Raw genomic sequence first — 60,948 nt, 5'->3', positions numbered from 1 at the left:
GGTGCACACACAGACACACGTGACACTCACGTGTGTCTCACCGTTACCACTGCGGTGCACGCACAGACACACTAGTGACACGTGTGTCTCACCGTTAACACTGTGGTGCACACACAGACACACGTGACACTCACGTGTGTCTCACCATTAACACTGTGGTGCACGCACAGACACACGTGACACTCACGTGTGTCTCACCGTTAACACGGCAATGCACACATAGACACTAGTGACACACTCACGTGTGTCTCACCGTTAACACTGTGGTGCACGCACAGACACTAGTGACACACTCACGTGTGTCTCACCGTTAACACTGTGGTGCACACACAGACACACGTGACACTAGAGCGTGTCTCACCGTTAACACTGTGGTGCACACACAGACACACGTGACACACTCGCGTGTGTCTCACCGTTAACACTGTGGTGCACACACAGACACACGTGACACTCTCACGTGTGTCTCACCGTTAACACTGCGGTGTGCACAGACACTAGTGACACTCACGTGTCTCACCATTACCACTGTGGTGCACGCACAGACACGCGCCGGCGCCGGCCACCGTTGATATTTTAATATGCGCGCGCGCGTCACACCCACACTGATTGACAGTCACCCACACACCGTCGTACGCCGATCGCTGTCCCACCGCTCTTCACACGCACACATGCACCACGCGTCACAACGTCAGTCTGTGCTAAGATTTATTTCCCGGAGCGAATAGGGGACCCCCGTTTATGGCCCCCTCCAGCCAGCACCGTTCGCACAGCGCCTAACCTCCTATCACCTGGCCGTCGCAGAGTGCGTCTATCCCCCAAGCTCGAGCTGACTGAATTGGCCCCCCCTTTTCCGTACCCGCTCACCTCTTCAGCTGCCCGATGGGGGCTGGGGAAGATGCTCGCCTTGGGAGACTTTGCCTGGCCGATTGTTTCCAGCTCCACCCTGCAGGCGGCGCCCGGACGCTGAGGCCGGCTGGTCTCTCCCGCCGCTCCAGAAGAACTCTGATCCAATTTTCCCGCCTTCCTCCCTTATGTTCCCAAAGCCCGTTAACCCCCGGGTCATATGACGTCATCCTGCGCATCCAATCGAATGCTCTTTGCGGCCGTTTTGAGCGCTCTGGCCATTGGGGGGGGGGGGGTCGCGTCACCCCCCCCCTTCCCATTGTCTCTGTGCCTGCGTTCCTCGCCGTTGACTCACCGATAATCCCCTCGCCCCCTCCCACTTAAATCAACTCTTATCTGCCTAGGGGCTTTTCCCTCCCACCCCACTGTTTACCCTGCCGCTAGGTGCTGGCCTTGGGGTCCCATCCCCCCGTGTTGTGTATGCTTCATCGCGGCCGGCCTGTAAAGCTCTATGCCCCCTTTTTTTTGGGGGGGGGGGCGCTGTGTAATCCGGTCTGGGGGGGCTCAGCCAATTTCCTGGTCCGGGGAAACCGTGGAACGTCCCTGCTAGTGGGGCCCTCGGGTGAAACCCCATCGTACCACGTGATCCCTCCTCGAGACCCTACGGGGGTGCATGTGAGTGTTGAGTGGGGCGTGCGTTCGTGGGGGGGGGGAGGGGGGTGCAAGGAGAGGGTAGGGCTGGCCGAGCTGCTCAAGCTGCGGTGGCTCCACAATAACTCTAAACTGCAAACATAACAAATACGGCTTAACTGAACCTTTTTTTTTTAGAAATCACTAAAATAATGCTATTAAAAAAAACGTAACAGTGATCATTGGAAATGTGATTGAAAGTTAGCAATAGCCACATACATAGCATATATTACTAAACCTAGCATCCTTAGCTAGCTTAGCTTAAATAGTAAGTCGCCTTCTGGAATGGGTAGATTTATCTTCCGGAATGGGAAGAGGTCTTCCGGAATTGGAAGAGAAGCCTACGTCATAAAAAAACTAAGAGCTCGAGCCATCGGAAGAAGGCGTCGCTATTCTCAACAAGGCTCACGCTCATTGGTCTGAGCGCATGCAACGCCTCCCCCCCTGATTGGTCCGCGCGTCGCCCGAGTCACTCCCCGTCGTTAGCGGCTGAGCGCGGTTCGAATCCTGGCTCCGGTGAGTTTAATGTTATTAAATTGTTTTTTATTTTATTTTATAATGATTATTATCGTCGCTTGTTTAATGTTGTTACTGCTGCTGTTGTGCTTCTGACCCGAGACGTTATTGTTTTACTCGTTCATATACCGTACAGTTTTATAATGATTATATCAAAATACACACGCGTACAGTGTGCATGCAATGATACCCCAAGACCCGTTAGGGCGATGCGCTTATTGGTGACCACATTAAGTTTACTTTGTGAACAGCAACAATATTCTCACGACGTTTCGGCCACAACACAAGCGGCCTTCATCAGGTGAAGGGACGAGACTGTCTGGTAGGACAGCGCTGGAGTGAAAGAGCCACGTTCAGATCACGACTTTTAAGCTTGTGTGTTGTGGCCGAAACGTCGTGAGAATATTGTGTTATTTTATTTTATCAATTTATTATTTTATTCTCATTCTACGTGACTTTACCGAAAGAACCAAAGAAGATGAATCATTGCAGTCACGAAAGCTTTAAATCGAAACAACAACATCACAACAACAACATCACAACAACGTCTCGAATATCCGCACAGATGCGTTCACCAATCACCAACACACCCCCTCCACTACCATCCCGTTTTTATATATTTTGCGATAACAACATATATAAATGAGATAATTTAACAGCATTCTGCTGGATAACGAGGGGGATTCTTCAAGCGGTACGGATCCATATGGGGGGGGGGGGGTTGTTTGACCATACTTCACCACCCTGGTCAGTGCGGGTTGGTGATGATGATGGTGGTGGTGGTGGGGAGCGGTGGTGCAGCGGTTAGCGCTTCGCTGCGCTACGAACCCGGCTATGACCCGGGTTCGATTCCCGCTCACGGCCAACACCTAGGTCGACTCAGCCTCAAATGAATACCTGGCGACATGCGTAAACATCGCCACTAGGGGAGACAAAGGCGGCCGGGCGTGGTCCTGGCCACCCCCCCCCCCCTTTGTATGCCGTGCCGGCCTTCATAGGTGCTGCTGCTGCTCGCTAACAGCACTTGCCCCAACAGTCTGTGTTACAGGCTATGCGGGGTATCTTTGTCTTTTGTGTGTTAGTGTGTCTGTGTTAGTGTGTGTGTGTGTTAGTGTGTATGTGTTAGTGTGTGTTTGTGTGTTAGTGTGTCTTTGTGTGTTAGTGTGAGTGTGTTAGTATGTGTGTGTGGAGGAGTTGGAGACGCTGCTGCTGAGACTGGAGCGTGCCACTAAGACAGTGGTTCTTAACCTGGGTTCGATCGAACCCCAGGGGTTCGGTGAGTCGATCTCAGGGGTTCGGCAGAGCCCCCGCCACGGAGGTCCGGACACACTTGAATTATTGTGTAAATTTGTGATGACACACACGGCCCGCTTGGCCATCACTGGCTGCAGATGATCATGCTACACTGCTTGGCCAATCAGCGCTGCGGGGAATTTAGTGCGTACTCAGTAGTCAACGTGTGACTGTTGTTGTCGTACGTCGTGTGATTTCTTTAATATTTTATCCATACTAACTATGTCGGGCAAAAGAAGAAAGTGGTCGGAAGAATATGTACAACATGGATTATCATGTATCACGGAACGTGATGGGAGTGAGCGTCCTATCTGCATGATTTGCAACGCCAAGTTGAGCAACTCTAGTCTTGCACCGGCAAAACTAAAGGAACACTTCTTGAAGCTGCATGAAGACGGGGAATACAAGAACACAACACTTGCTGAATTCAGGGTGAAGAGAGCCAGATTCGATGAAAGGGCCACTCTGCCTGCTCTTGGATTTGTACCTGTTAACAAACCGATCCTGACAGCATCGTACGAAGTTGCTTACCTGATCGCAAAGCAGGGCAAGCCACACACCATTGGTGAAACACTTGTGAAACCAGCTGCATTAAAGATGGCGAATCTGATACTCGGAACAGCGGCCGAAGGTAAATTATCCCAAATTCCCCTTTCAAATGACACCGTCAGTGAAAGAATAGAAGACATGAGTAAAGACATCTTGGCTCAAGTAGTCGCGGATCTGATTTCAAGCCCGGCAAAATTCAGCCTTCAACTCGACGAAACCACAGACGTTTCTGATCTAAGCCAGCTTGCTGTTTTTGTACGCTATGTGAAAGACGACATGATAAAAGAAGAGTTTTTATTTTGTAAGCCTCTTACAACAACGAAGGCAGCCGATGTGAAGAAGCTTGTGGATGACTTCTTCAGAGACAACAATCTTTCATGGAATATGGTTTCTGCAGTTTGTACGGCCGGAGCTCCAGTCATGCTGGGAAGAAAGTTTGGTTTTGGTGCGCTAGTAAAGGCCGATGCACCACACATCATTGTGACGCATTGTATTCTGCACAGGCATGCGTTGGCAACAAAAACCTTACCTCCAAAAATGGCAGAAGTATTAAAAACTGTTGTGGAATGTGTGAACTATGTGCGAAAAAGTGCTCTGAGGCACCGCATCTTCAGTGAGCTGTGTAAAGAAATGGGCTCTGAATTTGAGGTACTTCTGCTCCATTCTAATATTCGGTGGTTATCCCGGGGACAGGTGCTGAATCGTGTTTTTGCCATGCGTGTGGAATTAGCCCTGTTTTTGCAAGAGCACCAACACTGCCATGCAGATTGCTTCAAAAATCCTGAGTTCATTCTCATTTTAGCATACATGGCTGATATATTCGCAGCTCTCAATCATCTCAATCAGCAGATGCAGGGTGGTGGAGTCAATATCATGGAAGCGGAAGAACACCTGAAGGCTTTTCAAAAAAAGCTACCGTTATGGAAATGACGAACAGAGAACAATAACTTCGCAAACTTCCCGCTTCTGGACGACTGTGCAAGTAAGATCGAAGATGTGTCTGGAATCGGAGATATTTCTGTATCCACGGAACTGAAGCAAACAATTGCCACGCACTTAGATGAGCTTGCAAAGTCTCTCGACGGATATTTCCCTACAAGAGAGTCATATCCAGCATGGGTGAGACAGCCGTTCACGTTTGCTGTTGAAACAGCAGATGTCAATGATGAATTCCTCGACGAAATCATTGAAATTCAGCAGAGCCAGGTTCAACAGCAACTCTTCAGAACAACAACGCTCTCAACGTTTTGGTGTCGACAAATGAACAAGTATCCAGTTATTGCTAAGAAAGCCCTGGATTTTTTTATACCATTTGTTACAACATATCTTTGTGAGCAATCCTTTTCGAGGATGCTGGACATAAAAACGAAGAAAAGGAACAGACTTTGCTGTGAAAATGACATGAGAGTGGCACTTGCCAAGGTGAAGCCACGCATATCTGAACTGATCTCTCAAAGGCAACAGCAGAAGTCACATTGATTTTTAGGTATGTAATTTGTTGTGAGTTTATGCATTGTGTTGGTTTTATTCTTTGAACAAGGTAATGTTCATGCACGGCTCATTTTGTGTACCAGTAAAAAACATATCTATGTCTTGAATTTGAAAAAAATCACATTTTATTTTTCACTAAAGAGGGGTTCGGTGAATGCGCATATGAAACTGGTGGGGTTCGGTACCTCCAACAAGGTTAAGAACCACTGCACTAAGAGATGGGGCCTTACCATCAGCTCCACCAAAACTAAGCACCTGCCTGGGTATTTTGTACCATCGGACACTCCACCCCCACAACTCCCAATCGGTGATGGGGCAGTTGTGGAGAGAGTGAAGAGTTTCCCATACCTGGGCAGTGTGCTTATGACTGGCTCCAGTTTAACAGCAGAGGTCTCACTCCGAATCAGTCGAGTGGCAATATCTTTTCATCGGTTGCGTAACGCTGTGTGGAAGCTACCTGGTCTGTCGCTCCGCACTTTGCTTCAGGTCTTCTCGGCCATAGTCATTCCCTCCCTTCTCTACGCTTGTGAAACGTGGACCCCCTTAATGGAACATCTTCGCCGGTTAGAAACATTTAGGCTGGCCTGCCTACAATCCATCCTGGGTTTAACCAGACTGGATTGTGTGAGGAGCTCACAAATACTTGAAAGATCTGGGCAAGGTCCCATCGGTGAGCTCCTCTGGCGGGCAAGGCTGTGATGGCTGGGTCATGTAGCCCGCATGCCCAGCCATCGCATGCCGAAACAGCTTTTGTTCAGCCGGATCGAGGGGGCTAAACGGGCGCGGCACGGGCTAGAGAGGAGATGGAGTGATGTGGTACAGGAGGACGTGGAGCTGAGTGGACTTGCCGATGACTGGTACCAGCGGTGTCAAGATCGGCCTCTGTGGAGGAGGCTCGTGAAGGACGCTACTGGGCAGTTGGAGGTAGTCGCCCTCCAACAACAACGGAGGGCAGAGGAGCGACGCTCACAACAACGAGCGGAGCGCCGGGTGGCTAACGCACAGCAGGTTGGCACAGTAGGGGGCACAGGTGGTGCATCAGCCAGTCATCTCAGTCAGTCGACCCGTGGCACCTGGGTCTGCCCCGTGATCTCCTGCCAGCGGGCGTTCGACACTCCACGTGGCCTCAAGGTGCACATGGCCTGGCACAAGCGTCGTGGTGATGTCACCGCCACTTAGTGGCGAATGACGGTTGTTGTTGTGTTAGTGGCTGACAGAGGAGATGTTCAACCGTAGGCGAGGAGTGGTGGATGTGGTTACTTATGCCCCCCACCGAAGACGAACATCCGTGGAGGGATGCAGGCAAGGCCGATGAGTCAGATGCCTTCTATGACCTCCTGTCACAGGTGCTGGCTAAAGTGGCCCCTCGGGATAGAGTCATCTTGTTGGGTGACTTCAATGCCCGAGTTGGTCATGATGCTGGCACCTGGTCTGGAGTGATTGAAGGGCATGGGCCAGATCAGCTCAATAACAATGGTAGGAGGCTGCTAGATTTTTGTGCAGCTCATGGGCTTGTAATTACCAACACGCTGTTCCGGCATCGGCGCATCCACACAACATCATGGATGCATGCCGGGTCCAAGCAAGAACATCTGCTGGACTACATAGTGACGGACCAGCGGATGCAAGCCCATGTCCTTGACACCAGGACCTACCGTGGAGCTGATCTGCCCTCTTGACGGCGATTCGTAAACAACAACATCAACAAAAGCAGTAAACGAAGCGAGTTGAACATCGTCAGAGCCGCTCTCATTCTCTCGCGTGCGGTGTTCTGCGTTGAAGTCGAGGTTGCCGTCTCGAGGCCTAGTTGCAGGCTTCTTGGTAGACTCGGGCTCAGCACCGGCGATGGTCAAATGAGGATTTACAATTCGCGAATTTGCGTTGTAATTTACGTTGTTTCATGCGGTTAGTGGGATTGCTAAAATCATTACAACGGGAATGTGATGTTGGAGTTTAGCCACGTTGTTTGAAGTGTCTAGAATTAGCGGGGTATACAGGTTACTAGGCCTCCGTTGAGTAACATTCAAAGGCTGTGTCGTGCAGCTATCATGTAAACTGACTTTTAATTAAATGATAAAGTATCACGTCTACCAATACATCGCCTGTGTTATATATGCACTAACGTACTCTCCGGTCGATATAGTGAGTACCATATTGTGGTAGTTAACATTTCCCTTTACATGGATTCACTCGTCTCCACCATAGGAATGTGAAATTCCCGCCCCTGGTAATTGGTGGTTGAAGAGATGCGAAGCATCCCACGGGGAAGCGCCGTTGTTTTACAGCCCGTGTGTTAATCTACTGCTGGTTGAAGCCCCTCTACACACTGTTAATCATGGGGGGGGGGGGGGGGGGTAGTTGTTTGACCATACTTGATGGCTCTCTGTACTCTCTGAACTCTGATCAGTGGTAGAAGTGAGGGGGAAGATCCGAGACCTTGTTCATACATCAACTCTCTACTAATGTTGGCCGCGGTCAGAAATCAAAATCAGATCGCCGGGTTAACTGTGTATCACACTTGCCACTGCTCCATCTTGTTTATGTTTTTTTCTGGAAGACTTTGCAGTTTTTGCCTGGATTTTTATGTTTGCCCATAGTCACTTTAAGATGTTTTCTTGTTCATGTTTTAGTTTTTTCTTTGTTGTGGTTGCATCCGATTCAAGAGCCGAATGGCTCACAGGGCTATAGCAAATAAATGAAACTGAAAACTGTAAGATGCGCCTGCCATTCTTCCACTCCGGTGGTGGGTGCACACCCAGGACCCCATTCCAAACTAAAGTGGCCTGGTCTCAATTAGCTGATGAAAATTGCAAGGGAGAATTCATCATCGCTTGCGGCTGGGGTTGGCACCGTCCCCCACTCCTCCTGATGTTGAGGGTAAATGGGCGAGGTTTAAGACTGACTCAAGCAGCTGCAATCGCTGCTTTGGGTACGCGGTCCAGACCTCCCCAGAGACCCTGGCTGACAGAGGATGTGTTCAGGATAGTTGAGAAAAAGCGACAGGCCCACTGTCCTCGGCTACAGAATCCCAGTCAGAGAATGAGGAGACTTACCGCAGCCTTCGCTCGGAGGTTCGGAGAGCCGTGAGGCGCTGAAAGGATGGGTGGTGGTCGCGGGTTGCTGAGGAGATGGAGTCTGCCTCAGTGGCCCACGATCACAAATGCCTATTTAACTCCATCAAAAAGTAACCTGCAGCGCCACACCTATTACCATCATTAGGGGAAAAAACGGTGATCCAATCTCCGACCCCCAGGAACAGGTTTGCAGATTTGCTGAACATTTCTGTGAGGTCCTGGAGGAGGGGAAATCCCTGAGGCATGAAAACATCGTGGCACAAAGTGGGGATGACCCTGCTGAGGCTGCGGTGGCTCAAATATTGGAAGAAGTCACCCCCTGTGAGTGGCTGGCTGAGGTGCCATCTGTTGAGGAAGTACTGAAAGCGAACCGGAGTCTGAGACCAGGAAAGGCACTGGGCAGAGATGATCTCCCAAGCGAAATGCAGAGGGAGTGTGGCGTTTGTGCACAGACTGCCCTATATGACATCATAACAACAGTCTGGACCACTGGACGGGTTCCGCAGGATTGGAAGGATGCCCTGGTGGTCCCCCGCTTTCAGAAGGGGGACCGCACAGACTGTAACAACTACAGGGGCATCTCACTCCTCAGTGTGCCGGGAAAGGTCCTGGCAAGGATTATTCAACATCGCCTTGCCAGGCACGCCGAGGAGAGGCTTGTGGAGCCCCAATGCGGTCTTGCACGGATGCCATATTTTCTGTCCGTCTGCTACAGCAGAGGTGTAAGGAATTCCACCAAGACCTACATCTCTGCTTTATTGACCTGGTCAAGGCCTATGATACCATCAGTAGGCCTGGGCTCTGGGTTGTTCTTCGTGCTTTTGGAGTCCCTGACCCTCTGCTCACGATCATTAAGGACCTTCATGATGGTGAGCGGGCCCGGGTAAAACTATGTGGCCGGGAGTCAGAGCCATTTCCTGTACACCTTGGGGTGCGACAGAGATGTCCTCTGGCTCCCACATTATTTAACATCTATTTTGACCACGTAGTTCGTGAAGCCTTTAATAGCTGTACCGGGGGAATCTCCATTTGGTACAGATATAATGGGAGGCTCATCGATGTCCGGGTGCAGTCAAGGGATGGCTCCCTATTGCTCAACCACGTTATGTATGCCGATGATTTGGTAATAGCTGCTCATTCAGAGGAGGAGTTGGAGACGCTGCTGCTGAGACTGGAGCGTGCCATTAAGAGATGGGGCCTTACCATCAGCCCCACCAAAACTAAGCACCTGCCTGGGTATTTTGTACCATCGGACACTCAACCCCCACAACTCTCAATCGGTGATAGGGCAGTTGTGGAGAGAGTGGAGAGTTTCCCATAACTGGGCAGTGTGCTTATGACCGGCTCCAGTTTAACAGCAGAGGTCTCACTCCGAATCAATCGAGCGGCAATATCTTTTCATCGGTTGCGTAACACTGTGTGGAAGCTACCTGGTCTGTCGCTCCACACAAAGCTTCGGGTCTTCTCAGCCACGGTCATTCCCTCCCTTCTCTACGCTTGCAAAATGTGGACCCCCCTAATGGAACATTTTCGCCGGTTAGAAACATTTAGGCTATCCTGCCTACGATCCATCCTGGGTTTCACCAGGCTGGATTGTGTGAGGTGCTCACAAATCCTTGAAAGATGTGGACAAGGTCCCATCGGTGAGCTCCTCCGGGAGGCAAGGCTGCGTTGGCTGGGTTATTTAGCCCGCATGCCCAGCCACCGCATGCCTTAACAGCTTTTGTTCAGCCGGATCGAGGGGGCTAAACGGGCGCGGCACGGGCTAGAGAAGAGATGGAGTGATGTGGTACAGGAGGACGTGGAGCTGAGTGGACTTGCCGATGACTGGTACCAGCGGTGTCAAGATCCGCCTCTGTGGAGGAGGCTCGTGAAGGACGCTACTGGGCAGTTGGAGGCAGTCGCCCTCCAACAACAACGGAGGGCAGAGGAGCGACGCTCACAACAGCGAGCGGAGCGCCGGGTGGCTAAAGCACAGCAGGTTGGCACAGTAGGGGGCACAGGTGGTGCATCAGCCAGTCATCTCAGTCAGTCGACCCGTGGCACCTGGGTCTGCCCCGTGATCTCCTGCCAGCGGGCGTTCGACACTTCACGTGGCCTCAAGGTGCACATGGCCTGGCACAAGCGTCGTGGTGACGTCACCGCCACTTAGTGGCGAATGGCGGTTGTTGTTGTTGTAGTGCAGCTGTTAGCACGCTTCGCTATGAACCTGGCGACCCGGGTTCGATTCCCGGTCACGGCCAAAACCAGTGACGGTTATCTGAACCGGACCTGGGCCTCCCCTAGGTCGACTCAGCCTCAAATGAGTACTTGGTGCGATGTGTAAACTTTGCCACTGGGGAGACAAAGGCGGCCGGGCGTGGTGTTGGCCACCAACCCCCTCGCGTGCCGTGCCGGCCTTCATAGGTGTTGCTGCTGCTGCAAGCTAACGGCACTTGCCCCTACAGTCTGTTACAGGCTATGGGGGGGTGGGGGGGGGTCTTTGTCTTTGGTGGTGGACGTGCCCAGGGTCAGTGTTCAGTATGTTCACTCGTTTACAATTAAGGATCTTTTCATTTTAATTAGAATGCACCCGCGATGTCCAAACGTGAGTGACAAAGCGAGCCCCTCTCCCCCCCCCCCCCAATTATCGCAAACTCCGCCTATGACCCATCGGGTTGGTTTACAGCGATCGTGGCCACCCCACTTACCTTCCCTTCTCCCCCCCCCCCCACCACGGGGTGGGGAACCTTTTTTCTGCCAAGGACCATTTGGATATTTGGGGCCGTCCATAAATGATGTCACGCGATTTTGGACGATTTTTGACCTCCCCCTCCCGTCGCACGGCGTCACAAAAAGTCAGACCCCCCCCCCCCTCAAATATGACGTCACAAAGCTCTTCCCCTTCCTCCCCCCCCCCCAAAACCATATTTCCATTTTTTTTAATAAAACATGCTTGAAATCGCTTTAAACTATTGTCATTGTAGTGCGTGTTTAATGTGACGCTGCACTATGATGTAGGAGAAAACATTTATTAAAAAGTCTATTTAATTAAGTAGAACGTGTTGTCTATATTTATTTAAAGTTGCGCATTTTGATGTGACGTCACATTTCTCAAACCCCCCCCCCCTCGTCACACATCGTCACAAATGTCTGACCCCTCCCCCCCCCCCAGGTGCGTGACGTCATTTATGGACGGCCCCTTTATAACATCATTCGCGGGCCATACAAAATGATCAACTTAAATTAACCCGTTATATTTGGTCAAACATTTAATGAACTCACCCCTAATGCGATGGGCTGGAACTGCTCCTCTTTGGCGAGGCGTCTGGCAATGTTTGCCGCTATTGACGATGTTGCAGCTACTCGCAACTGCTTTTCCAGGTTTGCTCTACCTAGATTTATTGAATTTCGAGTCCCGCCTGCGGTTGCCTTGGCAGGGCCCAGACCCAAATGATGGCCGGACGTTCCCCACCCCTGATATTGTTGAACGTTGAGCACTCCCAAGCGGATATACACCAAACCCCCACGCGGTTCACCCCGTGGATAACAACCACGCAACGCATCCGACCGTCGCACATCCGCCCTGACCACTTCGCCGTCCACACGCCACCAGCGCCACTGGTGTGTCGCCCCCTGGCCATTCCGTACGGACTCAAGGGACAAACGATTCCCCGTTAAGCCTCGAAACAGACTGTTGGGGCAAGCGCTGTCAGCGAGCAGCACCCATGAAGGGCGGCACGGCACACGAGGGGGTTGGGTGGCCAGCACCACGCCCGGCCGCCTTTGTCTCCCCAGCGGCGATGTTTACTACACACCGCACCGGGTACTCATTTGAGGCTGAGTCGACCTCAGGGAGGTCCGGGACCGGTTTGGGTATTCGTCACCGGTGGTGTTTTCATTGACACGCAGGAAAACGCGCAGCCTTGTGACGTCTCCTTCATGCCACTGCTAGACAGAAGGGTCTCCGTTAGAGCCCTTCTAGAGAGGGTGTTTGGCCTACTCTTCCACACACAGATCCGTGTATTCTTAAATCTGGCGTGCATTCACTTCTACAGTGCAGTCAAGCATTTGGCCATAAAGTATTGAAATCAGTTGGCACTTTCAGTCAAGGCTGTAGCCATGGAGTCAACATTGGGGGGTACCCAAATCTTCCAGGGTGTCTGGGGGTCCCAACCCAGAAAACAAAAATCTACATTTGAAAATTAATTTCCTGCCTAAAATATATAAAAAAAATCACTTACACATGGGATGGACTTTGTATGTATTGTTTACAATAATGTCTAATAGTGTATATTGTATTACATTGCTCTGTTTTTACTTTTTTACCTTTTCTTGTTTCATTGTATGTAATGGCAGAGATTAGCAGTTAATAAAGTACAACCATAACCACAATCGTATAAACAGAAATCTATGCATTGATTTATATGAAGACAAGTCCAGATATTGTGGCCAAGGTTTAGCAAATTGTTGTTTTTATTTACGTAGCATAGCAATATATATTTTTATAGGAATATATTGGGGGGGGGGACATTTTGCGCATATTTCAATATATTGGTGGGGGATGTGTCCCCCCCCCAATATATTATAATTACGGCCTTGCTTTAAGTAAACTGAACTATCAACATTTGTATTTTATTTTACCAGGTAAGGCCCACTGAGCTATGTTGCTCTTCTTTTCAGAAGCGACCTGGCCACAAATGTTAGCTCAACGAAGTTGCTTAATCTCGTGGAAATGTATAGTAGCCAAATACTTACATACGTGTGTCCAGTTTGTGTGGAGTAACTTGACATTTCCATTCCCTTGCAGGGGGATATAGGATATGTACCTTTGTTCAAACATATTTCTCCAATCATTCTATTTTCTACCGTCGGTATAAAGTCATTGGACTAAGAACATGTGCATTGGGAACTCTCATTGGGAACACACCATCGTGTGTCTATGGAAAGGTACCTGAGGCTATGATATATCTCACATGGTATAGCTGGGGATTGAACCCTAGTAACCAGGCTCTCACGTCCGTTATGGTCACTCTTGGGATTGTGAATGGCTCGGCAGATATTAATATAATCATACGAGCCGGGTGTGTGTGGCTCACTGTACATGCCTGCGACTCAGCGCTTTGAAAAATTTCAAGGGTTGGTAGATCGGCCGAGGGTCATTGTTGTGAGCATAAACCAGGGGTGTTGAACCCGCTAGCCGCTGGGCCGTGTGGTAACCGCAACTTAATTTCTATACGCTCCTGACTTTTAATACGATGACTTCACTTCACATGGCGCGAGACTTCACTCCGTACCGCCTGCGGCTTAATATTTACACGCCCCATGGCCACGAGAAGCGGGGGCCTGGTTCCATATTGGCACGGGCGATGAGAGAATGATGGGGAACCGTGTTGAAAAACAGCCATGCCTTAATGAGATTTTCACGAGTGAATGTTGTGTCATTTTTGCATCCGTTCAAATAAAAAAAAGGAGGCATAATTTGTGGCTTCTCTCAGAAATGAATAATGCCCTTTGTCCAGGGAAAAAAAAAAGCATCGCTAAGGCTGCTGCCACATTGCGATGTGCTTCCAATCCCATGGAATGAGAGCTTGGCTCCGTGTCTGAGGAAATGGGAGCGCGCGGACAAAGCCCCCGCACATAGCAGGGGCAAAAACTTGAATGAACATCCACACAGATGGATATAAATGTCGTCCCTTTCTGCCCTGCTATCTCCTGGCCACCTTGCAGGCCAAGACTACATCACACGATATTCCCAGGCAGCCTTTCATCCACGTACTAAGCAGGCACACGCCTGCTCAGCTTCCGAGATCTGACGAGATTGTGTGCATTGCCGGCTAATTTGGTCATGGGCTGCCCTTTGATTTTGGGCTGTTAATAAAGCGCAATTTCCTCCATCCGCCCCCCGCCCACTTCTCAGCAGGCAGCCGCATGGATCCCGCACGTTCTTCCTGCCCCGTGAGCTGGGGAGTGAGCGACCTCACTCGCCTGCGCCGCTTCCTCTGCTTCGGCTCGGAGGGCGGCGTTTACCGTGTGCGCGTGGACCCGCCATCTAAGGAGCACGCTCAGGTGACGTGCCTGTGGGGCAATGAGCACGGCGTGGGGAGGCCTCTCATCCACCAGCCGATTGTGCATGTGCAGCGGGAGGGGTCTTTGACCTCCTTCCCTCCCTCCTTCCTTTTTTATTACGATCAGAAGAAGGGAAAAGTTGCTCGGTTGTTTCGGCAAAGTCACGTAGGTATAAAAATGAAATAAATTAAATCATGAATTGTGATTTATGTTATTTTTTATTGTTCTACCCACGTGACTTTACCGAAAGAACCAAAGAGTACGGATCCCTGCAGTCACGAAAACTTCAAATCTGGATTGGTTATTCGGCACTTCGCTTTGTTCATCATGTCGTTTTTGTGTACATTTTTTTTCGTCTTTTATGGGCCTTTTTTACACAAAAAATATAACATTTACACCTTTTCCAATGTAACATAAGTCCCATTGTGTGCTACTGTGTTCACAGACACAAACACAAAAAATCACCTTCAAAAACTCATTACGAGATTCCCTCCGTCAGTCACATTGCACAGAGCATCCTGTGGAGCCCAACGTGTCAAAAAGGATGCGACACCGCCTCATCAACTTCGCACACCGACGTCCCAGCCAAATTCTGGCAGAAACCAGGGCATTGGTTATGCGACAGTGGCTGCCCTATAGATCACCGATTTCGCATTGTTTGTGACGACGTTCACCAAGCCCTCTATACCTATGGTGTCTTTATTCCCCTTATGTCCGATAATAATAATCGTTAGGGCAGAACACATTCTCCTGCGGAGGGAGCTGGTAGGAACGTTGGGTTGCTCGGTCAATGGCCAGGGTCAACAGCGGCGGCACCACCACGTGGTGTATTCCGTAAGTATGCCCGACTGTGAGGACGGGCACAAGCCGGCGTGAGTAGGTTAAACGTTGAGTTTTATAAGGGCACCACGGGGTGACCAGCCCCTCCCCACCCAGCCCCACCCCTCCCACCCCCCACCCAGCCCCACCTTTGCCACCCAGCCCCTCCCCACCCTCCCCACCCAGCCCCTCCCCACCCTCCCCTCCCCACCCAGCCCCACCCTCCCTACCCAGCCCCTCCCCACCCTCCCCTCCCCACCCAGCCCCTCCCTTCCCACCCAGCCCCTCCCCACCCTCTCCTCTCCACCCAGCCCCACCCCTCCCATTTTTGGATGCATGACGGACGGACACATTAATCCCCTGTGGGCTGGTGTAACCAGATGTCCCTACCAGTAAAAGTTTACATTTCAGTAAGATATTGCGTAGGAGCTTAAAAAGCGAGCCTAGGCTTTTACAATGTACATGCTGATGGGCATCTGTTTCAATCATTATTGAATGCAGTCCCGTCATTGCAGCCATCTCAGTCGGGAGAAGCCACTGACCGTGCTTGCCTGGTTCCACCAGATCGCCTATCCTGGTGAGACGCGCATCGACCGTATCGCTTCTCTATAGCTAAGCCCACAAGGGAGGAAAGTCGCATATAAGGATTCCGCAACAGCGGTTCGAGAGCACGGTCCGATGCTGACTGGGGTTTATTCACCCGGGTAGTGACGAGGAAATCCCTGGTTTCTAGAAATGGGGAATCCACTTTAGCGAGCGGCACACCCGTAATGTTTCATATTGACGAGTTGTTTGCTGCACTGCAGCCCCCCCCCCGCCCCCAGATTACTTAGAAAAAGAGGTTCTGTGAAATACTACTTGGGTGGTGGGGCTGCGTACATAAACCATTGCACGGCTTGCAAGCAGAAGGTGGACAGTTGACTCCGTACGCACGTTAGACCTTGCCCGCCTCCCCGCAGTGGCAAAAGACATTCGCTGTCGTCCTCTGAAGCTTGGCGATCAAGTGAGCGGGCGGAGTGAGGGAACAAAAGCGGTGCCACAATGCGAACGCAAGCAAACTGGTTCACTGCCAGGGTTTTTTTGCCTCTGAATGTGAGGGTTTTACGTAGGCGCCCCCCCCCCCCCCCCAAGGTTCCAGTCGTTTCCACACCCTTCCAAAAGATCCCAGTTTCTCTCGAGTGGTCTCTCTCCAGGCCCCAGGAGCACGCCAAGATGTCGAAGGCATCCCTTGCTCCATTCGATGGCGTTGGCCAACTCGGGGGGAAAATGGGGCCTCGTCCCACTTCCCCACACGATTAGCCCGCTGCATTTCTCACAATTCATCCTGGAGGAGGTCGCAAGACAATATACCTCCATGGCAATCGCATAGCCGTTCAATATCGTCAAAGGCTTTGTAAGAAGAGGAGAAAGACGTCAGCATATTCTGCAAGAGTCACTTTCATTTTGGGCTCTTTAAGAGTTAAGCCGACGAGTCTTTATTGTAATAGATGGAGAGCTGCCCTGACGTAGGGCAGCCTTGTCAGATTCCTCTTCTGAAGTCTATTGGAGCGGTTCGTGCACCGTTAACTTTGACTAGACACTGGGCCATGTTATAAAGCAAGTGGATTAATTGCGTGACGTTTGCTCCAAATCCAAAAGCTTTTAGAGTGCCAAGCAAAGAACCGCGGTCAGACCCTGTCAAAAGCTTTCTCTAGATCAAGGGAGAGTAAAGCGAGCAGAGAGTCCAAATGTTCAGACAGTGATGAGTTCTCTGACTCAGACAATCCCATCGTGAATGGTCCTCCCTGGAACAGTGTAATAACCTGAGCCAACACCCTTTTAAGCCTCGCAGACACAGCCTTAGCTAGAATCTTATAATCTGTGCACAACACTGAGACCGGACGCCAGTTTTTCAGGTGTCTAAGGTCATCTTTTTTTGGAAGCAGTGTAAGCACGGCTCCCCTTCAAGACTGAGGCATCATGTAAGTCTCCGCTGCTTCATCTAGAACTGCTTTGTAGTCCTCCCGCAGGGAGTGCCAACAAAATACCGATAACATTCTCCCGTCATTCCATCAATCCTCCCGTCATTCCATCACTTCCTGTTGCCCTGCTCGGGGAATGTCCTGGTACATTAGGTGGGTACTTCCCCAGGCATACGACTAGCACAGTTTTTTTTTACGTGTATCTTCCCTATATTCCACCATTGGCCGAGGTTATTACAAATGTTTATTTTTCCTTGCCACTCCTCCCAGAATATCTCGAAGCGATTTGCCGAAGATGGCATCTTCCAAAAAGGGCGTTATTAAAATGCCAGTATGCTGATCTCCGTGGGACTCCTTGAATTGATGATCTCCCAGCGGTGCAGCCTGAATACTGGACGAAACTGCGCTATTTTCAAGGTTTTTTGAGATGCAAAAACGGTAAATCCTTGATTGCGACACTGTGCTGTCAGCTTGGACTCTCGTGAAGGTAAAGCCTTGCTGCCGAGGATGTTGTGTCCGCCACACACCGATCAGGGCATATTTGCGACGCAGATCTTGCAGGGCATTCAAGACGTCGCTTTTGCGTTGTTCAGTGCCAGTGCGGTCGAGGACATCCGGTGTGCAATTATAGTCGCCCCCTGAAATCACGCACACGTCATTTGGAATGTTCGCGAGGTGCCTCTGCGATGCGTAGAAAGAAAAAAAAAAGTGTTTCTGCATCATCGATTGGTGCATGGACGTTGATGAGGTGGACGGTAATGTCCTTTAGTTCGATTTTAACAATAAGGGGCCCTTCCGTCAACCACTTCAGTTTGGTCAACAATGGTGGGCGTGTAAACCCAGGTGCAATCAACGTTGCCACCCTAGAAGGAGTGTGCGAAAGGTGACTGAAAAAGACATCCCCTTGCCAGGCAGTTCCCCAAATCATCGTCTTCATTTGATGACAGGTGCGTCTCGTGCATGAAGAGCACCTAGGCCTAGTGCTCTCTTGCAAGGCACAACACAAACGAGTTAGGTTCCAGAGATCTGTTCGTAAGTCGATTTGTTAAGTCCAACTTCTGTCGATTCCAAACGTGTTGTACGGCATGTACACTAAACACGGGGAATGGCTTTAAAAGTTGTATAATCTCCTGTAGACGTAGATGCCACTGGTTCTTCACGTTCTGCAGATGTGGATGCCACTGGTTCTTCACGTTCTGTAGATGTAGATGCCAATGGTTCTTCACGTTCTACAGATGTGGATGCCACTGGTTCTTCACGTTCTGTAGATGTAGATGCCACTGGTTCTTCACGTTCTGTAGATGTAGATGCCACTGGTTCTTCACGTTCTGTAGATGTAGATGCCACTGGTTCTTCACGTTCTGTAGATGTAGATGCCACTGGTTCTTCACGTTCTACAGATGTAGATGCCAACACCATCTATTGTGCGGCGGCTGAACTTACGACTCTCGCTCCGAACAGGCAGCTGGACATACGGACCAGGTTTGTTCGTGTCTCTGAAAGTTCGTAAGTCGAATGTCCATAAGTAGAGGAGTCCCTGTATCACAATTACGAGCGAAACCCGTGGCCCGGGGATAACTTCCGCTGTCCCCATTTCTGCCGGCGGTCGCTGGCGCAGGCTCTGCTGTGGCACCTCATCGAGAGCGGGCAGGGCGAGGCGGCCGTCCGGGAGATCGTCTCGGCAACCGCCGCCGGGCCCCCGGTCAACGCCGATGCCGCCGCGCTCGCCCTCGCCGTCTGTTCCTCCTGCGCCGGCCGCGACAGCGCCGAAGAGACCGTCGCGGCAAATCCGGCGGACCTGCCGGCGCTGAACGCCGGCGCGGAGGAGGCAACCCCGGGGCCGGGAGACGGGGGAGCTGGCGCTGCCGGAGAGCGGACCCGGGAGGACCGGGAGGACCGGGAGCCGGGACCCGCGAAGAGGACCCGGCGGGCGGCGTTTGCGGCTTTGCCGGACGTGTGCCGCACCCCGGCACAGCTCTTCTTGTTCGTGAAGTGCCGCGACGAGATTGCCAAAGGTGGGGGGGCGGCGGCGGGGTGGGGGGGGGGCTCTTGTTGTTGTTGTTGTTGTTGAACGTTGACAAGGTGGCCAGAGTTGAGTGTTGAAGGAAGTTATGTAGTGTTCAGGGTGTCCGCAAGGGGGGCCCAGTGGGTAAAGGTACAGCCCTTGCCATTGGTCGCTCGTGCCTCTGCTGGTGGTGGAAGGTCCTCCCCTCGAGGAGGCTCTAGAGGTGCTCGGCCTACTCGTCGACTAGGGCGAGACGTCTCTCTGCTGCCTCGCCAACCAGTTGAAAGAATGTTGCAAGTTTCTTAAATCTTCGGCTCAGTCGGTGGGGTAAAGCATGTGGTGGTGGGGTAGAGATTGTGTAGTATCTTTTCCCAAGTCATGCAAATTGAAAACTGATTTCTTTTAAACTGTTGTCCTTCCCCCGCTCCTACGATTAGCGCGGTTGGCTACGTCCTACGTACGTACATCTGAGCAACGTGAAAAAGTCGGGCAAACACCTTCTATAAGGCTGTCCGGATCTCCATCCAATGGAGTCCCTGTCACCAGCAGTGGCGTGAGTGAGCGATTGCAGGGCTGAACCTTTACCTTCAAATAATGCTTTTTCAGGCCTTTGGCGATCCACTGCTGGATGAAGGCCGTGTGGGCCGGATAATATCTGCCGGGCCATAGGTTCCTCGGCGGTGACTCGGTGATTGCGTGGCTCAGGTCGGGCAGCCGGTGGAGGCGGCGGCGGCGGCGGAGGCGGTGGTGCCGCGGGCCGCTGGGGCCGCGCCCAGCGCCGCGCCGTGTCCCGCTGGTACCACGGCCAGACGGGCCGCTCGCTCGTCGGCGCCGTCACCGCGTGCCGGTCGCGCTGCGGCTACGCGCACCGTGACCTGCTGCGTCTGGCGCACATCAAGCCGTCCACGCCCGGTGAGGCTCCAGCTGCGGTCTGCCGTTCCGCCGCCACGGCCGTCGCCGCGAGGGCGGCGGCGGGGGCGGCGGCCCGGCGCGGGAACGATTTTTTTTCCCCCCCCGCGGTAAACAGCGCCTGGGTTCGATCCCCGACTCGGGCGCCTTCCTGGCGTGGAGTTCCGTGTGTTCTCTCCCGCCCTTTCTGCGTGGGCTTCCTCCGGGTCCTCCGGTTTCCTCCCGTAGCTGAGAAAACGCAATGCAAGGTAACGGGCACGATACTCGATTGGGATTTCGCGCAAGAGCAGCAGCAGCAACGTCACCACCCCCCCCCCTCCCCCCCTCCCCCTCGCCCCCCCCCACGACTGTCAAAACAATCGCGGCGCCGACGCCAAATGTGCCCCGGTCGTCCCCAACGTTTTGCACGCTCGCACCCTCCCTCCCACGCCCTTAGCCGTGCAGCTGGTGGCGAAGTACGTCACGCGCGGCTGGAAGGCGACCAGGGAGGCCTACGCGCACGTCGCCAGCGCGAACAGCGACCGTTCGCCCCCGGGGGTCGACGACGGCTGGGAGAAAGTCGCGGGCGGCGGCGGAGGCGGCGGAGGCGGCGGAGGCGGCGGAGGCGGAAGCGGCGCTCGCGCCCAGCGGCGGCAGCGGGAGGAGGAGGAGCAGGAGGAGGAGCGCGGCGAGGAGAGGCCGAGCGACAGCTTGGGCCCGACGGCGGTGGAAGGAGACGGAGCGCGGGCACCCGGCCACGGAGACGAGGAGCTGCGCGCGATGCTGCGCTACCTGAGGGCCGTGGAGCGCGTGCGCAGGGCCAGCGACTGCGGGGAGGTGGAGGCGCTGGTGGCCGAGCACGGCCTGGTGTGGCAGCATCTGCTTACCCAGCATCTCAAGTCGCCGCAGGTGGGCGGTGCGGGCGCGCTGTGTTGGGTGGGCGAAGCGAGCGAGGCACGCGCCCGGGCGGGGCGGTTCGGCGGGCTGGTTGTTGGGTTGGTGGGTGTGTGTGTGTGTGTGTGCGTGTGTGCGTGTGTGCGTGGGTGGGCAGGTGGACCGGTGGTTGGGTGGGTGTGTGGGCGGGCGGGCCGGGCGGATGGTTGGGTGGGCGGCGGGGTGAGTTGGGTCGGCTTTGGGTTGGTCGGTGGCTGGATGAGTGGGTGGGCGGTCAAGTGGGCGGACATGAGGGTGTTGCGGGTGGGTGGGCTGTTGATTAGGTGTGTGTGTGTGTGGGTGGGCAGGTGATTGGGCGCCCCGTGTTTCAGATGCGTTGAGGCGCCTATTGCGTTGTGAAGTGCTCCGAGACGCCCCGGCGTATCGGGCGGTGGTTATCTTCACGTGTTGAACGTACGCACACGGGGCCAGATTCGTGTGTTGGGTTCTGTTCACGGTGCTGGGGTGGTGGGGGGTCCATGCCAGGTGTGGATGGTGCTGCTGAAGGAGATGCCGGTGTCGGCCATGCTGAGGAGCCTGGGCAAGATGGCCGCGCTGGACCTGCTTGCTCCCGAGAGCGCCGGCACGGCGCTCGTGTGCCAGAGGCTCTCGGAGACCGACGCGCTGCGCGAGGTACCGTGCCACGCTGGGTGGGGAGCCTCGTTGGGTGGGGAGCCACGCTGGGTGGGGGGCCACGCTGGGTGGGGAGCCACTCTGGGTGGGGAGCCACTCTGGGTGGGGAGCCACGCTGGGTGGGGAGCCACTCTGGGTGGGGAGCCACGCTGGGTGGGGAGCCATGCTGGGTGGGGAGCCTCGCTGGGTGGGGAGCCGCGCTGGGTGGGGAGCCATGCTGGGTGGGGAGCCATGCTGGGTGGGGAGCCATGCTGGGTGGGGAGCCTCGCTGGGTGGGGAGCCACGCTGGGTGGGGAGCCACGCTGGGTGGGGATCCACGCTGGGTGGGGGGCCACGCTGGGTGGGGAGCCACTCTGGGTGGGGAGCCACTCTGGGTGGGGAGCCACGCTGGGTGGGGAGCCACTCTGGGTGGGGAGCCACGCTGGGTGGGGAGCCATGCTGGGTGGGGAGCCTCGCTGGGTGGGGAGCCACGCTGGGTGGGGAGCCACGCTGGGTGGGGAGCCACGTTGGGTGGGGAGCCACTCTGGGTGGGGAGCCACGCTGGGTGGGGAGCCATGCTGGGTGGGGAGCCTCGCTGGGTGGGGAGCCACGCTGGGTGGGGAGCCACGTTGGGTGGGGAGCCTCGCTGGGTGGGGAGCCACGCTGGGTGGGGAGCCACGCTGGGTGGGGAGCCATGCTGGGTGGGGAGCCTCGCTGGGTGGGGAGCCACTCTGGGTGGGGAGCCTCGCTGGGTGGGGAGCCACTCTGGGTGGGGAGCCACGTTGGGTGGGGAGCCTCGCTGGGTGGGGAGCCACGCTGGGTGGGGAGCCACGTTGGGTGGGGAGCCACTCTGGGTGGGGAGCCACGCTGGGTGGGGAGCCACGTTGGGTGGGGAGCCACTCTGGGTGGGGAGCCACTCTGGGTGGGGAGCCACTCTGGGTGGGGAGCCACGTTGGGTGGGGACCCGCTCTGGGTGGGGAGCCACGCTGGGTGGGGAGCCACGCTGGGTGTGACGCTGCGCTGGGTGTGACGCTGCGCTCCCCCCCAGGAACCGTTCAGGCGGGGGCAAGGGAGGGGAGCGGGAAACCTTTTCTTGCCGATGGCCGGAGAGAACTTTTTAGCATAGCTTCGACGGACGACATTAACACGCGTCCAGATCAGTATCAGAGTTCAGGGACTCCTTTACTTACGGACATTCGACTTAGGAACATTCAGAAACACGAACAAACCTGGTCCGTATGTCTAGTTGCCTGTTCGGACCGAGAGTCGTAAGTTCAACTGCCGTGCAATAGATGGCGGTGGTGGCATCTACATCTACAGAACGTGTAGAACCAGTGGCATCTAGATCTCCAGAACATGAAGAACCAGTGGCATCTACATCTGTGGAACGTGCAGAACCAGTGGCATCTACATCTGCAGAACTGAAGAACCAGTGGCATCTACATCTACAGAACGTGAAGAACCAGTGGCATCTACATCTACAGAACGTGAAGAACCAGTGGCATCTACATCTGCAGAACGTGAAGAACCAGTGGCATCTACATCTACAGAACGTGAAGAACCAGTGGCATCTACATCTACAGACCGTGAAAAACCAGTGGCATCTACATCTGTAGAACGTGTAGAACTAGTGGCATCTACATCTACAGAACGTGAAGAACCAGTGACATCTACATCTACATAACGTGAAGAACTAGTGGCATCTACATCTGCAGAAGGTGAAGAACCAGTGGCATCTACATCTACATAACGTGAAGAACCAGTGGCATCTACATCTACAGAACGTGAAGAACCAGTGGCATCTACATCTGCAGAACGTGAAGAACGAGTGGAATCTACATTTATAGAACATGAAGAACCAGTGGCATCTACATCTGCAGAACATTAAGAATCAGTGGCGTCTACATCTGCAGAACGTGAATAACCAGTGGCATCTACATCTGCAGAACGTGAAGAACCAGTGCATCTACATCTGCAGAACGTGAATAACCAGTGGCATCTACATCTGCAGAACGTGAATAACCAGTGGCATCTACATCTGCAGAAGGTGAAGAACCAGTGGCATCTACATCTGCAGAACGTGAATAACCAGTGGCATCTATATCTGCAGAACATGAAGAACCAGTGGCATCTACATCTGCAGAACGTGAATAACCAGTGGCATCTACATCTGCAGAAGGTGAAGAACCAGTGGCATCTACATCTGCAGAACGTGAATAACCAGTGGCATCTATATCTGCAGAACATGAAGAACCAGTGGCATCTACATCTGCAGAACCTGAAGAACCAGTGGCATCTACATCTACAGAACGTGAAGGACCAGTGGGATCTACATCTGCAGAACGTGAAGAATCTGTGGCATCTACATCTGCAGAACGTGAAGAACCAGTGGCATTTATATCTGCAGAACATGAGGAACCAGTGGCATCTACATCTGCAGAACACGAAGAACCAGTGGCATCTACATCTGCAGAACATGAAGAACCAGTGGCATCTACATCTACAGAACGTGAAGAACCATTGGCATCTACATCTGTAGAACGTGAAGAGCCAGTGGTGTCTACATCTGCAGAACATGAAGAACCAGTGGCATCTACATCTACAGAACGTGAAGAACCAGTGGCATCTACATCTACAGACCGTGAAGAACCAGTGGCATCTACATCTGTAGAACGTGTAGAACCAGTGGCATCTACATCTACAGAACGTGAAGAACCTGTGGCATCTACATCTACATAACGTGAAGAACTAGTGGCATCTACATCTGCAGAAGGTGAAGAACCAGTGGGATCTACATCTGCAGAACATTAAGAATCAGTGGCATCTACATCTGCAGAACGTGAATAACCAGTGGCATCTACATCTGCAGAACGTGAATAACCAGTGGCATCTACATCTGCAGAAGGTGAAGAACCAGTGGCATCTACATTTGCAGAACATTAAGAATCAGTGGCATCTACATCTGCAGAACGTGAATAACCAGTGGCATCTACATCGGCAGAACCTGAATAACCAGTGGCATCTACATCTGCAGAAGGTGAAGAACCAGTGGCATCTACATTTGCAGAACGTGTAGAACCAGTGGCATCTATATTTGCAGAACATGAAGAACCAGTGGCATCTACATCTGCAGAACCTGAAGAACCAGTGGCATCTACATCTACAGAACGTGAAGGACCAGTGGGATCTACATCTGCAGAACGTGAAGAATCTGTGGCATCTACATCTGCAGAACGTGAAGAACCAGTGGCATTTATATCTGCAGAACATGAGGAACCAGTGGCATCTACATCTGCAGAACACGAAGAACCAGTGGCATCTACATCTGCAGAACATGAAGAACCAGTGGCATCTACATCTACAGAACGTGAAGAACCATTGGCATCTACATCTGCAGAACGTGAAGAGCCAGTGGTGTCTACATCTGCAGAACATGAAGAACCAGTGGCATCTACATCTGTAGAACGTGAAGAACCAGTGGCATCTACATCTACAGAACATGAAGAACCAGTGGCATCTACATCTGCAGAACGTGAAGAACCAGTGGCATCTACGTCTACAGGAGATTATACAAACTCTTTGGGTTTTTCGGTAAAGTCACGTAGATAGAAAAATAATATTAAAATATTCTACGTGACTTTACCGAAAGACCCAAAGAGTATGAATTACTGCAGTCACGAAAGCTTTAAGTCGAGATTATACAACTTATTAAGCCATTCCTTGTGTTTCGTGTACACGCCGTACAACACATTTGGAATCGACAGGAGTAAAGTTGGTCTGACGAACAGACTTCTGTAACCTAACTCGTTCGTAAGCAGAGGAGTCCCTCTATTGTATTTATCCTCGGAGGAAGAATATGATGAGAGCTATTTTTCACAGATGTCCAGTAGGTGGCACGGGGTCAGAACGTTACAGCAACAAATGACACGAAAAGCACGATAGCAGTGCAAAGTTTAGGAAAGTTAGACAAATCACTGTGAATACAACTAAGTTATTTTGCATCTTACCAGGTAAAGCTCGCTGAGATGTAAACTTATTTTTCAGAAGCGACCTGGCCACAAATGATAGCTCAACGAAGCGGCTTTTCATCACGTGGACATTTAAAGCAGCAAAATCAAACCGCGCCTTAACGATAGGAGCAGAGCGATGAAGCACGGATAGATGGGGTTCGAGGAGGCGTAGTAGGGAGGAAGAGTGATGGGGGCTAGTGCGGCGGTGGGAGACGGTGCTTGGATGAACGACTCTCGTGTATGCCAGGACGTCGTAGGCAGTTGCGGGGCTGCGCTACGCGGTGGGCGAGGACAATGCAGGAAAATCCACTGCCGGACGTTACGGGACAGACCCAGCAGGGGCCATGGGTTCACTGACTGAGATGACCGGCAGATGCATCGACTGTACTCCCCTCCAAATGCAGAGATCCCCCGTGTAGCCTGTAAGAGACCGTTGGGGCAAGTGCTGTTAGCGAGCACCTATGAAGGCCGGCACGGCGCACGAAGTGGGTGGGTGGCCAGCACCACGCCCGGCCGCCTTTGTCTCCCGAGTGCCGATGTTTACACACCGCACCGGTTACTCATTTGAGGCTGAGTCGACCTAGAGGAGGCCTAGGACCGATTCAGATGATCGTCACCGGTGTTGGCCGTGGGCGGGAATCGAACTCGGGCCATAGCCGGGTTCGTGGGGCAGTGCGCTAGCCACTACACTACCGCTCCCCAACCACACGCGCACAAATACACCAGACCACCAGTCATTGACAGTGAAGTGAGGGAACGCTACCCGTCTCCAATTGCCCGTGACCGCTACCACCCGCCCGCCCGCCCCCCACCACAAGGCCCGCGTGCACCCATTCCACGTGCTGGTGGCGTTGAGGACCTACGAGCGTGGCCAAGCTGGCAAGGGGCGGCTCAAGTGGAGGCCCAACCCGGCGGTGCTGCAGGCCCTGGACGCCACCTTCTACTCCTCCATGCAGGTCGGGGAGGGGGAGGGGGATGTGGGGTGGGGGCGGGGGTGGGTGCATGTCATCCACAATGACATCCGCGCAATGATATCGCGGATGTCATTGTGTATGTCATCAACAATGACATCCACAATGACATCCGCAATGACATCTTGGATGTCATCGCGGATCTCATCGTGGATGTCATCGTTGATGTCATCGTCGATGTCGTCCTGAACCTTTGCGGTCCAGGTTGTGCAGCCGACGGGCAGGCGCTTCCTGCTGGCGGTGGACGTGAGCATCTCGATGTGCGGCGGCGTGCTGGGCACCCCGGTGCTCATGGCCAAGACCCTGGCGGCCGCTCTCAGCCTGGTGAGACGGAGCCAACGAAACGCGGCGGGGGCGCGCGTGCGGCGTGCAGCGTCGCGTCCGCGATAGCTCTCGGCCTTCGCCCAGAGCCACCGGTTCAAAAAAGAACTGGGCACACGCGCGGTTAAAAAAAAAAAAAAAAATTTGCGTTTTCTTTTTCAAGACCCGGCCGTCCGCACAGGCAGCGAGCGACGCACGCACAAAGCCACGAGTGCACACCGACCTGGTTCATCATTTAGCCTGGTGTGAGAGACGCAGCAGGGGCCGCGTGGACGAGACGAGAGGGGCCTGTGCACGGCAGAGTGTGCGACGAGCTGAAGCGCCGGCGTGCCCTCAAAAGTGACGTGGGCGGATTTTTGACCGCGGATTTTTGACCGTGGATTTTTTTCCGTAGGGATTTTTCACCACGTGCCACACGCGGTGTGGGGTTCTTTTGTTGAGCGCATGTTGGGGAAGGGGTCGGGGGGGGGGTGGGGATGGGTACCACCATCACTCGCCACTGACGTTAGCCTCGGTTGGGTTTAAAATCCCAGGCCACCGGGTTCGTAGCGCACTTCGCTTAAGCGTATTGACCCATTGCGCCACTTTTTTGCTGCCAAAAAAACAAATCTTTGCCGATATAATTTTCATATTTTAAACCCCTGCCGTTTAATGCTTTACAATCATGGCAACTACGGCAGCGCTCGTAAAAAAACGATTCGATCCGAGCGAAACTTCAGCGTGAAGTTACGTGCACCCCTGTTGAGAACTCGCGCCGGAGTAATAACCGGACGCATTCCCGCCCCCAGCCCCCCCTCCCGGCAGAGCCGCTATCCGAACCCCGCGGTGTTGTCACGGTCTACGGAGCGCGCCGCTTCCGGCGTGCGCCTGCCTCGAACGCTACAAATTAATTAAATACTTCACGAGGACAAATGCGCCATGGATAGCGTTTCAGAATCCACGTGTGTGTGTGTGTATGTGGCGGGGGGGGGGGGGAGCGGTAGTGTAGCGGTTAGCGCGCTGCGCTGCGAACCCGGCGACCCGAGTTCGATTCCCGCTCACGGCCACCACCACCGGTGACGATTGTCTCAACCGCTCCTGGGCCTTCTCTAGATCGACTCAGCCTCAAATGAGTACCTGGTGAGATGCGTGAACATCGCCACTGGGGAGACAAAGGCGGCCGGGCGCGGTGCTGACCATCCACCCCCCAGTGTGCCGTGCCGGCCTTCATAGGTGCTGCTCGCTAACAGCACTCGCCCCAACGGTCTGTTACGGACTATACGGCAGGTCATTGTGCGCGCGTGAGTTTTCATCGTTTAGCACAGACGTGGGCAAAGTACGGCCCGTTGGGCTTTTTAATCCGGTCCGCCGAACTTGTCCAAATATTATTATTATTAAATTAAATTTTACCTTTCTCCTGTAATGCCCCCATTTCCCCCATTAGATGGCGCACTTTGACCGGGAGTCACGACACGTTTTTTGTATTGTTCACGTTCGTGCAATTTGTTCAATTGCCTTGCAACTAAATGCTTTGCTACCTGTTAGAGGCCAAATCCTTTCACGCAATGATTTTTTAACACGTCATTTATATATAAGTTCACACAAACACTCCATCCATCTGTTTCCTGGCCCGGCCCCTCTGTCAAATTTTAGAACCCATCGTGGCCCGCGAGTCCCAAAAAAAATCTGCCCACCCCTGGTTCAGCATGTACTTTTGTCGTCCGGTTGTGTCGTCTTCAGTTTGTTGCGCTTCCCCCCGCACCTCCGATTAGCACGGCTGCCCATGTACGGCGGGGCACTACGTCGCTTCAGCTTGCGTCCGCGCGCATGCGGGATTGCAGGTGATCGTCAACACGGAGCCGAGCGCCACCTTGCTGGCGTTCTCGCACACGCTCCTCCCCCTGCCCATCGACCCCACCCTACGGCTCGACCAGGTGCTGAGGATCATGGACCAGGTGGGCGCCGGACGTCTCCTGCTAAAAACAGCGGCAACGGCCGTTCGCCGCTAGGTGACGGTGCCGCTGCCCACGCAGTGCTTGTGCCAGGCTAGGTGCGCTTTAAAGAAAGAAAAGACTTGAGTCAACGGGGGGCCCATGGTCAAAACGAGATGCTGCTTGCCAACGATGCGTTAACAGCGGCCGAGAGTTGAACTCTGGCTGTCGGGTTCCTAGCACGGTGATGCTAAACCACTGCAAAAAAAGACAAAGATCTTCGCCCCCGTGTAGCCTTAGCAGACTTGTTGGGGAAAGTGCTGTTAGCGAGTAGCACCTACGAAGGCCGACACGGCGCACGAGGGGGTGGGTGGCCAGCACCACACCCGGTCGCCTTTGTCTCCCCGGTGACGATGTTTACTACACACCTCACCATGTACTCATTTGAGGCTGAGGCAACCTAGGAGAGGCCCAGGACCGGTTCAAATAATTGTCACCGGTGTTGGCCTTGAGCGGGAGTCGAACTCGGAACGCCGGGCTCGTAGCGCGGCGCCCTAACCGCTGGCTGCACCACCGCTCTCTCCGGCAAATGACTGTCAATGGCGGCGACTTCGCCGGCAGCACCTGCACTTTTGAGGCTACCACTCAAAGCGTGGCTGAAAGGAGGTCACTGGCCAGACCCAGGGCCTATAGGTTGACTGACCGAGATGACCGGCAGATGCGCCACCCGTGCCGCGCTCTGTGGCAACTCGCTGCCCTGTAGCCGCCCTGCGCACCTTGCCACCTCTCTGTGCTGTGGCTAAAGCTCCTCACCTGGGTTAAAAGCCCAATCGTGGAGTAGACTGTTTTCCATAATGGTTCCTAAAACGCATTGATCTCCGCTTTCCTGGCGACGGTTAAAGGCGCTTAATAAGTGCAAACTATCATTATTATTATTACGGGTAAAATAAATTATTTAAACATTTTTGTTTATTTACCAGGTAAGTGCCCACTGACCTATTGAGGTCTTTTTCAAAAGTTACCTGGCCACAAATGATAGCTCAACGAAGTGCCTTATCACGCGGAAATTTACATCAGCAGCCAAATGCTCTGAACACGTGACGTTGATTCCCAGTGTGGAGGGAAAAACCGGAGGACATAGAGAAAAATCCATCCGACCATGGGGAGAGAGAGATGCAAATGCTTTTATATATTTAGGCGATCTAACCCCAAAAAATGTTGTATTATGGATATTGGTCGCGAAAGCCTACGTGTTTAAAGCCTACGCATTAAACTGAATGCTTTTACATGTAACTTTTACACAGAGCACCAGATACACGAGAAAACGAATGATTAAAATGTACACGTACGCGTGTCAATGCTACGTGAGTGGACGCGAGCCCACGTAGCCGCAGAGCCATGCGACGGCATCTTCCAGTGCATGCAAAAAACACAGCAGCAGGCGTCAGGGTCGGGATCGAACCCACGACCTTCCCGCATACCAGGCGAGGTAGTTAACATCTCCTAGCCACCGTGGTGTCAGGGTCGGGATAGACCCCACGACCTCCTGTATACCAGGCGAGATAGTTGACATCTCCTAGCCACCGTGGCGTCAGGGTCGGGATCGACCCCACGGCCCTCCCGCATACCAGGCGAGGTAGTTAACATATCCTAGCCGCCGTGGTGTCAGGGTCGGGATAGACCCCACGACCTCCTGTGTACCAGGCGAGATAGTTGACATCTCCTAGCCACCGTGGCGTCAGGGTCGGGATCGACCCCACGGCCCTCCCGCATACCAGGCGAGGTAGTTAACATCTCCTAGCCACCGTGGCGTCAGGGTCGGGATCGACCCCACGGCCCTCCCGCATACCAGGCGAGGTAGTTAACATCTCCTAGCCACCGTGGCGTCAGGGTCGGGATCGACCCCACGGCCCTCCCGCATACCAGGCGAGGTAGTTAACATCTCCTAGCCACCGTGGTGTCAGGGTCGGGATAGACCCCACGACCTCCTGTATACCAGGCGAGATAGTTGACATCTCCTAGCCACCGTGGCGTCAGGGTCGGGATAGACCCCACGACCTCCTGTGTACCAGGCGAGATAGTTGACATCTCCTAGCCACCGTGGCGTCAGGGTCGGGATCGACCCCACGGCCCTCCCGCATACCAGGCGAGGTAGTTAACATCTCCGAGCCGCCGTGGTGCCCGCCTCGGCGTTTGGGCAGGTCCCGCGTGGTGTGACGGACTGCGCACAGCCCCTGGTGTGGGCGCGTGACACGGGGACGCCCGTCGATGTCTTCCTGGTTCTCACCGACAGCAAGGCCACCTGGGGAGCCGTCGACCCGACCGCCGCCCTGCAGGAATACCGCAAGGTTCGACCCCCGACCCCCCCCCCCCCCCCCACTAATTTCCCCCCCCCCCACCCCGTGCGCCGCTCAGGCCTGCTGAAAGAGACGACATTATTCGGTGACGCTGCCATCGCCGCTCGGCAATATCCCCCGTGTCCTTTTTCTAACCGCACCAGATATTCCCACAACAACAGCCGCTATTCGCCACAAAGTGGCGGTAACATCACCACGGCGCTTGTGCCAGGCTATTTGCACTTTAAGGCCACGTGAAGTGTCGAATGCCCGCCAAGAGGGCACGGGACAGACCCAGTAGGTGCCATGGATTGACTGAGATGACTGGCCGATAAACCACCTGTGCCCCGTGCTGTGCCAACTCGCTGTGGTTTAGCCCGCCCGGCCCTCCGCTCGTTGTTGTGAGCGTCGCTCCTCTGCCCTCAACATGTTAACATTTTACTTTTAACACGAACAGGTTTATATTAGGAGTAATATTTTTGGATTATTGAAGGGTTTGTCCGTTATTAGATAGCCACTAATTAGCGTTAACTGTTCTCATGCAAATAAACAAAAAAACTGGCTAAATGTAATCTCCATCACCCCTCATGGTATCGTCATGTTATCTCTTGTTAACTCTTGCCCCTACTTTCACCCTTGTTGGGATCACGCTGTGCGCAATGCCCCAGCTCACTGTTGCAAACGAGGCCTCAACCTGGTCTCTTGAGCTCTCACATCGTTAAATAAAAATCAACTCGCTGTGTGGCATTATTCCAGAACCCACCACCGGAAAGTTGCGGCGGATGGCATGCGTCTTGCTGGCCGACACGCCGCGCGTGACAATGAACAGTCCATGATGGCGGGATGTTAACTACCTTGCCCGGTGTACAGGAGGCCGTGCGTTCGATCGTGACGCTGATGCCTGCTGTATATAGTTTGCATGTTCTGCCCGTGGTCGCGTGGATTTTTCCTTCGAGTCCTCTGATTTTTTTTTCTTTCCCCACCACGTTTATAAACACGCGTCCAGAGTCTTTTGGCTGCTGCTGCAAATTCCCGCACGACGGCGACGATGCGCCACTTCGTCGTGCTATCGTTTGCGACAGCCACGTCACTTCTGGAAAAGAGCTAAGCAGCTCAGTGGGGGCCTTACACCCGGTTAAAATCATTTTAACAGATAGTATAAGTGTACGAACGCCCCTGGGTGGGCGTCGCTCGTTAGCCGTTAGCGGACGAATCTCGACTGCCCGCTACCCTCCCCGGTGCCGCGGCGGCCGTAGGAGACGGGGTTGGCATCGAGGCTGGTCGTGTGCACCCTCACCCGCGACGTGGCGGTGGCCGCCGGCGACGCCGACGACGCCGGCGTGCTTCACGTGTGCGGCTTCGACGCCGCCGCCCTGGACGTGATCGCCGCGTTCGCCCGCGGCCGATTCTGAGAATCGATTCTGGGAATCGGTCGCCACCGCCAACCCAGAGCTCAACGCCTACCCACCCACCTACTCCGCCAAACCCTGGGGTCCAAAGCCATTCATGTGACCACCACACCTTGCAACCAATGCTTTCTACCCACTGCTTCTGCACAGTACGCGCAGAGCGACCTCCCAAGCTCTGCACTTAACGGTGTCCTGGAAATACGCTCGAAGACTCTTAGAAGTGACCCACACTCTCACGCAGACACCCACAAACTTGGATAGAAAAACGCAGTCTCACACCGAGACCTACAGACTCAAACAGAGAGCCACAGACTCATCGAGACCCACAGACTCACACCGGGACCCACAGACTCACACCGAGACCCACAGACTCACACCGAGACACACAGACTTACACGGAGATCCACAGACTTACACCGAGACCCACACATGCTCACACAGAAAACCACAGACTCCTCGAGAACCACAGACTCACACAGAGACCCATAGATGTGCACCTGACAACAGTATCCCACCATTTGATTTTCGGTGTTTTCCTCCCCTAGATCACCGGACTCGTGGAGACCACTCCATCGCAGGTCACGGTAATCGGCCCTCTAACATCCTGCACACATGTACTGCAGCGCAACCTTCACTTTCCTGATTCCCGTTTGCACCACTTACGGACGTGTGCATTGCCTTTCCTGCCTTGTCACTAAATTCACAGAAAATGTCTCTGGCATACGTGCTCAAATGTCAGCGAATTCCTTTCCAGCTGCTTAGTGTCCAGCTCCCGGATCCAAAGTGGTTTCCGTAGCCTATGAAACGCCCGCCCAGCCATCCCAAAAGTGTGGCCATCCCGAACCTAGTTAGGACGGAGCCGGTTCGCAGCCCTCTCTGTTTTCAATGCTTCCTATTGGGTCTCTGTTCCGCTGAGCAGCATGTTGGGACGGCCACATTTTTCCACCTTGTAGATGTGGCTGGCCTAAACAGTGATCAGGGGGGTCGCACATTCAGCCCTTGAGTTGGCGGTCTGGACAACACTGAGAGCGTTGCTCATTCAATGCGGCTGTTACACGGCATGCACGCAAGGCATTAATGGGAGGTGCACGCAAGGCATGATGGGATTTGTGCCTGCACCGTGGAGGTTTAGTGGGACTGGACTCGTACGCTCCCGCATGCGCGTGTGTGTACGCACGTGTGTCTGCGCATGTGTGTGCGTGTGTGCACGCGTGTGTGTGCAGTTATGTTGACTTGGCCCAGATTGCCACACAATTAGAATTTTGACAGTGCATGAAACGTTTGCGGACAACGTGTAGTTGGACAGGCATTTCTGTGCTTAAAAAAAAAGCACTTGCAACTTTTTCCCGGCGGCTACACCACAGGAAGGGGAGTAGAGTCAAGGATATAATGGATGGGACAATTTATCGGGACGGGGAAGAGAGACCATAAAGAATGGAAAGATCTTATCTTAGTTTATATTTATAGAGTGCCTGAGCTCAAGGCTCCTTACAAAGTTGAAAAAGCGGTTTCAAAAAGGAGCAACGGATAGCGAATTTGTACATGGAATATTTTGCAACAAAAGCAATATCTTAAAGCACACTAAAACCCTCTGCTTGCTTTAGATATCTGGATGACACATTGGTGGTCTGGCCACACGGCAAAGATACACTTAACACATTTCTAAATCATCTCAACTCGCAAAACCCATCCATTCAGTTCACCAAGGAAGTGGAAGCTGACAGAACTCTACCATTTCTGGATATTCTGCTCGGACGGGGTCGAAATGGTAAAATAACACAGCGTCTACCAACAGAAAATGCATACTGATGCCTATCTGAATGCAGAGTCACACCATCACCCCGCACATAAATCTGCTCTTATGAAGAGGCTCATTCATCGAGCTAATAAAGTGTCAGATGGTGAGTGTGAGAAGTGAAATTAAACATGTTAAAGAAGCGCTGCAAATGAACGGTTACAATGATGCACAAATCAACAGGGCATTGAATGCCAAAACTGCCCAAGTGAATACAATGATCACAATACTGTACATTGCGGGAGCAACTGATAAACTAGCCACACAAAGCTAGCGAATTATTATTAATAGAGAGAATACAGCACAACAGGAGTGAATTATCTTACATTTCGGAATCTCTAAGGCAGTTGCACCTAGATATAAGCAATAGTGTATCCATGCATTATTGGAATATAATCGATACTGTAACAACAATCGGCTGATAATGTGTTTAATCTAACAAAAACTAGCCAAATGAATACATTATCTAGGCTTCATAATAAACAATTCCCTACTAAAAACGAAGAATTTAAAAACAAAACCCTAATGAACTTAACTAACACTGTTTTAACCAGTGACATGATTTCCGTCCTTTCTGAAGGCCTTAACTTTGCCGTTACCCCACGGACAATTCCAGTGGATGGGATAATTGCTGAGGTAGAATCAGCAGTAAGACTCCTTCCACATAATGAGGCAGAGATGACTAGACACGAGGTTGCCAACATAATTGAGAATATCAAAGTTCCAAAAGTAAATATTAGCTTGAACGAACCAAAGGCCTTAAGAGAGCTCCGATTACATAAAGATATTCAAATCCTGGCAGCTGATAGAGGCCGCACTACTGTAGTGATGTCACCAGGCGATTATGATTATAAAACGAAATATTTACTAGACGAAAGTACCTACATTAAAATTAAACGATATCCAACTAATTATTTTGAACGTAAGACTACTGCAATCATTGCAAATGCATTATTCCCTAAGAATGAGCAAAACCAAATTAAGCCAAGGGCCTCAAAACCACCGAGATTGTATGGGCTACCAAAGGTTCATAAAATCGGCATCCCCTTACGACCCATAGTACAATTGGCTCTGCCACATAAATTAGCAAAATATATAACTAAACAAATACAGCCCTACATCGGTAGGACATCTTTATAAAAAATTCAGAACATCTTGTGAATCTGACTAAAGATATCAAACGTAACACAAGTGATATTATGGTACGTTTTGATGTGATTTCTCTATTCACTAAGGTTCCAGTGAACGAGTCGCTTAAATTACTCGATACACTAGTGTTGAGGTGCAACTGACGACGCTGACACGGTTCTTTTGTCGGGGCTGATGCCAAGGTTTATTAAGGGCTACTGCCGGTAACTTATTAAAGTCTTACGCCTAATAAGTAACAACATTAATATCTCCCCAGGGGAAAGGATACTGGGAGGTCCCTAGCTCCACCCAGGCTATACATGATCTCCCCCCTCCAGCACCGACCGAGGGATCATCCAACTCGGTCGGCCGGGTGAAGTCACCCTAGCCTGGCGCTAATTCCCCCTACCCTCGACCCCGACTCCCTAACTCTCTCCGTTCCTGGCCCTTCGCGACGACCTCTACGTCACGGGTTCTCCCTTATATATCCCCCGTAACCTCTGACGTCATCCCTTTTCACCCCCCCCTGAGTGACATGACGTCCTCCACTACTCCTCTACACTAGTAAAGAATACAGGTTTACCAAAAGATAACCCGAAACTAGCTGATCATTGTTTAAATAACACTTCTTATGGAGAGGTGATTTCTTTAAACAAAAGGAAGACGCCACCAATGGGCTCTCCTTTATGTCCTGCTATAGCAAATCTGTACATGGAAAACTTTGAAACAAAAGCACTTCCCTCGAGCACATTAAAACCATATTTTTGGTTTAGATATGTTGATGACACTTTGGTTGTCTGGCCACATGGTAATGGTGCACTTCATGATTTTCTAAATCATCTCAATGCACAAAACCCTGCCATCCAGTTCACCATGGAAATGGAGGTGAATAACACTCCCGTTCCTAGATATTTTGCTTGGACATGGTCTAAATGGCAAAATAACACGGCATTTACCGAAAGCAAACGCACACTGGTGCCTATCTGAATGCAGATCACACATCACCCAGCTCAGAAATCCTCTCTTATCAAGACGCTCATACATCGGCCTAAAACAGTGTCAGATGGTTAAAGTCTAGTGAGAGAGATCAAACATGTTAAAGAAGCTATTCGACAGAATGGCTACGATAATGCTCGAATTAACATTGCACTGAATGCCAAATCACGAACGCAATGTAACACTGCTGAAAGCGATCATATTGTTCAAACAATTAAAATACCGTATATCTCAGGAGTAACTGACGAATTAGCCCGTGTTTTGCAAAAGCAAAACATTAAAGTAAGATTTGGTACAGTACACAAAATTAAAAAACTAGTATCTTGCACTAAAGGCGAATTGCCTAAATTACTAACAGAAGGTGTATATTGGATTAATTGTTTATGTGGCAGATGCTATATTGGTCATACGTGACGTAACATCAGCGTAAGACTAAAAGAACACCAAGAAAATATTAAATGATCTCAAACAAAACTGTCGGCATGACAAGTATGCTCTGCCAATCAATTGATTTTGATAACGTTGAAGTGTTGTGTAAAACTAATTATTACTGGCCAAGACTAAGAGAATCCATTGAAATAATAATAATAGGGTTTTTCCCCTTTTTTCTGGCAACAAAACTGAAACCTTTTTACAAGCAATCATGTGTGCATTAACCACAATACTTGTGGTCAAAATGCAAACATGCAAATATTTTGGTACTGGCAAAGGAGGTCTAATGATGGAAATCCATTGAAATTGAGAGAAATACAAATAACTTTAATCGCTCTGACAGCTACAGGCTTAGTGTGGCCTGGAAGCACATTATTGAATAAAATATATATTACAATTCCTTATAGGGGAAACAAATACCAACGAATAACAATGGAATGATTACCAATCTATTTTATAATTACAATACCCTCCCTCTCTCTGCCTTATCACTGCACCAGATTGAGTTAAAAGATGACGTCACCCTGCTGCTCTATTTAGGACCGGGAACAAGTGGAGGGCCTCACCATTCTGGCAAATTGCCCGATGATGCTGGATGTAATTTCTAGCGAAACGTCGTACTCAAAATTTTTAATGATATTGATTCACTCTACAACACACCGGTGGGCTAAAGTAGTGAACTATTTGTCTTTTGTAAACATGTCACATTTTTTACTGTTTGGCCGTGTCGGGTGGTGGAGGGTTACGACACATTGATATATAACGCAATCTAACCCAAAAACCTTAATTATGAAACTCGCCAGATGTTTGGAAAAACAACACATCCAAGTCAGATTTTGGCACGGTACATAAAATACAGAAATTAATATCTGGTACAAAAGATGTATTACCGAAGCTATCAACAGAAGGTGTGTACAGGATTAACTGCATTTGTGGCAAATGCTATGTTGGGCAAACAGAACGAATGATCAGCACGAGACTAAAAGCACATCAAATAAATATTCAATACTCCTAAATACGACTGTCAGCATTAGCAGAACACGCGTGCCAACAAGGACACAATTGATTTTGATAATGTTGAATTTCTGTACAAAACTAGCTACTACTGGCCAATACTGATTATAGAAATTGAAAGAAATAAGAATAATTTTAACCGTTCAGATAGCTACCGACTTAGTGCTGCGTGGAAGCGAATCATCAAATAAAACATTGTTTAAATGCTTGCCTTTACAGGCCACCATACTTCAATAGGGATTACCGTTGGTACGGCTATTTTAATACACAATGGATAGGATAATGTACGTTGACTCATTAATCCACCCCCCCTCCCACACTTTTCGCAAGAGCGCAGAAGCGTGGTCACCACATCTACGCCTCTATATAAGGAACGAAACAGGTAGACTTCTCCACAAATCTGGCTGTCGCCTGATAAATATAGTTATAATTACTGGCGAAACGTCGTACTCAGATTGTAAATGTTGTGGCTTGGCTCTCCAACACACAGCTGGCGTGCTGTACTAGTGACGAATTGGCCACGTTCAGTTCACGTGACAACCCTTACTAGTTGGCTGTGTCGGGTGGTGGCGGGTTTAACGACACAACATTTAAATATTTACGCGATCTAACCCCCAAAAAACCTATTACGGTTACAAAAAAACCCAGTGATTTAGATGGCATCGGGCAGTGTGCAAGGGCCGAGGAATGAGATACCGTAACAGAGGGCACGTGGGCATCACGAAAGCATCACAGGGGAGGGACGGGACAAAGTTGAGAGGCGAGGGGAGAGGAATGGAATGGGCAAATGGAGAAGAGGTGAGGCACTCAAGAGAGTAACAGATGGAGGTTTAAGGATGGAGACTTTTATGTACAGGGGATGTTTTTTTAAGAGGAAAAGGATTGGAAATGAACGGAGAATCAGGAGCAGAGGGTTCAAGAGAGGTGAGAGGAGGCAGAGGCTGCAGCAGGGCCTGGACGCTGCCACTGCTGCTCCTGCTACGGCACATAGGAGCGGAGTCTGTTTTCACAGCGGGCGGTGAAGGGTATGGGGGGGGGGGTGGTCAGAGTGGGGGGTGGCCACACGAAAGTCACATGTGGTTTACATCGTTTGTACGCCCATGACGAACGTTTTGTAATGGTAACGATTAATGCCATCAACCGGGAGCGATTCGTTTGAATTGTCACGGATCGACGGGGGATGGAGGGGGAGGGGTTGCGATTCAATCGAAGGATTCCGTTTCTCCCCGTCACGTTGGCGAGCGGAGCCGGCCGCCTGCCATGGCCGCGAGGTTGATGCGAAACGGTCGGCCGCAACAGGCAGACCATTCAGGAGTCGCACCGCCGGCTTGTTGTGTTTGAACGCGCGACTCCGGTGCACCATGCTGTTGCGAAGCGCATGAACAGATGTATGACTTTGACGGATAGGCGCGCCTTTTGTGTGTCCTGCCGAACACTATCTTAAGCGTTAATTTACCGACAACTTCAGTTTGTATCGAAGCTATTGTGAAAGTCTGAAAAATAAGAATAGTTGTTTACCCTTTCAGGCAATACATCAGGTGTTAAGATGTTCAAACACAAGATAGATTAACCACAAATACTTGTGGTCAGTCAGTTTAAAAAACAATGCATATATTATCAGAGGATGTTTGTTTGCATGTTGACCATATCCGAAATGTGATGGGGATCATCGCTGCCGGCTCACCTGACAGGTACTCACTTCCCTGTGGCTTCTGTTGGCCAAATGGCACTTCAATCGCTCCCCCCTTCCTCGTTCACGGCACTGCTGCCCTAACTGGTACTGAGCTGAGTGGGGACTTCACCGAGTTCTCACGTGGGCACCCCCTCCCCCTTCACCGGTGTTTCGTCGATTAGCCCACCACACCTCAGGGGGGCTCGACGGCAGAACCAGCGGCCTGGAACTTGCCCCTCGAGCCGCCACTCGACTCCTCCCTGCTGCCTGTTTGGCTCTGCCACCGCTCGTTCCTCTTCAGCCAGATCCAACGGGATGTCGCTTCTGCCCGCTCGCCAAACGTCGGCCACCGACTCCTTCCTTGCCACCCCTTCGATGCCGAGCAGCCCCCAGGGCCCTCCGGAGTGATTGTCCTGCGAAGCACCCGCAGCCGACCTCGACTGGTAGATCCCATGCACTCCCGTCCATCCTGCTGGCTCTCAGGGATGAGGGACTGATATTTCCTGAGCCTCCGCTCATGGGCATTCCTCGATCCTCTCCCCCCAGTGGCACTGTGAGCTCGATGAGGACCATCTGCTTGGTTCCTCCAGACCAAAGGACGATGTCCGGTCTGAGGCTTGTGCTGGCTATCGCCTCTGGGAACCGAAGCTGCTTCCGGAAGTCTGCCAGCATCTCCAAGTCACCTGCTGTAGCAAGGATCCCTTTGCTCCGTGTTCCCCTTGCTGCGCTCTCTCCTGACTTGAGTGAATGAAACAGGGGCCCTGGGTTACTTGTCTTGGCTATCTCCTTGCTTGCTCCAGTCCCGCGGTCAGCTGAGTGAGGATTTGGTCATGTCGCCACCTGAACTTTGCATCTGCCAGACCTGCTTGGCAGGAGGAGAGCCACGTGTTCCAGGCTGGCTGGCCTTCCGCATAGCGAACAGCCCCCACGTGTGGAGATTTGTTGGTGTGGGCAACACATCATACACAGAGCAGAGCAGAAACATAATCCGCTGCCCGTCCATGTTCCAGATGTCTTGCTAGGCCAGTGCCCTCTCTTGTACGCTCTCCCAGCGTGTCCAGCTGCCCTTTTTTTTTTTCACGGCTACAGCTTTCTTCGTCAGCATTTCCGACCTCCCTCCGCACTATACCACGGCGCCCTTTTCCATCGGCTTTGTTCCAGCTTGACCTGGTCGTGCATCCCCGGCCCAGCCTGCCTCCTCGAGTCACCGACCCGACAATGTCCGCGCGTTACGGTCACTCCTCCGCCTCCCCGATCGCTCTGCTGGCTGACCACTTGCGACCCGTTCTTACTTGGATCTCTTGCCTGGCGAACCCTCTCGTCCATGCTGTCCCCCGCAGCATCTCGGCCTTGCGAGCTTCCGTTGCCTTGTACAGGGCCGACGGAGCGGAAGCTTCTTGGGAGCGCCGTCCATCTCCTGAGGAAGTTGTTGGTTTTCCTCTCTAAGAGCCTCCACAGGTTGAAAGAGGTACCTCCATAGGTAAGCAGCGGGCCGAGGAATATGGGGAGTACCCCGTGTTGGTAGCCCCAGGCCTTAAACTTGCCAGGTAGGCCACTCTTCTCCAGAGATGTCATCCAAGTCTTGGCTTGCAAGAGCACCCCCTTCAAACTCTTCTTGTCGTTGAGCTCGGCCCTGTACCACCTCTTCACAGGCTTCTCTTTGACAGTGGGGATGGTCTCTTCTCCGATCTTAAATCGGTACCTTTCCTGGACACGTGCCTTTTTCAGGACTAGGCTTCTGGACTTTGCAGGCTTGAATCCCATTCTGGCCGATTTGGTGAGCTCTACGGGATCTTCCGGAATCCATTTGCCTTCTGTGTGTGGTTAATGCAGACTTGATTCCTTGCAAACGGCATCTATTTGGTCTTTGAACATCTTAACACCACCTGTTTTATTGGCAGAAAGGTTAAAGCATATTTTTTATTTTTCATACTTTTACACTGCCAAAAGAGGTCTCCCATGATATCGCCGTTGTCATTGTAGGAGGAGGGAGATGACCACTACGCTGTGTTTTAATCGCCGTCTCGGAGTGCTCTTTCACTCCTGCACGTGCTCACGTAGTGCCCGTTTGTCATTCCTTTGCTGCATAAGGGGGCCTTCCCCCACACCTTGCGGGCCACAGGTGAGATTTTGATTATACTTCACGCTGGTCAATGCAGTTCGGTGAAGGCTTTAGCGGGAGTGCGGGATGCGCGACAGATTTTCTGCACTGCCTTCCCGATAACCACAATGCCTATAACGCCTGTTATGCATGTCGATTACCCATCCAAGCACTGTCCAGGCTCGATGCTGCTTAGCTCGCAATCACTGTATCGGGTGCATTCCGGGTGGTCTGGTCCTAGGCTCGCCATTCCTACTATCACATTTCTTAAAGCTCTTTTGCATTCATGTTGGAGTAATTGTAACAGGACGCGAGTTATGTTGCAGCTATGGGGCCAGCTCATGTTGACTGTATGTGTGAGGCATGACCCACATTTATAGCAGTGCTGTTACCCGTGTCTAGTAGTGATGTTATATCACTGCCATCGGGGCAGTTCCTAGAGCAGTGGTTCTTAACGTTTACTGTGGCCTTGCACCCCCTTTGATTCTCAATCGTAAAAAAAAATAATTGTGAAGAAATGCATAGGCCTTGACGAAACAAAGTAAGTTGTAACTTATGTGCCCATGCTTTATTTGCGTTTTCGATGATTTACCTTCTGAAACAGCCCGTCCATGTCTTGTCACCCCCATGAAGGGCATCTTGCACTCCCAGTGGGTGCAGCGTGCACCCCAGGTGAAGAACTACTTGCGGTAGAGTAACTTGGTGTGTTCAATGGGCATAGCGCTCTGCAGCGCTTTCCTCTTAAACGACCCCGCTGTTAGCAGCAGCCTGAAAAGTTTTGGGAACCACTGCATTAGCATGACTCGTAATGATGATGATTATTATTATAAGGTTATGAGTTTTAAGTCTTTGTTCGGGTCCACTTAGTCCAGCATCCCTTCCAGGTGCCACGGTGGCGAAATGTTAACTACCTCGGCTGGTATGCAGGAGGTCGTGGATTCGATCTCGAACCTGACGCCTGCTGTATCATTGGAGTTTGCATGTTCTCCCCGTGGTCGCGTGGATTTATCTCCGGGTGCTCCGGGTTTTTCCCTCCACATTTAGAATCAACGTCACGCGTTTAGAATTATTTGGCTGCTATAATTTTTTTTCCGCTAGCTAAGCCACTTCGTTGGGCTATTATTTGTGATGGCCGGGTTCGCTTCTGAAAAAGACCTACTTATCTCAGTGGGCCTTATCTGGTCAAATGAAAAATTAGTTTAGATCGGTTAAAAAAAGTAAAAAAAAAAAGTTTAGTTTTTAGTTTCGGTTCATTAAAACGGTACTACTTTCTGAGAAGTCAGCAGTGGCTGCTCTTTGGAGAGACTTGCTCTTGCCATAGAAATGCAGAATTTCCACCATTGGCCAAATTGATTTGAGCACATTCACACTATTGACCTGCTCCTGTTTTGGAGATACCTCGAATATTTATTTGAAGAAGAGTGTCCTTCAAGAGTTCAGGTGTGTGACCACGACGACGATGATGATGATGATGATGGATGATGGTGATGATGATGATGGATATCATTGCGTTCCCATCTGGAGTGGTGATGTCACTATCGCATGGAATTTTTTTTTGTGCTCGGCTACGTGGTGGAAATTCGTTGTTTTATTTCAAGCGAAGGTGCTAGAAACGTCGTGATCAGGGAGGGGCTACACCAGCAAGGTGCAGATGGTTGCCTGCCGCCGTGGTGTATCGGTTGGCAGCTCAATGGACGGAGGTCGCCGGTTCGTCGATGCCGTCTCCTGGCGCCGCTGTCCGCCCAGCAGTGTAAGCGCATCCACCACAGTTACGTATTGTGATCGGAAGGTTGCGTTTTGGCGGGGTCAAGTCGTGGTTGCCCTCGCCTCTTCCAAGCACGCCCGGGGCAGCGTGGAATCGTAGGCCAACTCCCACCGTGGAGCTCCGGCTGGCGGGAGCCCCATCCGCCAGCAGGGGCGAGAGCTGGACACTGCAGGGCTGCGCCACTAGCTGTTGACACGTACGCGTACGTACGCTGACCATCTTCCGCACGGTACGTAGCTAACTGTGCTAATCAGAGGTGCGGGGGGGGGAGGGGTGGGGAGAGAAGAACGACAAACTAAAACACACGAAAATCATGCTCTTTGGTTCTTTCGGTAAAGTCACGTAGGTGTAAAATAAAATAAATTATTTTTATACCCACGTGACTTTATGGAAAGAACCAAAGAGTATGGATCCCTGCAGTCACGAAAACTTCAAATCTACATTGACACGAAAATGAGTTCTACAGAAATTAAATGACCTTACAATATAGATTTTAGTTTTTTTTTAAATCCGTTGCGGTGTAGGGTTTACCGAGTAGTAGTGCTCTCGGGCAGCACACGGATTTTGACATTCTGCCGCCTCGTTTAGCTTCGGGGCGCGCAACGTTCACCGTGGACGGGAGGCGGTGGGCGCTGTGGCTGTCACGAACCCCTCTGGGCAGGAGTTGACGTCTCTCTCGCCAGTCTCCGCGCGAACGCGTGGGAGTGGGTGAATGTGCCCACTTTCGAATTTGCCGGCAATCTAACGGCATCTGACCCGGTGGGAGGCGCTTGGCTTTACGTGAGTTTGAAAGCCAATCGAAACCAAAAAAATCATTAATTCCACGTGCCTGACCAGGAAGTGGAACGCTGTAATCACGTTATTCTTTTTTTTGGCCCACACGTTAGGTCTTGGAAGACTTGAGTCTGTTTCTGGGAGGGTCCTACGTTTGGTGATGTTTTGGCCAGTACGACTTGTACGCGTTTAGCTATGGGGAGGGGGGAACCAGAGAACGCGGAGAAAACCCCGCGCAGAACAGGGGGAGAAATTTTGGAACTTTGCGCTAAGGAACGGGTTTTCCCCAAGTCGGGAATCGAACCCAGGCCCTTCTTGCTGTTAGGCACGAGCATTGCCACTACGCCGCCGCCGCCCTGCTGCCCGGCAAATTCGCTCGTGGTTATTTTTTTCTTCATTTAGGATTGCGGTGAATGAGTAGGAGCTGCGTCGCTTCGTACGCAAACTCAACATGCACCTTCTTTGGTTCTTTTATTTTATTCTCATTCTACGTGACTTTACCGAAAGAACCAAAGAAGATGAATCATTGCAGTCACGAAAGCTTTAAATCGAAATTCAACATGCACCGTCGTGGAAGATCGGTGAGATGATTTTCAACCCCTTTGTTAATCCACTGCTGGATGAAGGCCTCCCAAGTGCAGCGTCGGTCGCGGGGGTTGTTTGACCATACTTCACCATGCTGGTCAGTGCGAGTCGGTGAAGGGGGGCACCCAGGAGCAATTCATATACTGCCCCCCCAAACCCACCCCCCCCCCCTCCACAATTGATGTTTGCCATGGTTAGGCAATTAAACTCAGGTCGCCAGGTTCATAGTGCAGCGTCCTCACCACTGTGCCACCACTCCCCCCCCCCCACCATGGACGGTGATGGGCAATAAAGTAATACAGACAGAAGTCTCTCCACGTACAACTACAATAAACCCATTTCTTAGCCTATCGGCCTGCGGACATTCTGGACCCAATACTCTCAGTTTCTGAAGCGACCCTAAAGAATACGCTTACCCGCTTTTTCCTGGGGGAGAGCAAACAAACAGAGACTCCCACATTGGGGCAAGTGCTGTTAGCGCAGCACCTGTGAAGGCCAACGCGGCAGTCACCGGCGAAACTCCACGGCACTCGGATTGTAAATGTTGTGGGTTTTCCTCTCCGGCGCACAGCCGGTGTGCTGAAGTAGAAACCAATTGACACGTTTTGTTCACGTGACAAACCTCACTCATTGGCTTCGGCGAGTGGTGGTGGGTTAACGACGGATTTATATTTTCGCGATCTAACCCATGAAAAAAAATATATAATGGATGATTTTTTATTTAAAGCTTTCGTGACTGCAGGGATTCATATTCTTGGTTCTTTCGGTAAAGTCACTTAGAAGGGAAACAATAAAATAATAAAAATATAAAACAATAAAATTACCACGACGTTTCGACTGCAACACAAGCAATCATCATCAGGTGTGAAAACCACAGCAAGAAAATTTGAAAAAAGTGGCGTTTTTTTCTTGCTGTGGTTTTCACACCTGATGATGATTGCTTGTGTTACAGTCGAAACGTCGTGAGAATTTTATTGTTTTATATTTTTATTATTTTATTGTTTCCCTTCTACGCGACTTTACCGAAAGAGCCAAGAATATCATGGATGATGTTGGTCGCGAAAGCCTACGTGTCAAACGTCACGAGGAGTGGGTAGCACCACTGGGTGATGTTAACTGACCCTACACGGGTACTCGCTTGAGGCCAAGTCGACCTTTGGGGGAGCCCCAGGACCAGTTGAGATATTTTGTCGCCGATGTTTTGTCCGTGGCTGTCGCCGGCTTCGTAAGCGCGGTGCGTCCACGGAGCGACGCACGTTACAACGTGACGAAAGTGAAACGCGACGGAGCGCGGGAGCTTAGTGCACATCCTCTGGAAACCACAACATGTCTAGAGCGTAGACCGGCCCCCGGTTGGTCAGGCCTGTCAAAATCTGTCCGTCTGCTGCGAGGTGCTGAACCGTTTTATACATCCTTAAAGGAGTGTGGTTCGTCACGTGGTGATGGTGAAACTTAAAAAAAGTTTTCTAACCCGCAAAATGGAATATGCAAACGGTCGATAACCAAATTTGTATTGACGTCCGAATTACTTGTGTGCATTCGACGGTGTGCCGGGGCTGAGACCAGCAGACCGCTCTCCCTTGGGGATGCGGTTGAATCACGTGTGGCTTTAAAACCCGGACTCGAACTCAGGATCCCAGGCAGCGATGCCGGCTCGGTGATCTGACAACGGCGATTGTGATCCCCCCTCCCCCCCCCCCGCACGAGGCAACACGGCGACGACGTGTCAATCCAAACCCGCGGTGTTTCTCGAACTCCTGTCTCCGCTACTATTACTGATTTTAATGATGCCAATTAAAAATGTTTGATATTTGCGACGTACTCGTAGCGCGAGGCTGCCACGATGTTTCGGCTGCCGGTTGGGGGCGATGTTGCCACGCGGTTTTTTAACCGGTTGTGTAATTTGCGAGATTATTTTTTTCAAAGTTGCCGGGTTTCTAAACGTGACGCCAGCATACATTGACCTTCCCTTCTCGAATAACTTTAACACGCGGTCATCACAGCTGGCCAATGCATTCGCAAGTTTTGACCAGGATGACCGCTGGGCTCGCGCCCCGAACCCTCTGCATCAAGCGCCCCATAAACCAGGGGTGGGGAACGTCCGGCCCGCAGGCCGTGTAAGGCCCCGCGAAATCATTCGGTGTGGCCCTGCCAAGGCAACCGCAGGCGGGACTCGAAATTCAATCAATCTAGGTAGAGCAAACCTGGAAAAGGCAGTTGCGAGTAGCTGCAACATCGTCAATAGCGGCTAACATCATCACCACACGCCTCACCCAAAGAGAAGCAGTTCCAGCCCCATCGCATTAGGGGGGCGAGTTAATGAAACGTTTGACCAAATATAAACGGGCAAATTTTTAAGTTGGTAATTTTGTATGGCCCGCGAATGATGCTACATGAATATCCAAATGGCCCTTGGCAGAAAAAAAAGGTTCCCCGCCCCTGCCGTAAACACTTAATTGAATTGGTCTACGGATTGTTCCGCTACGCGCTGCACATGCTCGGCGTTTGGTCACCAAGGAAAGCCAGCACACCGCTGGGACTGGAGTTTGAGAAGACTTTGGCCTGCGGAGCGATGGCTCTGGTCCGCGTGCCTCCGCTAAAGCTGGAGAGAAACTGTTGGGCATTTGTTGAAACGGTTTTTGAGGGGGTTTTGTTGTTTTGTTGTTTTGTAACGTGTTTTAGAAGGGTCAGAGGCAGGTTGTAAACAGATTAAAATGTAGACTTTTAAAACGACGCCGTGGTCTTGTTTTCTCTTCTCTTTGATGAATACAGAGGTCGCCGGATCGGTAGGATCGTCCGGCACGGCGGTTGAAATAATTACCAAGACGTCTGGCCTTGAATGGAAGAAACTTGATTAGAAGCTTTCGTGACTGCCGGAATTATTCTTTGGTTCTTTCGGTAAAGTCACGTAGAAAGAAAATAAAATACGACGTTTCGATTGCAACACAAGCAATCGTCATCAGGTGTGAATGAATGCAAGCTCAGAGAGAGAGAAACACATACAGAGAGAGAGAGAGACAAACACAGACACAGAGAGAGAGAGAGACAGAGAGAGCGACAAACACAGAGGGAGAGACACACACATGGGGGAGAGACAGACACACGCAGAGAGAGGCACACACAGAGACACAATGGAAGAGTCGACCAAAAACACCCTCCCGAGATAGAGGGCCCCTATAGAGCTCGCTCTACCGGAGGCCCTTCTGACGGCAGTGGTCGTCAGCAGCCACCAATCGGTCTGAAAGACAACGCGTCATATATTATTATCAGAGTATATTTGTATGCATGTTCACCACAAGTACTGTGTGTGGTTAACGTAGTAACTTGATTGCTTGCTTAAGGTTTCTATGTGGTGTTGAAATATAATACCTCCTGTTTTATTGCCAGAAAGGGTCAACCCTATTCTTATCACTGGTAGGAACCTCCTGGTTACACCACCAGCCCACAGGGGATTATTGTGTCCGTCCGTCCGTCGTGCATCGAAAAATGGGAGGGGTGGGGCTGGGTGGGGAGGGGCTTGGTGGGGAGGGGAGGGGCTGGGTGGGGAAGGGAGGGTAGGGAGTGGCTGGGTGGGGAGGGTGGGGAGGGGCTGGGTGGGGAGGATGGGGAGGGGCTGGGTGGGGAGGGTGGGGCTGAGTGGGGGGTGGGAGGGGTGGGGCTGGGTGGGGGTTGGGAGGGGTGGGGCTGGGTGGGAGGTGGGAGGGGTGGGGCTGGGTGGGAGGGGAGGGGCTGGTCACCCCGTGGTGCCCTTATAAAACTCAACGTTTAACCTACTCACGCCGGCTTGTGCCCGCCCTCACAGTCCGGCATATTTGTAACTTGCGTGCCCCGTGCTGAAATTGTGTTTTAAATGATTCACCGTCTGCAAAAAAAATCTGCCCACGTCTCGCCACCCCCCAGAAAGGGCTTCTCGCACCCCCAGGGGGTGCAGCATGCACCCCCAGGTGACGAAGAAGAAGAAGAACTGCGCTACGGAATAGACTTGCTCCCCCACTCACACCTGCCATCGGAACGTGTTATTGTCACCTGGCTTCAGGGGCTGTGAACGGGAGGTAAACACAAATCCCTCGATGCTCATTTGAGCAGGAAATCACTCCGACGATGACTGGCGGGGTGGGGGTATGCAGGTCACCCTGGGCGTTGAGGAACGCCCGAGTGTGACAGTGGTCAGGATTTTTCTCTTGCTGTAGGCCACAAGGTGGCAGTGAGACCCCCTACATACTGCCAGTTCTAAACTCTTGCCGTGTTGCAGCTAAGAGAAGCAATGCAATCTACTCACCGGTGTTGAAACGTGGTGTAACATGAGTTTAACACTGAGTAGGAGGCTTTCACGACCAATTTTTTTTTGGATGAGATTGCGTAAATTTAAATGTGTCGTTTAGCCCGCCACCACCCGATGCAGCCAATTAGTAAGATGTCAAGTAAATAAATCGTGTCAATTCGTTACTAGTACAGCACACCGGTGTGTTGTAGAGTATGTTGTGGGTTTACTCTCCTACACACCGGTGTGTTGTACTAGTAACGTGACAAATCTTACTAAGTGGCTGTGTCGGGTGGTGGCGGGTTGAACAACACAGTTATGTGTATGCGATAAAACCCTCAAGAAACCTCTTACGGGGTGTTTAATGTTCATTCGGTGGGTCTAAGAGTGATAATTGGAGTATTTATTGCTCTCACGAAATATTTACATTGTAGTAAATGAATGCATCTCAACGCCACGTGGCACCACCTTCGCTGAGGGGGGAAGAGAGAGTAAAAACAACCACACGGAAGTGACGTTTCTATTGTGACGTCCTCGTGACGTCACACTTCCGGCTCGCTCGACGCTGGGATTCGTGGCGTTCGTCCGAAGATGCGCAGTCGCGCCCGGCGGGTAGGCCACCTTCACCAATCTTGATTTGAAGCTTTCGTGACTGCGGGAATCCATACTCTCTGGTTCTTTCGGTAAAAACCAGAGCGACTTTCACCAAGTTGAGAGCGGAATCTCGGCGGGAGAGTCACGCTTCACCCCGCTCACGCGGGGTGAAAGTGCCGCTTCGTGAAAGGCGGGAGAGGCCCAGCAAGGGCTCAAGATCTCTGTCGCCACTGATGTTAGCCGCGGCCGGAAATGAAACGTAACGCTGTCCCCCCGCTACACAACTGGCCCGAACCCAGGTTTGCACGGATAAACCAAAACAGTAATCCCCAGGGTTTAAATGTCTGCGGGAGTTGTCAGGGGCCGAAATCCAGAAAACACTTCCCCCCCGGCCCTCCGCAAACCCCCACTTGAACTTCACGCTTGGTAAATTTTTAAGACAGCTCCATTTCTTTCGTGCCACAATAAAAAAAAACACAAATAACAAAATCAAGATCCTAAGGGCAATGCCAAGGTATTAGCCACGCACCAATAACGGCGCCGTGAATGACGGCGACGCTTTGACGCTGCAACAACGGCAGATGAAGCCGTGGCGCTGCAATAATTCATTTGCGATGATCGTGCGAACTCAACACGAGCATCACGAACAATGACGAACCCCCGTGTAGCCTGTGCAGACTGTAGGGGCAAGTGCTGTTAGTGAGCAGCGGCACCTATGAAGGCCGGCACTGTGGCACACGAGGGGGTGGGTGGCCATCACCACGCCCGGACGCCTTTGTCTCCCCCCGTATGGCGACGTTTACACAATCGCACCGGGCACTCATTTAAGGATGAGTCGACCTAGGGGGAAGACCCAGGGCCGGTTCAGATAATCGTGATTGGTGTTGGCCGTGAGCGGGAATCGAACTCAGGTCGCTGGGTTCGGAGCGCGGTGCGCTAGCCGCTATTCTACCGCTACACACACAGGCACACACAGACACTCACCCACACACTCACCCATACAAAGGCAAAGATCCCGCCTATAGCCTGAATAGACGGTTGGGACAAATGCTGTTAGCGAGCACCTATGAAGGCCTGCACGGTACACCCACACACTCACCCACAGACACACACCCATAGACACACACCCATACACTCACACACACACTAACCCACACACATACCCACTCACACTCACACACCCACACACTCACCCACACACCCACACACTTACATACGCACACACACACTCACACCCACACACTCACCCACACACTCACCCACACACTCACCCACACACTCACCCACACACTCACCCACACACTCACCCACACACTCACCCACACACTCACCCACACACTATCCACACACTCACCCACACACTCACCCACACACTCACCCACAGACACACACCCATAGACACACACCCATACACTTACGCACCCACACACCCACACACCCACACACCCACACACCCACACAAAAGACAAAGACCCCCCGTATAGCCTTGACAGACTGTTGGGGCAAGTGCTGTTAGCGAGCACCTATGAAGGCCGGAACGGTACACGAGGGGGTGGGTGGCCAGCACCACGCCTGACCGCCGTTGTCTCCCTAGTGGCAATGTTTACACACCGCACCAGGTACTCATTTGAGGCTGAGTCGACCTAGGGGAGGCCCGGGACCGGTTCAGATAATCGTCACTGGTGTTGGCCGTGAGCGGGAATCGAACCCGGGTCGCCAGGTTCATAGCGCAGCGCGCTAACCGCTACACTATCGCTCCCCACTCACCCACACACTTACACACTCACCCACACACTCACCCAGACTCACACACTCACACACTCACCCACAGACACACCCGCAGACACACAGCCACACACACACACACCCACACACAACAACAACAACACTTAGTGGTGTTGATGTCACCACGACGCTTGTGCCAGGCAATGTGCTCCTTGAGGCCACGTGAAGTGTCGAACGCCCGCTGGCAGGAGGTCACGGGGCAGACCCAAGTGCCACGGGTCGACTGACTAAGATGACTGAGATGACTGGCTGATGCACCACCTGTGCCCCCTACTGTGCTAACCTGCTGTGCTTTAGCCACCCGGCGCTCTGCTCGTTGTTGTGGGCGTCGCTCCTCCGCCCTCCATTGTTGTTGGAGGGCGACTGCCTCCAACTGCCCAGTAGCATCCTTCACGAGCCTCCTCCACAGAGGCCGATCTTAACACCGCTGGTACCAGTCATCGGCAAGTCCACTCAGCTCCACGTACTCCTGTACCACATCACTCAATTTCTTCTCTAGCTCGTGCCGTGCCCGTTTAGCCCCCTTGATCCGGCCGAACAAAAGCTGTTTCGGCATGTGGTGGCTGGGCATGCGGGCTATATGACTCAGCCAACGCAGCCTTGCCTGCCGGAGGAGCTCACCGATGGGACCTTGCCCAGATCTTTCAAGGATTTCTGAGCTCCTCACACAATCTAGCCTGGTTAAACCCAGGATGGATTGTAGGCAGGCTAGCCTAAATGTTTCTAACCGGCGAAGATGTTCCATTAGGGGGGTCCACGTTTCGCAAGCGTAGAGAAGGGAGGGAATGACCGTGGCCGAAAAGACCTGAAGCTTAGTGTGGAGCGACAGACCAGGTAGCTTCCACACAGCGTTACGCAGCCGATAAAAAGATATTGCCGCTCGACTGATTCGGAGTGAGACCTCTGCTGTTAAACTGGAGCCGGTCATAAGCACAGTGCCCAGGTATGGGAAACTCTCCACTCTCTCCACAACTGCCCCATCACCGATCGGGAGTTGTGGGGGTGGAGGGTCCGATGGTACAAAATACCCAGGCAGGTGCTTAGTTTTGGTGGGGCTGATGGTAAGGCCCCATCTCTTAGTGGCACGCTGCAGTCTCAGCAGCAGCGTCTCCAACTCCTCCTCTGAATGAGCAGCTATTACCAAATCATCGGCATGCATAACGTGGTTAAGCAATAGGGAGCCATCCCTTGACCGAACCCGGGCATCAATCAGCCTCCCAATATATGTGGACGAAATGGAGATTCCCCCGGTACAGCTATTGAAGGCTTCACGAACTACGTGGTAAAATTTGATGTTACATAATGTGGGAGCCAGAGAACATCCCTGTCGCACCGCAAGGTGTACAGGGAATGGATCTGACTCCCGGCCACGTGGTTTTTCCCGGGCCCGCTCACCATCATGAAGGTCCTTAATGATCGTGAGCAGAGGGTCAGGGACTCCAAAAGCACGTAGAACAGCCCAGAGCCCAGGTCTACTGATGGTATCATAGGCCTTGACCAGGTCAATAAAGCAGAGATGTAGGTCTTGCTGGAATTTCCTACACCTCTGCTGTAGCAGTCGGACAGAAAATATGGCATCTGTACAGGACCGCCCTTTCCTGAAACCGCATTGGGGCTCCGCAAGCCTCTGCTCAGCGTGCCTGGCAAGGCGATGTTGAATAATCCTTGCCAGGACCTTTCCCGGCACACTGAGGAGTGAGATGCCCCTGCAGTTGTTACAGTCTGTGCGGTCGCCCTTCTTAAAGAGGGGGACCACTCGGGCATCCTTCCAATCCTGCGGAACCCATCCAGTGGTCCAGACTTATTATGATGTCATGTAGGGCAGTCTGTGCACAAACACCACCCTCCCTCAGCATTTCGCTTGGGAGATCATCTCTTCCCGCTGCCTTTCCTGGTCTCAGACTCCGGATCACCTTCAGTACTTCCTCGACAGATGGCACCTCAGCCAGCCACTCACAGGGGGTGACTTATTCCAATATTTGAGGCACCGCAGCCTCAGCACGGTCATCCCCACTTTGTGCCACGATGTTTTCCTGGCTGAGGGATTTTCCCTCCCCCAGGACCTCAGAAATGCTCAGCAAAATCTGCAAACCTGTTCCTGCGGGTCGGAGATTGGATCACCGTTTTTTCCCCTAATGATGGTAATAGGTGTGGCGCTGCAGGTTACTTTTTTGATGGAGTTAAATAGAGATTTGTGATCGCGGGCCACTGAGGCAGACTCCATCTCCTCAGCAACCCACGACCACCACCCATCCTTACAGTGCCTCACGGCTCTCCGAACCTCCGAGCGAAGGCTGCGGTAAGCCTCCTCATTCTCTGACGTGGGATTCTGTAGCCGATGACAGTGGGCCTGTCGCTTTTTCTCAACCATCCTGAACACCTCTGTCAGCCAGGGTCTCTGGGGAGGTCTGGACCGCATACCCAAAGCAGCCATTGCAGCTGCATGAGTCACAGTCCTAAACCTCGCCCATTTACCCTCGACATCAGGAGGAGTGGGGGACGATCCCAACCCCAGCCGCAAGCGATGATAAAATTCTCGCTTGCAACGTTCATCAGATAACTGAAACCAGGCCACTTTAGTTTGGAATGGTGTCCTAGGTGTACACCCACCACCGGAGCGGAAGAATGGCAGGCGCATCTTACAGATGACAAGTCGATGGTCAGAGGACAGATCAGCTCCACGGTAAGTCCTGGTGTCAAGGACATGGGCTCGCATCTGCTGGTCCATCACTATGTAGTCCAGCAGATGTTCTTGCTTGGACCCGGCATGCATCCATGATGTTGTGTGGATGCGCCGATGCCGGAACAGCATATTGGTAATTACAAGCCCATGGGCTGCACAAAAATCTAGCAGCCTCCTGCCGTTGTTATTGAGCTGATCTGGCCCATGCCCTCCAATCACTCCAGACCAGGTGCCAGCATCATGACCAACTCGGGCATTGAAGTCACCCAACAAGATGACTCTATCCCAAGGGGCCACTTTAGCCAGCACCTGTGACAGGAGGTCATTAAAGGCATCTGACTCATCGGTTTTGCCTGCATCCCTCCACGGATGTTCATCTTCGGTGGGGGCATAAGTAACCACGACCACCACTCCTCGCCTCCGGTTGATGGGAAGGCGGGCCCAAAGTAGCCTGGGGCTTACAGCTTCCCACACCACACCGCCACGCTCCCACGCCCCCTTCATTCGTTTGTTCAAAAGAAGAGCCACACCCTGTTGTTTGGCAGTCTGCTGCCCCGAGTAGAGGACTGTCCACCCCTAATGGTGGCAGGAGCCAGAACCGGTCCACCGGACCTCCTGAATGCCACAGAGATCCAGGCGGTACCGGTGCAGCTACCGACAAAGGAGTGGCAGCCTCTCCTCCGCAGTGAGCGTTCGAACATTCCACGTGGCCACATGAAGTGGCTTTTTGTTGTTTCTGGAGGAGCCCCGAGGGTAGAGATTCAATCTCCTGGCTCCGCCAAATGGGGTTTGGCCAGGAGACATCATAAACGCCTGTCCCCCTGGGGCCTCCGGCACAAGCTTATTAGTTAGATATTTTAGACGTGGTTTAGTGGTAAATTTTTGAAGGTGGAGGGGTTACCAGCCCCTCGCACCCATCCAGAGCCCCTGTTTAGTCCCTGTGGTGGTCACAGACGCCATACACTCACATACCCACACACTTACACACTCACCCACACATTTACACACTCACCCACACACTCACATACTCACCCACACACTCACATACTCACCCACACACTCACCCACACACTTACACACTCACCCACACACTTACCCACACACTCACATACTCACCCACACACTCACATACCCACACACTCACATACTCACCCACACACTCACATACTTTCCCACACATTTACACACTCACCGACACACACACTCACCCACACACTTACTCACCCACACATTCACATACTCACCCACACACTCACATACTCACTCACACACGCACATACTTTCCCACACATTTACACACTCACCCACTCACCCACACACTCACACGCTCTCTCATCACATGAACGCGGCTTCAAGCCAGGGAGATACGGAATCATGGGACCACAAATTCCGTCTCTCCCCCCCCCTGCCCCATTGACTGGTCCGTTGCGAGTTTGTAGTGAAAGAAGGCAGACATACAGTGCTCGTAAGAGTTTCTCTGAAAAGCAAAATCTTTGATCAGACAGTTAGGCTTCGGTCCTTTTGATCGAACCCCCCCCCCCCCCCCCTATAAAATGCGGTAGGAGGCGGTGCTATTGAATACGGTGCCAGGGTTATTTGGACGTTACCGCAAATCAGCTGGTAAAACCACTCCTCAGAGGAGCGAGCGTGTGGCGGCCTCGTGGCTCTATAGCCAGAGGCGCTGAGATCTGGAATCCTCTCGTCCTGGGGCATTGCGCTGCTCCAGCGCTGCCCGGGTGGTGGCAGCGGTGGTCTCGTGGCTCACGGCAAGAAGGGGCCTGGGTTCGATTCCCGACTCGGGCGCCCTTTGCGGAGTTTGTACGTTCTCCCCACCCACCCACCCACTCACTCATCCACCCACTCACCCACCCACCCACTCATCCACTCACCCATCCACCCACCCACTCACTCACCCACCCACTCATCCGCCCACTCACCCACCCACTCACTCATCCGCCCACTCAACCACCCACTCACCCGCCCACTCACTCATTCGCCCACTCACTCATCCGCCCACTCACCCACCCACTCACTCATCCACTCACCCACCCACTAATCCACCCACTCACCCAACCACCCACCTCCTGAATGGGGTTTTTCCCTCTCCGAGTTCTCCAGCTCCCTCTCATAGGTATAAAAAACAACAACAACCCAAACATTGTGACCCGCATTAGCCAAAACATCCCAACACGACCGCAGCAATACCCCGCAGCACCACTCGATCGGTGATCACACAGGAGCGACGTCGCACCCCAAAATGCGAGACGCTTGTCAAGGGCCCTCGTGAGAAAACACAAAGACGAGGTTGCGGCTCAGTGATGCTTCCCCGGAGGAACAAACGTCCGTCGATCGTATGTAAACCACGCGCGGCAAGTGCAACGTGGGGTTGACGATCTCAACCCAGCCACCGACTGACTCCCTGCACACGACAAACGAGTCACATCCGGGTGTTGGCCAAACCCTACGCGGAGACTCCGGGTAGACTGCGTGGGGAAGGCTGAGAAGAGATGGGGGAGAGCGGGGCTGCGATTTAACTGGGTCCTCAATTGTCACGCGTTAATGGCATCAGTTCTGTTAGCTATGACTGCCCCCCCCCAAAAAAAAGACAAGATCCTCCGTGTAGCCTGCGACAGACCGTTGGGTCAAGTGCTGTTAGCTAGCAGCACCTATGAAGGCCGGCACGGCACACGAGGGGGTGGGTGGCCAACACCACGCCCGGCCGCCTTTGTCTCCCCCAGTCGCGAGGTTTACACACCGCACCAGGTACTCATTTGAGGCCGAGTCGACCTAGGTGAGGCTCACGACCGGTTCAGATAATCGTCGCTGGTGTTGGCTGTGAGCGGGAATCGAACTCCGGTCGCCGGGTTCGTAGCGCAGCGCGCTAACTGCTATACCACCTCTCCCCGATGACTGCACATACGTACGCCATTCGCCACTGAGTGGTGGTGACGTCACCACGGCGCTTGTGCCAGGCTAGGTGCACGTTGAGGCCACATGAAGTGTCGAACGCCCACTGGCAGGAGGTGATGGGGCAGACCCAGGTGCCACGGGTCGACTGACTGAGATGACTGAGATGACTTGTCGATGCACCACCTGTTCACCCTACCGTGCCAACTTTCTGTGCTTTAGCCACCCGGCGCTCCACTCGTTGTTGTGAGCATCGCTCCTCTGCCCTCTGTTGTTGTTGGAGGGCGACTGTCTCCAACTGCCCAGTCGCGTCCTTCACAAGCCTCCTTCACACAGGCCGATATTGACACCGCTGGTACCAGTCATCGGCAAGTCCACTCAGCTCCACGTCCTCCTGTACCACATCACTCCATCTCTTCTCTAGCCCGTGCCGCGCCCGTTTAGCCCCCTCGATCCAGCCGAACAAAAGCTGTTTAGGCATGCGGTGTCTGGGCATGCAGGCTACATGACCCAGCCAACGCAGCTTTGCCTGCCAGAGGAGCTCACCGATGGGACTTTGCCCAGATCTTTCAAAGATTTGTGAGCTCCTCACACAATCCAGCCTGGTTAAACCCAGGATGGATCGTGGGCAGGCCGACCCAAAATGTGTCTAACCGGCGAAGATGTTCCATTAGGAGTGTCCACGTTTCGCAAACATAGAGGAGGGAGGGAATGACTGTGGCCGAGAAGACCTGAAGCTTCGTGCGGAGCGACAGACCAGGTAGCTTCCACACAGCGTTACGCAACCGATGAAAACATATTGCCGCTCGACTGATTCTGAGACCTCTGCTATCAAACCGGAGCCAATCATGAGCACACTGCCCAGGTATTGGAAACTGTCCACTCTCTCCACAACTGCCCCATCACCAATTGGGAGTACAATTGTGCACACACAGACACACACTCATAAACTGTAATGTTTAAAACAGATTGCACTTAATTTGGCATAATTACAGCTCTGATAAATTCGAAACACATGGACTCCTCTACTTACGAACGAGTTAGGTTCCAGAGGTCTGTTCGTAAGTCGATTTGTTCGTAAGTCCAACTTAGCTCCCGTCGATTCCAAACGTGTCGTACGGCGTGTACACTAAACACGGGGAATTACTTTAAAAGTTGTATCATCTTATTTAGATGTAGTTGCCACTAATTCTTCATGTTCTGTAGATGCAGAGGGAGTAGAGGGAGGAGAGAGAGGAGAGCGAGGAGAGGGAGGAGAGGGGATACGAGACCCTGCCACGATGCCTCGGGCAAGGATCAAACAGGCGTGGGGCATGCGCCGAGAGGTTTTTGAGCAGAAATGTTTCATAACCATTTTACCACGTCGTGTTCACATATTCACGATTACAGCGTGGGTTACAGAGATGAGGCTAAAGAAGCGGAGAGGGAGACTGGGAGGGAGAGCGGCAGACATGGCGGGCGGTGCGGCCTGGGCATCCTGCTGCTGCTGCTGCTTGCTCAAGGCGAAATCCGTGTATGCCACAGAGTGAACGTCGGAAGCAAGGCAGAGACCTGGGCTTTTCCAGTAACCTGCTCTGCAGATCGTGCCACTTGCTGTCCCAGTTTTGGGCTCGACCAACCGGACCCTGGCTGCAAGCGCTGGCTGTCAGATGGAGGTGGTAAGGAGTCCGCTCTGAAGCGTTCTCCTGGAACAGCTCTCGAAGTGCGTGGATGAAAACTGGGCCGGTCCCCACAAGGGTCCAGGGCAGAGCAACAAGGCCGGCACGTTTAAAGGTCTAACGGTCAGGCGCGCGCGCGCGCGCGGTTCGGACCCCCGTGCTGAAGCTGCTGGACGAGAGTGGCAACGTGGCCGAGGAGTTGAGCATCACCAAGGGGGCCAAGGGGGCCGTCCGTAAATGACGTCACGCGATTTTGGACGATTTTTTAACCCCTCCCCCCTCCCCCCTCCCTCCCTCCCTCGTTACACGGCGTCACAAAAAGTCAGACCCCCCCCCGCCTCAAATATGATGTCACAAAGCTCTGCCCCCCCCCCGCCCCCCCCCCAAAAAACACGTTTTAAATCACTTTGAACTATTGTCATTGTAGTGCGTTTTTAATGTGGCGCTGCACTCTGATGTTGTAGGAGAAAAAAACATTACAAAGTCTATTTAATTAAGTAGAACGTGTTGTCTATATTTATTTAAAGTTGCAACTTTTGATGTGACGTCACATATTCCTGAAAAAGCACCGTACACCAACGCTGTGTGGAAAAATGCCAGTGGGATGCAAGTCAAACAACAACAACCACAAGACAACTTAGATTAAGGCCATCAGTCTAACTCCGTACTACAACAAACAAACATGGCCAAACCAAAAAACGATTTCGACATTACCAAAATAAAGCCATAAAAGCAAGGGTAACAGTGATCATAGGAACTGTGACCGAATTTTCACAATAAACTACATAAACAACATGTAACACCAAACCCTAGAGTCATAGCTGGCTGCATGAGTCACTCCACAAACAACAGGAGCATCAGTCGGAGTATAAAATTTTTCAATGCACCTTTAAGATCGGCACACTAAATCAAAATCCAGATGATACTTTTCAGCGGTCATCCGGAGCGAAACATTTTATTTTATTTTAGGCCACTGAATTGCAGTGGCAGCTAGGGGTGTACAACTCCTCTAGTTGCAGTTTATTGGCAATAGCATTCCAGACCCTGGGGGCATCAATAGCAAAGGCCCTTCCTCCAGTTTTTGTACGGCAATAGGGAATGTGAAGCTGGTAAATGAGCGAATACCTGAGGTCAAATTTGTTCTTTGAAACGGAGAGGAGATCCAGCAGGTAGTCTGCGGATTTTTTTTTGCAAGTACATCGTGAATAAATAAGATCTGGTGCACAAGCCGTCGAACATTTAAGAGATGTTAAGTTTGACCCAATGTAGAGATCACAGTGGTGAGTCCTATATGTTAGGACGGCCCCCAAGTGGAAACACGGACAGCGTGGAGGAGTTTTTGTCTGAAAAACTGGAGCGCTTGTAACGCCGCTGTGCATCGAAGAACACATCCATCTACCCTTGTGTCCTAGCCCAGCACCACGCGTGACCTTTATCCATAACGTGATTCACCGTGTCCCTTACAGTGACATACTGCAACCGGGACCGACACTAACATGCCTTTAGCGTGACCTGAGAACGCACGCTTGACCTTTGCCTGTAACCGAAACATGACCTTCATTTGTCGATTTAAAGCTTTCGTGACTGCAGGGATTCATGTTCTTGGATCTTTCGGTAAAGTCACGTAGAAGGGAAATAATAAAATAAATAAAAGTAAAACAATAAAATAATAAATTGATAAAATAAAATAACACAATAATATTCTCACTATTATTGTGTTATTTTATTTTATCAATTTATTATTTTATTCTCATTCTACGTGACTTTACCGAAAGAACCAAAGAAGATGAATCATTGCAGTCACGAAAGCTTTAAATCGAAATTTAAAACAATAAAATTATCACGACGTTTCGGCCACAACGCAAGCGGCCGTCCTCAGGTGAAGAAACAGCTGTCGGAAAGACAGCGTCCTAATGAACACCGCTAAGCTTGGCAGCGTATTTTAAGCTCTGGTGGGAGGAGGAGAGCGCCTTGACAAAGGAGTTTACACATCAACAGAGGCATTTAGCATATTGATGACAAATGCAGATATGGGAAGAAGAATATGACCTTAATTCTCAAGCTTAACCATAGCCAAGCTTTCTTTGTCTGTTAACCACCGGTTATTGCCCCACCC

General features: G+C 52.1%; 1 protein-coding gene across 2 annotated transcripts; it reads left to right on the top strand.

Moving 5' to 3' along the window:
• Window positions 1-1,141: 1,141 nt before the first annotated feature.
• RO60 (Ro60, Y RNA binding protein) lies at window positions 1,142-47,677 on the top strand. 2 transcript variants are annotated; one of them, XM_076053065.1, is made up of 11 exons: window positions 1,142-2,052; window positions 14,362-14,507; window positions 18,906-19,302; window positions 19,998-20,204; window positions 20,638-21,089; window positions 21,600-21,746; window positions 26,554-26,691; window positions 26,911-27,030; window positions 28,848-28,961; window positions 31,139-31,285; window positions 32,530-47,677. In XM_076053065.1, the coding sequence occupies exons 2-11, from the start codon at window positions 14,370-14,372 to the stop codon at window positions 32,683-32,685; spliced, it is 2,016 nt and encodes a 671-aa protein (XP_075909180.1). In that variant the 5' UTR covers window positions 1,142-2,052; window positions 14,362-14,369; the 3' UTR covers window positions 32,686-47,677. The 2 variants fall into 2 exon arrangements, with proteins under 2 accessions (XP_075909180.1, XP_032832232.2); XM_032976341.2 differs by having other exon boundaries at window positions 14,359-14,507.
• Window positions 47,678-60,948: the final 13,271 nt, after the last annotated feature.

The sequence above is a fragment of the Petromyzon marinus genome, chromosome 59, assembly GCF_048934315.1.
Source record: "Petromyzon marinus isolate PM22_M1 ecotype Great Lakes invasive population chromosome 59, UKy_Petmar_22M1.pri1.0, whole genome shotgun sequence".
In the NCBI taxonomy this organism is placed as follows: Eukaryota; Metazoa; Chordata; class Hyperoartia; order Petromyzontiformes; family Petromyzontidae; genus Petromyzon; species Petromyzon marinus.
Note: the sequence above shows the minus strand (reverse complement) of the source record. Positions and strands in the feature narration are given on the sequence as shown.

What these genes read in the sequence shown, in the direction of transcription:
- RO60 (XM_076053065.1), top strand. Translation starts at nt 14,370, where the DNA reads ATGGATCCCGCACGTTCTTCCTGCCCCGTGAGCTGGGGAGTGAGCGAC. An exon ending in CATCAAGCCGTCCACGCCCG is followed by an intron (nt 20,205 to 20,637) that starts GTGAGGCTCCAG and finishes CCACGCCCTTAG; the next exon opens with CCGTGCAGCTGGTGGCGAAG. An exon ending in TGGCGGCCGCTCTCAGCCTG is followed by an intron (nt 27,031 to 28,847) that starts GTGAGACGGAGC and finishes GCGGGATTGCAG; the next exon opens with GTGATCGTCAACACGGAGCC.